General features: G+C 39.8%; 2 protein-coding genes, 2 non-coding genes and 1 pseudogene across 6 annotated transcripts in view; 3 read left to right on the top strand and 2 right to left on the bottom strand.

The window, feature by feature from the left end:
* The window catches only part of NR4A2 (nuclear receptor subfamily 4 group A member 2), an 8,145-nt gene extending 3,399 nt beyond the window's left edge, over positions 1-4,746 (bottom strand). Inside the window, exons 1-5 of one of the 3 annotated variants that reach the window (XM_045859718.1) lie at positions 4,434-4,746; positions 2,624-2,746; positions 1,281-2,146; positions 380-509; positions 1-8 (exon numbers count right to left, since the gene is read on the bottom strand). The exon at positions 1-8 is cut by the window's left edge and continues 156 nt beyond it. In XM_045859718.1, the coding sequence (XP_045715674.1) occupies positions 1-8; positions 380-509; positions 1,281-2,144 (1,002 nt within the window). In that variant the 5' untranslated portion in view covers positions 2,145-2,146; positions 2,624-2,746; positions 4,434-4,746. Of the gene's footprint in view, positions 9-379; positions 510-1,280; positions 2,147-2,623; positions 2,747-4,201; positions 4,302-4,433 lie in introns of those variants that run through there. The other 2 variants (XM_045859793.1, XM_045859636.1) reach the window with 2 other exon arrangements.
* A 22,140-nt stretch (positions 4,747-26,886) lies between these two features.
* LOC123828119 (histone H3.3A-like) lies at positions 26,887-27,325 on the top strand. Its single transcript, XM_045852784.1, has one exon. It carries the CDS (start codon positions 26,915-26,917, stop codon positions 27,323-27,325), a length of 411 nt encoding a protein of 136 aa, XP_045708740.1. The 5' UTR covers positions 26,887-26,914.
* Positions 27,326-53,848: 26,523 nt separating this feature from the next.
* LOC123813319 lies at positions 53,849-55,024 on the top strand (annotated as a pseudogene).
* A 1,902-nt stretch (positions 55,025-56,926) lies between these two features.
* TRNAA-CGC lies at positions 56,927-56,998 on the top strand. Its single transcript has one exon. It is a non-coding gene; the product is annotated as a tRNA-Ala (tRNA).
* A 280-nt stretch (positions 56,999-57,278) lies between these two features.
* On the bottom strand, positions 57,279-57,349 carry TRNAG-GCC. Its single transcript has one exon. It is a non-coding gene; the product is annotated as a tRNA-Gly (tRNA).
* Positions 57,350-72,089: the final 14,740 nt, after the last annotated feature.

Here is a 72,089-nt window from a genome sequence, read left to right as displayed (position 1 = left end):
TCGAACCACTGCAAAGAAAGAGCCGGGTTAGTGCCGACCGGCCAAGCAGGACCCAGCAGCCGCCTTGGCCCCTCCTTCGGCCCCTCCCGGGGGGAAGGCCACAGCCGCAGGCAACGGGCCGGGCTGCTGAGACCCCGCTGCTTGGAAAAAAAAAGTACTGGTTTGTTTTTTGTCCTCTTCCAAATGAATCATATGGTTAAAAGGAGAAGGGCCTGGCTGCTTCCTCTAGGACAGGCTGGGGAAGCTGCGGGTTCCTGGAGGCCAGACGCGGGTTGGGGGCCAGGAGACCCCCGGCTCTGGCAGTGGAGAGCGGGGTTGGGGTAGGGGCAGCGGTTTCCCAAGAGCACAGACGGCGGAGTCGGCCAAGTGGCCGACCTACCTTCTTTGACCATCCCGACAGCCAGGCACTTCTGAAATCGGCAGTACTGACAGCGATTGCGACGCCGCTTGTCCACTGGGCAGTTTTTATTTGCTAAACAAACGTATTTCGCATTTTTTTGTACCGTGCGCTGCAAAAAAAAAAAAAAAAGACAATAGAGACCGAAATTATTTTTCTCTTGAAAACCAGCAACAGAAGCAATCCAGAGACAATTTCTGAACTGTTGGAGTCTACACTACCTTCCCCAAACAAACACATATACGCAACTCCTTTTTATTTATTTTCTTTTTCCTTTCTCTTTCTTTTCTTTTTCCTCCCCCAGGGCATGTTACAGAAGAAAATTGATAGCGTTAACATTTGAGCTAACCTTGCCTCTCCTTGCTGTGTTTTATATGCCAAGAGAAGGAGAAGGAGACGTTCAGTAAATACAAATCCGTGGGCATTCATATTATTTACATTCCTTGGAGACCTTCTCTATTTAAAATGATAAGATTATTCAATCAGGATGGCGAAATAAAGAGATCACTTAATTTGACCATAGGGAATTCTGTTCCACTTGGTTAGCTCAGACACGGTTCTCTGTCCTAACCAATTTCAATCTGAACAGAGAAGACAGCTCCGAGCACATGCAAATGACCCTCTTCCAACTCCCGCTCCAGCAACTTGGGGTGGGGGCCTGCCGGGTGGCTTCATGCAGGGGATGCGACCCCGGATCTCCCGGTCTCCCTACTTCCTTATCTCAGGCACTCGGCTGCCCCCACCACGACCTCTGCGGACCCTGGGAGTTGAACTTTCCGGGACAAGCTGGGCCTGAGCTGCCTGCACCAAGGTGGAGACCGCACGTCCAGGCTCCCGGACCTAGGGGGCCTCTACCTGACTCCTCCGTCCTGGCCTTGCTCACCTTAAAGAAACCTTTGCAGCCCTCACAGGTGCGCACTCCGTAGTGCTGGCAGGCCGCGTTGTCGCCGCAGACAGCGCACAGCCCCTCGTTGGAGGGGGAGCCCCGCGACGGCGGCGAGGGCACCTGTGTGTCGAGCAGCTGCGAGGCGTGGCCAATCTGCAGACCCGGGAAGCCCATGGACGCGGGCTTCCGGATGGGGTTGGGCACAGCAAAGGTCTGCCCGTCCACAACGTGGTGGCTGCCCGCCGGCTCCGGGTTCATGGGGACGTGCAGGGGCCCGTCGAAGCGCATCTGGCAGCTAGACACAGGGGTACCGGGGGGCGACTGCTTAAAGGAGAAGAGGGAGAGGCGGGAGACAGGCGTTTTCCTCTGCTCGATCATGTGCGTGGTAGCCACGTAGTTCTGGTGGAAGTTGTGGAGGGAGCCTGGGTCATCCCACATGGGGCTGTGCTGAACCTGGAAGCCCGGGGTGGTGGACGTTGGGGGCGAGGAGGGCTTGTAGTAAACCGACCCGGAGTGCGGCATCATCTCCTCGGACTGGGGGGGCAGGTGGCTGTGTTGCTGGTAGTTGTGCATCTGAATGTCTTCTACTTTAATGGAAGACTGCTGTCCGGACAGGGGCATTTGGTACAAGCAAGGTGGCTTGACGTCGTAGCCTGTGCTGTAGTTGTCCATAAAGGTACTGAAGCTGGGGAGAGAAGTGGTGGCAGTGATTTCAGTGTTGGTGAGGTCCATGCTAAACTTGACAAACTCTGGAGTTAAGAAATCGGAGCTGTATTCTCCCGAAGAGTGGTAACTGTAGCTCTGAGAAGCGGGGCTGGCTCCTTGAGGCGAGGACCCATACTGCGCCTGAACACAAGGCATGGCTGGAAATGAAACAGGGTAATAATATACACTCAGCCTGGGCAACTGAACACTTTCTCCCGGGCTCAGGTACATCTGGAGCTACACTGGCAGCCCGCGGCAGTCAAAGAGGTGTAGGGGCGCGAGGGGAAGGGTGGAGAGCACGAATGCTTAGAGGGCAAAACTGTGCAGGGTGTGGAAAGGCTGGTCAAATAAAGACCCAGAGCTAGAAAGCCCAGCTATTTCCAAACGCCCCCCGCCATCAACCCCCTTTCATTTTGAGGAGGACAATCCTGCTCAAATGAGCCTTTCCTCAGAAGCTCAGGTTCAGCAAATTCATTCAAGAAATGAAATTAACCTGCACAATGAGAAAGTTGTTCCCAAAGGTGAAGAGTTGGAAAACCTTAAGTTACCGGGTTTGCTGGAGAAGATCGCATTGCCCCTTGTCCTGATATTTAGGGAATGGAGTGCGGGTGGGGGAGAAATCAAGTTGCACTAACCTTCAGCCGAATTACAGGCGTTTTCAAGGGAATTAAAGGTGGACAGTGTCGTAATTCAATGAAGGCTAAAGTTTCCAAGATTTTAGAAAAGCAATGGGGAGTCCAGCCTGTCAGATCTCCTCCCTGAAAACAGACACAGAAAGCTTCAGGGTGACATTCTGGACAGATTCAGCCAGGCATCTGTAGACTCACCAGGCAGGCCTTTCTATGCCCTCCATGATTGTTTCATTGGTAATTGTGTGCAGCCTTCATCAAACCTAGCAGTTAACATAAATGTGTAAAAGAGATGGCTGAAAACAACAGGACATGCCACCCATTGCACTGTGTAAATCCTGGCAGAGAGAAGGTTCTGAAAAAGCAAAGGTATTCCATGAACTTGTTTAATTCTTATGATGTAATAAATTGGCCCTTTTGGTAGGGTGTATGGGGGGTGGAAGGGAGTGTCATTCCATTTTAGTTTAATTCAGACCCAAAAAGAAGAAACTAGAGATTAATAAAATACAGCATTAGAACCTTCTCTGTTCCACCCCCCATGGTGAAACTGGCTTTTCTTTTGGGAGGGGAGAAGAAAGTAGATGTCAAGAATATAAAATGAGGAAGCCTCTCCCTCCACCCCTTTGAGATACAAAATGTTAGAAAGGCCTGGGCAGCGCTGAAGTCAACATGAACATGCGTTTGACAGAGCACTGGGATTGGGGAAACAGGTGAACTGGCATTCACTTTTCCAGGAAACTTATCCTTCAACATTTTTAATGGCCAAGGGGTGGAAAGAGGGGCATCTTAGGAGCATTTTAGATCCATTGCAGAGAGAGAGAGCAATGCTGCTTATCTGGTACTGGCACCAATGTTGGAAGTGATTCCCAACATAGCAAGCTGAACACCTTCCCTATACAGCCTGCCACAATCTGACCACTTACTGGAGCAAGGTATTCGTGTATCCTAGTAATTTTCAAATGTTCCTACTTGGAAGGAATTCTACACCATAGACAATCTTATTACTAATGAAAAAGAAAGCCAAACATCCACTCCTGTTCTCTTTGCCCCCCTCCCCTTTAAGGATCTTGCTTCATTAATGGAGAGAGGTTAACTTAAAATAAGTAGAAAGAAAGGAGATTCTTGACCCTCACAGACTTGAGAGACGTGTCTGTGCTGGTTATTACCCCCCTAATTATTTCACAGCTTCATAACTGTACTCTTTACATATTCCCTCTGTTTGTCTCTGACACACTCACATACACAAGCTCGGCATATATCAAAACCAGACATTTCAGTCAACTTAGTAACAGGACACTCTACCCCACCCCACCCCACCCCCTTCCTTACTCAACAATACCCAGGAAACACTGGCACACTGGCCAGCAGCGGTGACACAGTTCCCAAGCAACACATAAACTGAAGCACTTTCTCTCTCCGTGTCACTTTGTGGGCAGTGTCCAGGCCCCTCGAATACACAGAATTTGGAGTCTCCGTGTCCAAAGATGACAACCAATTCCGCGCTCAGAGCAAACTTTGCGCACATTTATTTCCGCGGGCAAGTCCCTAGCTCCCCAAACTATGCGAGTCTCCCTTCATGCCTACCAATGAGGAGCCTGGAAATCTCTGTTGGGGGCCAACTCCCCGCTAGTGCCAAAGGTGGTGTTCGGACAAATGCCCTCCGTAACTGCGCGTCACCTCCTCCCCATCCTCCTGCCCCATCGCGTTTCGCGCCTCTGATGCCCAATTCCAGAAAACCTGTACCACAGATGTGGAAAGAAGAGACATGCAAAAGAAGAAAGGATTAAAAAACGCGAGCTGCACCGGCGTCACCTACTCATTTAGGAGTTCTCCACTTCTTTCTTCATTCATTCAACTCCGCCGAAGTGTAGTTCCCTCTGGTACTCCGGGCGCAAGGTCCGGGAGGGTGGGCGAGAGGGGCGAAGGGTGCGGAGACGCCGAGAGCCTGGAGGGAGCAGGGGAAGGCGGCCGGCTGGACTGGCGAGCAGGACCGCGGAGCTTTGCGCGAGCCTCCTGGAGGACTGGCCCTGGCGTCCAATGTGCCTTTGTTTATGTGGCTCGCGCTGCCGCTGCCAACATGCACCTAAAGTCTCCGCGCGTCAGCGCGCGTCAGAGGCCCGTCGCCCAATAGCCGCGCCGCCGCGCTCCCCGGACTCCTGGCCCGCGCTCGCTTTGGTATATTTCCGACCTGACGTCACGAGCAGGGCTGATTTTAAGGTGGGAACCATTCTGGGTTCACCTTGGTAGCCAGCTTGGGGTTTGTGTGTGTGTGTGTGTGTGTGTGTGTGTGTGTGTGTGCGCGCGCGCGCGCGTGTTTTCCGAAAGAGGTGTGACCTCTCCACTCTGGTCCATGCAGCCCACAGAGCGACATCTCACCCACCTCCCCCAAATCCCGCGCCACTGCTGCTGCCTGGCCTCTCACATGTGGGGGACGGTGCAACAAAAGCCTGGGCGGAAAGGAACCCTCGTGTGGGCCAGGTAGCCAGCACCTGGAATCGTAAGGATGGGGTGTGCCTGGCAGCTCCCTAACCTCACCCACCCACAATCGTCACCCCCATTAGCGGAAGAGAGTACAGATGCCCCCTGGCACGAGATGCTCCGAGGGCTTAGGCAATTGGAGTGGGATTTTCCTAGCGCGGTGTATCCTCTTCTTCTCCCTTTTCCTGTCCCAGGCCGCCACCTCCTCCTCTGGCATATTTATATTCCCTCTCTCTCTCTCTCTCTCTCTCTCTCTCTCTCTCTCGGAGCTCTCGGAGTCTGAGATGGAAGGAGCTAATTTGTGTTTCCTTCTTTCCTTGCAATGCTCACGTGCAATAGAGGACGTGTGCGTGGGGAACAGAGTGGAGAGAGAAAGAGAGGCCCAGCCCTTGAAGAACCCCAAAAGTCAGAGTGAGGCCACTTTCCTTTCACAGACAAGGCAGCCGGTGCGGGCAACAGGTGCGCCTTCTGCAGAAAGATGCTCTAATCTCACCATTTGCTAACTCTAGTACTTTCGACATTCCTCGGTGCCGATCAACTCCTATCCTTCCACGAATTTTAAGGAAATATATTGACCCTCCTCTGGAGCACAAGGGCTCTCACAGCCTCCATGTGAGAGCCCTGAAGGAAAGACAAAACCTGAAGGGCAGGTGGAGGAGCAGTCCCGCTAAGCGTCAAGGGTGCACGTTCAGCCCTCCCAGAAGAGGGGCCCCGGCCGGCTGGAAGGCTGTGGGGATGCCTCGGCCCCGCGGCCCTCTGAGTCGCCGCCAACTCCGCTTGGCAAGTTAATCCAACCACCACCCTGAGGGCGCAAGGCACTTTCTAGCAAAGGAAATGCCAATTCTCCCAGGAGCAAACCCCCTTGCCAGTCCCTCGGCCTGACCTGGCCGGGCCTAAGAGGGCTTCTCCTGTGGGGCTGAAAGTTGAAGCCGCCCCTCCTCCCTCGGCGGGGCTGGCTTCCAGGCCGCTGGGGCCCCTCGGCAACTCCCCGCCCCCCACCATCCTCGTGTTACCAGTATGGGCCGAAAGCGCCTTGGCACTACTGGCGCTTCCGAGCCGCTCAGGTCTAATCTGCACCCCTGCCTTTGCCCGCTCCTGCCTCCTCCTGCTGCCTCCTGCTTCCCAGCGGCCGGAGAGGCGAAGCCATCAGGTGCACTGAGACTGCCCCGGGAAGCCGCAGGCTCTCCAGTGCCACAGCCTCGGGAAATCCTACGTGACCACCTTAAGTTTTCCCCAGATGTTGCTACTGCCGCTGCTGCTGCCGCCGCCACTGCCGCTGCAGCTCAGCTGTGCTAGAGCGGGCTCGAGGGGGAAAAAAAAAAGTAAACCAGGAAGTGTGTGTGCTTGTGTGAATGTGTGTGTGTGTGTGTGTGTGTGTGTTGGGGGGCGGAGGTACTTGTGGTGGCGAGTGAGGGTGTGTGAGTAGGGGGATTAGGGGAGGAGAGCGAAGAATAGTTTATTAGAATGAGCTCGGTAGCGTCAGAGCCCCGTGGGCAGAATCGATTCCACGCGAACGAAAGGGAAAAAGTGAGAGTTTGGAGAGCCGGGGAGAAGGAAAGGGGTGGGGGTGGCGGTGACGCAGGGGCTCAGGCATTGACGCACCCGCGCGGCTGGGCCCAAAATAGCAGCTCTGGCTCGGTGGCGCCCTCCCGGGTTCCCTTCCCCTTCCGCCCGGGAGCAGGGCGCGCCCGAGGGGAGCTTTCCCTGATCCCAGCAGTAGGGCAGGCTCCTAGCCGCTATTTTCGGGCAATCGGAAAATCAAGCACAGCCACGCTGGGTTGGCAGTTATTGTTTTTAAAATATATTCCTAGGAAAGCACAGGCTGGGAGAACTTTTAAGGTTGTAACCATTACCCTTCATACACAAAAAGGCACATTTAAGTAGATGCATTTCCTCCACATGCTCCTCCACCGTTACTGTCTTTAAAAAAACAAAACACTTAAGCCTGGGTTGAGTCTCAGGACAAGTTGAGAATTTTCCCCTGGAGTGGAAAAGTGTTCTGGAGTTCTTAAGAGTGAGCTCCAAGGAATCCATACTGTGGTTCATTGCTCGATAACTGCAACCTGTGGAGTCTGATAACCTAGCCTTTGCCCAAGTCTTAATGCACCCAAGATGGAGAGGCAGTTTTCACAGCAGCTTATTGTAACAATTATTAATAACTTGGAGTGGCGTGTTTAAATATAACATTAAAAAGAGAGAAGAGGTGGACTTATTTCCTCCAATGCTACAATCCGTGAAAGAGTTCTCTGGGAAGAGAACTAGTACCTGGGAAGCATTACTTCTTAGGAAAACACACCAGATGCAAGACTGAAACACTCATTTAAACCAATTATCAAATAAGCTACTTCTTGGGTTGGCGTTTTTGGTAGGGCTCGGATATGCAAAGGGTGGAAAGGATTGAGCACAGGCATCAGAAAGTGTAAAGAAGGACTACTGTCAAAACTCCATATTCCTGTGTTCCCACCTGATTCTAATGGAAGTAAGACTCAGTAGAAATGCCCACGTCTGTAATTGACTGATCCTGTCAGTAGGGGGCCTGACTCTACAACGTTCAGGAAGATAACACACACACAAACACACCACACACACACACACACACACACACACAGACGCCCCTCCCCCCCACCCCCCCAATACAGCTATCACTACTTAGGCCTATCCGGAGGAGAGCATGCTGCAGGCCCAACTATTCAAACTGTAATGGCATTCATAAATATCTACAAATCTGTGATTCTCTTCTGTTTGTCTGGTAAAGGGAAACAGTTTAACACATGGAATTAGGTTTACAGTAGATTTTCTTTATTTCCTCCTGCTCCTGTTTAACTCCCTGCTAGGTCACAAGGGACGGGAGGGGGGGGGATCAAAATAGTAATAAAATCTCTCAATTTATCACCAAACAGTTCAAATTGGCAAACAGTTTGGAAAAATGAAAGAATGTTTTAAAAATCCTATGATTACATGTTTAAATAAATTATAGTTTAGAAGAGGATTCCTGTGGGTATATTTGCTAGTACATAAGAAAATGCTTTTTGTGCATTGAGGTTTAATTACACATATAATGGAGTCAAAATGCACAACTGAAAAACCTTTTAGAAAATGTTTAAAGTGATGCTTTAGGCCAAAGGTAACTGAAATTCTGCATTTATATAACTGCAACCCTTCTATGTTCTTGAACGTAAATAGATTCTTGAATATAAACTATTTCATAATTCAATTAAAAAGACAATAATATTTTAGGGCCTATCATCTGATATAACTTTAAATTATTGCCATGTATAAATATGTAAAGTTACCCGCTATTGATGGTCTATTTTCTTAACAATATAAACTAAATTGGAGTGAAAGTTGGTATTATCCTTAAACAGATCTTTTTTGAAACCAATAAAATAACTTTAAAGATAGTTATTCCTATCAATATATACTACTATTAGATGAACTCAGAAAAGCATTTAGGAAAGTAATGTTATGGTATTATCTTTTACTATACTAACCAATATTAGGCATTACATGTTGGCACATGTATGGATGAATATTCTTATAAAATCAATGTAAATAACACATACACTCACATCTAAACCAAAGTATTTTATTTTGTGCATGGGTAGACAGATTATACTTAATAAAACTGAGCTTTTGGTATAATTTAGAAAGCAAACATGAATGTAATCCCATAGGATTTTCTATTTTAATGCATGGAAAAGGGGCCTTTAGGGATTTATTTCACTAGCCTCCCAAAATGAACTCAGAGTAGCCTCTACAATTCAAATACAGTGAATATACATAACTCATATTGTAAAAGTCAAGGTAGCTCTAGGATATTTCAGAATAAAATTACTTAATGTAATCTATTTTAAGCATTAAAATGAGATATATATATTTGATGTTATATTTGAACAAACATTCATGGCAGTGTTGTCATTTGGCAGGAAGTTTTACTTTATTGATAGAAGAAATTTTCACTTTGAAAAAATCTGTTTCTGAAAATACAAAATCCTTTTTGAATATTAAGTTTATTTTTTTTTTGCTTTAGCCATTTCATTTGCATTAACAGGACATTAATCAACCAATAATGTGTTCCTTTTTACAGGATGCTTAGAGAACAAGTCAGTTGCTAGCTAATATTCACACTTTGGGTAGCTGTGGCTTTTACTCAGTTTTACTCAGCCCATTTTCACCAAAAACCACTTAATGCAAAAACTTTTAAAAGTCTGTCTTTGATTCAGAACCCAGTTCTAGAAATGTGTAAAGATGTGAAGAAGAAAACAGGACTTTTTTCTAGAACCATCCACTTAGAAATTAAAATGATAAAAATGAACATATGGTTAAACCTCATGCCACTCAAAAAGTATTTTGCATAATAAGAATCCTTTGTCTTTTTTTCTAATGTTTAAGTCTGGGTAACTGTCTTCTAAATATTTGCTTTTAAATTAACCACAACATTTTCTTTTTTATTGTGGTAAAATACACGTAACAAAGTTTACCATCTTAATCATTTTTAAGTGCATATAGTTCAAGTGGTTTTAAATACATTCACAGTGTTGGGCACCCATCACCATCATCCATCCTCATAACTTTTCAGCTTAAAAAAACTACAATTCTATACCATTAAACAATAACTCTTCCTGTTCCTCTCCTCCCAGCCCCTAGCAACCACAAATATTTTCTTCTGTAACATTTTTTTTTATTAAGCAAGGAAGTATAACTTTGGTTTAAGATTTACTTCATTGCAACTTTCAGTAAACATGGGAGTCATTACAATGTACAAAATTCTAAAAGGCATTTATTTGAAGATTCTGAAAATAAGTCGCTATATGCAAGAAAATATCTAGGACACTTGAAATTTTAAAAGTAGCTATTAACATTAGCAACCATAACAGTATTATATAGTACTTTCTTTAAGCTGATAAAATACATACACTTTGCAACTGTTTTTATGTGTATATCTTAGCTGGCTAGTTTTTGTTGTACTTTTAATCGTAAGGTAACCACTTTAGATTTTTTTCCTCAGACTACCTGGTGGATAGGAACCTCTCAATTTAATAAAAAATAAAGATACAATATTTATATATATGACAAACATATATATGCCTATTTTCTCATCATAATTCTGCAGTTATTAAGCCTACAATTTTAACACTACAAAAGTAACTTATAGCAAGGACTCTTAGAGTGATAAGTAATAAATCTAATTACCATATCCTTTGAATAGATGTAATATAAATTTCATTGCTCACTTAAAAGTTCTAAAGTTAACAGCATAAACTTGAAGTTGAGTAATTAAGTAATCCTTATATAGACACTTATTAAAGTATTTATACATATTATCTTAAATCTACATCTATCATTTTGCCAATTAAAATTAGGACTTTAATTGCAATTAAGTAATTTAATTGCCAATTGAACAGCAAAATTGCTAAGTGACTAATTTTAATGCCTATTTTAATTACCAATCATGACTGGGGAGGGAGCTAATCAAGTTACATCAAGCAGTACCAGAGTAATGATGTGAAGCAAAAAAAAAAAAAAAAGAAGAAGAAGAAGAAGAACAAACATTCCAGGCTACATGCTTAAAAAAAAAAAAAGAAACAAATTAAATAAATGCAAACACAATCTTATAAATGTATAAAATACTGTTTTTCAATATCTGAATACAGAACATGAAATAGAACAAGATTAATTAAAGAATCCTCTGTCAATCTTCAGTCAAAGTAGGGAAAATCAAGTCAAAATTTTATGTGGTATTTACATGGCACTAACACTAAACCAGATAAAAAACAAAGCTACATATATAGCTGAGAATAAAAGAGTGTTTCCTGCTTGGCTGGTTAAATATTTACAGATTGACAGTTTTAAAAAATTCTTTAAAAATAAAATGCTACAAAGGAGAGAAACAAGTTTCCAATACAGCGACGTGAGTTTAAATATGAAAAGCAAACAGGGCCAGTGTAGGGAGACTATATATACTCTCCTTCTGGCTCTCCTCCCCTCCTCACTCATTCGATTGAAGTTCTGTTACAGGCCTGATACCTATCCACGACCTCTCCTATGTTACCTTGAGAAATGCATAAATCTGCTCTATTTTAAATGTTTTAAAATACATTCATGAGTATAAAACTAAGAAAGCAGCCAAAATTACATCATAATTAAAATTACTTAGAACAAGGGGGATATACCTTGTCCTAAATGTCTCATTTTTTCAGTTAAAATAAACATACCAACTCAAGATAAAGGCTGTAAACCAGCAGTCAACCAAAAACACTGGTGAAGATCTTGGCCAATACAAACACATTTTCTAAAGTTTTCATATCCAAACTAATTATAAAATTAGGAATATGGAAAGGCAACATGAAAAAGGGAGGTGGAATTGAGAGACAAGGAAGGGAAGGAGGAAAGAAGGAAAGAAGGAAGGAAGGGGCAAGAGGAGGAAGAAAAGGAAGGAAGGTAGGGAGGGAGGGAAGAAAAGAAAAAGGAAAGAAAGAAAAGAAAGAGATTCCTTGCAGACAACAATGATAGTACTTTCCAGCTACAGGGATCGCCTTGGCAGCTAGCCACCTCATTTAGAGTAACAATGGAAATCCATCAAATCTTCATTTACAATAAAAGTCATGATGCAAGATACATATCTTCCTTTTGTTACTATATATGTATACCAAAAATATACATACTTTATGTCTATAAAAGGGCCCAAAATTATTTACCAACTATATCTAATAATTTGAGAAAAAGTAAATAGTACTGCTTAGAATTTTATTTACTAACGGGCTTGACTTCTGAAGGAGGAACATGTTAATAATCATGGGCCTAACAAAAGGCTGCAATATCTGTTCATGACAATAACAACTTTATAAGGCAAGTTCTGTGTGACTGATTGAAGGACACACTCACTATCTATTCAGAAGTCATGGAGATGAGTCATTATTGATAAGTCCACTGCTGATCAAGATTAAAATTCATTGAATGCTGATGCCACACAAACAAAATCTCAGCCTTTAAAAGATTACCAAAAACAGCCCCCAGAAAAGGTTGTTATAACTCAGATACATCTTAATGCTTTCCATATAAGATTTTCTGCTAGGTATATATACACAAAAGACCTTATATTATTTGATAATTATAAAAAATTATTGCACTAACTGAAGCATTAAGTTACAAATTATCAGCCATCACAAAAGGAGAAAAATGGAGAAACATTATCTTGTAATTTTAAATGATCCTGAAAGGACGAGAGGTATAGACAATCTTTCAAAATGTTAACTTTCTGAAATATCACGTCTGAAAATATACTTTTTAGACTGTTTATGTCTACTTTATGTACTTTTATTATTAATGTGGCTTACGCATTAAAAGATTTTGTTGGAAGCAAAATCTTCTAAAAGATAGTAAGTCTATAGAGTTCAGATATCCCTTAAGAGGTAAAAAGGTGTTGTAGTGAGTCACTGTACTTGTTACTACAAGTTTCTTGTTTTTCAGTGTTACCTCTCTGCATTAATGAAGGAAAAATGAGGCATACAGTAAGGACAACCAGGTTTATCATCCAAAATTAGAGGCAATAAATTAAATATAGTCAGTCACCAAGATATGTAAAAATAAGACCTATGAAATATTACAGAATCATTCCACTAGGATCTGAACAGTGACTTCAGTATGCTGTCACTGACGTATTGGGGGGTGTAGAGGGGAACAAATGACCAGTACCACCACATACATGATTGAAGTTAAGTACACAGTCTGTGTGTGTTTGTGTGGAAGGGGGTCAGGTATAGAAATTGGTTTGCTGAGAAGGTCCTCCTTATCTGTCTTACATTTCATATTTTTAAGCACTGTTTTCTGTAAGTTGCTTTCCAAAGTTTAAGAATGATTGATTTCATTAAAAAAAAAACAGAATTTTAAATAGTTAATGAGTGGATTTAGGAATTATGTTGAAACAACTCGAAGAACACCTACTTTTCATAGGAGTCCTTTAATTTTCTGGGTCCCAAAATTATGGTGGTGTATTGCTAACTCTTAAGTAACTAGCTCTGGAAATCATATTTTCCATTTCTTCATACCCTCATAGATTACCATTTGGAAGGCTGATTGGCAATTTCCAAGACAACAGCTTTGTTAAGGTTTATAAACTTTGTATCACCCAAAGGTGGGAGAGGGAAGGCAATACACAAATAGATTTTACAGCCAGAATGATTGGCAGAGCCCCTCAAACTACAAATAGATGTTATAGAACTTGAAATGTGGCTTTGTAGTTCCATTTATACCACAGAAACGGTGAGATTCTGTCTTACTGTTGTTACAACGTATCAGGTCAAGGGATACAAATTGCACCAGGTAATTCATTTTGCCGTTCAGAGAGTCATTAAGTTCCTCCCAGAATATATGTGATTGACATCCCTGGAGGTGAAAGGCTAAAAGAACCATATGGCAACATGTTGCATTCCGTATGCTATCTGCCCATCCGTGCTTAAGCTGCCATTAGCAACATCTGTACCTTACGGAAATCCAGCTGCGCCGACGCGCTGACGGAATTGTACTTGGGGGGGAAATCTAGTTTAGCGCCATTAACTTGAGACTTAGAGTCTATCTGCCAGGACGGATGGAAGCTTTCACAATTAGACGAGACGACACAAACGCTTTATTAAAGTTTAATTTTGAACTCCCAATTAGCGAAACTGCATAACAAATCGATTGTAATTTCCTAGAAGGCACAGCAAGTTCTTTGCCTGTCTGCCACGTGCGAGAGGCTCCCCAGCAAGCTTTCGCAGCTCGCGGCAGCACAAGGGGGAGGGTTCAAAGCTGGACGCTGCCAGGCAGGAAGTCCCTAAAAATCCTCTCCAGCCCCTCCTTCCGCAGGGCGTGGGAGTGAAAGGCCAGATCCCTCGGGAGGGGGTGGGGTAAAGGGAGGGAGGGGGGAGGGGGAGGGAGGCAGGGGGTGGGAGTGGACGGGGGAGGGGCTGCGGAAGGCGCGGGGGGTTGGGAGGGTTGTCCTTTATCGTCTTGGCCTCGCAGGAGGAGCCTCATCTAGTCAGTCACGCAGAAGTTTCTCTTTCGCTCTCGGCGCCACTCACACAGATAGGCTTCCTGCGCTCCGGCCGGGGGGCGAAGGAGCGGGGCGACTGGAGTCCCAGAAGGGCTGCCCCGTGGCGTTTGCAGACACCCTAGATCCCCTCCCCCACCGCACACAAAGCCCCCGCCTCCGGGTCCAGGATACTTTACCTGCCCGCCGCTCCCGGCCCCTCGGTCACCGCATCCCCCGCTGGCTGCGCCTGGTGTGCGTCCCGCTCCCCAGGACGCGCAAAGTGGCTGCCCCCGGCCGGCTAAATCCCCCCCCCCTTCTCACTAAGTTGGGGGAAGACAGGGGAAACGGGGTAAGTGGGAGCGAAGGCTGGGTCAAAGGGAACTCACTGATAAAATTTGAAAAATAAAATAAAAGCAGCTGGCAGGGGCTGGCTCCGGCCTGAGGCAGAAAAGGCCGGTCACCTCGGGCGGACGGGAGGGGGTCGGGGAGCGGCCACCCGGCCCCGGCCCCCGGTCCCCGGCGGCGGCAGCCGCGGCACACACAGAAGCCCATTGTCAACGGCCCCCGGCGCGCAGCCCCGCGGACTCGGCCCCGCGGCCAAGCGCGTCAGCGGCCCCGTCAGCCCGGCTGGGCTCCGTGACGCGCGCGCAGGCAGCTCTATAAATAACCCTCCGCCGGGTGGCTCGGCCGGCTTTCCAGTGACGCCGCGGCGAGGCGCGGGTGGAGGAGGGCAAAGGAAACAATAAAACCGCCCGCCGGCCGCCCCAGTCTCTCTGCGTACTCCCGCGGCCGCTCTGACCCGGCCCCGCCCGGCGCGCCCCGCGGGGAGCCGCACGCGAGTGGGATGCACCAAGGCTAGCGGGCGTCCTTCTGTCCTGTTGGGACACCCAAGAATCGAGGCTGAGAGGGGATTACTACCACCCTGGGGAACGGGAGGGCAGGGGGCTTGGCCACGAGTTGGGGAGAGGGTGGCATCTGTACTTCAGGGTAACTTAGACCTCTATCTGCTTCCTATGCTCTCCCACGCGCCTTCTACTACAGGCCGTCTTGGGAGGGGAGGGGGTGGCAGTAAATCTTCAATTCAAAACAAAAAAACTTGCATCTTAACTGTCCTGATGGAGCATATTTCAAAGTGTATGCGTGTGTTTGCATCTCATGGCGTTCAACTGTATCTGGACCCTCTCTTTCCTTTCCTCAAACGCCACCTGATTTGTCTAGGTTTTTGCGGGCCAGAACCACGTTGCTCCCTTAATTCGGGCAGTTGTGTAAAGGGCGCCCGCGTGGATATGGGTTCCAGAACTCATGCTGTCACTTCCAGCCCATTTTGCAAGTCTCTGTTCGCCTTAGTGTGGCCTTGAACATTAGCACATTCTCATTTCCCGAAAGTCTACACATTTTCAACGGTTCTAGATTTTCATCAAGGTTGCTATTTAAAAGGGGCTGTCTCAGTAGGTAAATTTTTTAATGGGGGCTTGCTGTTCTAGCTTCCATCCTTCTGCATTTCTGCCCCACACGCTGACAATTTTGCCCCTTAAGGTGCCCATATACAACCAGAGGTAGCTGTCTTGGGACCGTCAGTTAATAGACGATCAAGATAATCTCTCCTCCTGAGCAAAATGTCTCAGATACACAAACTCCAAATTTTCTGGGTTGCTGATACATACTTTGCCGGTGCAAGCAGAGTTTCGAAGTGATCTGGCATGGATAGAGTGCGTTAACGGCCTGGTGAAGTGGTTCACGATGGAGACAAAATGGTGTAGGAAAGGGTTCAGTAATAGGCTGGGAGTTGGAAGACTACAGAATTTGGGTTTTAATTATATTCATTGTTCCTCTCTGTGCCACCTTGCCGAAATCACAGCCTCTCTGCCTCAGTTTCCTCATTTGCAAATGAAGGACTGATGATTTCTAAGTTCCTTTGAACACTAACATCCTAGGATGCCATAGGACATAATTGTGTTTGGGTATGAAATTACTAAATGAGCACCCAGTGTCTCATGGGAAAAGGATAACCAAATGTAGAATGACTCAGATCCCAACAAATTATTACTTTGTAAAATTTACCAAAAGGAAATATATTAGGGCTAATTCAGAAAAAAAAATGAATTCAACGGTACCGTTAAAGCTATATGCTTCATCTACATGACAGCAGATAATAATGACAGTCTGCTGGTGTCTTAGGCCCTTTCCAACACCATGTTCTTTTATGCGAGTGAATGAATTATGTGGTAGCAAAATGTACTAGGACCACTTTCTCCAATTTTGCCTCCATTCTGGCTTGTGTGGTCTTTAGGAGAAATTTTTTTGTTGAAAGACAGTAAAGTGTTTGCCAATGAGTGGTATTTGTGGGACAGGTAAGAGTCTTCTTTCGATTGAACCTCACCAGAGAGTCAGAATCTGCTATAGTCTTCTGTCTCCAGGTTGGTGAAGGCTGAAAACATAAAAGTGGCAGAAACACATTTAGAGCCAAAACGTTTGCTTCGCATAGACACTATCAAAGTGTGATCACAACTAAAAGTTAACCAGTATTTTCCCGGTTCCAAAAGCACATCTGTCTCCCCTTTCCATAAAATGTTTGGTACCTTTAATTTAATTTCATCTTCAAGTTCCTTCTCTGCAGCTTAAAAAGAGATATTTTTCTTCCACTGCTACTTTCCTGACACTTCCAGCTTCTCACATGGTTTTAAATCAAAACTCTTTGTCTTACTTCTTATCCCTTTTTAACATGGTCAGTTCCAGTCACCATTATCCTTACCCGTAAAAGTTTAACAGAATGAAAATTAGAGTATACATGCTAAAATTGAAACATTCCCAATTTTAGAGGGCGGAAATAAAGCTTGGCTCAAAGACCAGTAGAAATCTAGTGAAGAGACCAATTTCTTAAAAACAACAAAAAAACCCATCATGCTAAAATTTGTGAAATAACAGACTGAAAATATGGAAAATCTTTTATTTCGGGCCCCTTGATAGCATAATGCTTATTATAATTTTTCAAACATAGTGAAGGTTTTAGAATGTGGACATTTTTCAATATTTTCAGTTTCTGTCTACCTGAGGTTAAATCCTTTAAAAAGACTCCTCTACAGTAACAGTATTGAGAAATTTATTAAAGAAACTACTGTGCACTCTTGCCTTATTACTCAGTTAATCCTGATCTATATTTAGAGAGTGATGCTAGCCAGGTTGAGGTTTCAAAGGAATGAGCACAAATATTTGCCATGTCCTGTGTAGTATAGTTTTGGTGATAAAAAATTCATTTTGGAAAATATCATTGAAGTTAGAGTATAAGCAAATCTCAACAACCTTCAAATGAATAAATAGAAGATTAACAAGAAAAGTGATGAGGCAGGCTGCGTTCTTATTAAAATTTAAAAGAAAATTTAAAGGAAAATAAATTCAGCAAAATTAACAAGGCTCCCAACATCAGTTCAAAATATGGAGATATGAGCTCTGTCTGGAAAAATTCAAGCCATTGTTAATATAACAAGAGCTGCTTGCTCCGCATCAATGTAACCTGGCAGGCAAGGAGAGTGGACTGGAATGCACATGTGTGAACAATGATGACTTCACTGTATGTCAATGGGGGCAGTAGACACCATTGAGTGAGCATGTGTATTGTGTGGCTGTTGCATTCAAAGTGACTGAGTAGAGCAACAAATCTGCATCAGATTTTGTGTTAAGCTTGAACATTCCTACGTGGAAACTATTGGGATGATTCAGAAGGCTGCAGCTATTGGGCAACTGGTGATTGGCAGTTTCATCACGACATTATGCCTGCTCATGCATCACATAATTGTGCAGAGTTTTCTGGCAAAACGTTGAATCACCAAAGTGATTCAGCCCCAATACAGCCCATATTTGGCACCCTGTGACTTCTGGCTTTTCCCAAAATTAAAATCACTTTTGAAAGGGAAGAGATTTCAGCCCTGACTGGTGTGGTGCAGTGGATTGAGCACTAGCCTGCAAACCAAAGGGTGACCAGTTCAATTTCCACTCAGGGCACAAGCCTGGGTTGTGGGCCAGGTCCCCAGTAGGGGGCGCTTGAGAGGCAACCACACATTGATGTGTCCTCTTTCTCCTTTCCCCTCTCTAAAAATAAATCAATAAAATCTTTTAAAAAAGAAATGGAAGAGATATCAAACCATTGATTCAGGAAAATGGGGCAGCTGATGGCAGTTGGGAGAACTGTGTGAGGTCCCAACATGTCTCTGAAGGCATCATTATCCTATATACAATGTTTCTTGTATCTTCTTCAATAAATGTCTCTATTTTTCCATAGTATCTGGCTGGATACTTTATGGACAGACCTTGGTACATACATAACTGTTCCTTCTGATAAGATTGTCTTGATTTTAATGGTTCATCCCCCAAACTGCACATACAAATAACTCACTGATGGGATCTATTGCAAAAAACTTTGATCTTGAAATATAAATTATAACATTAAACCAGGACATGTTAATAGTGATTTTTTAAAGATTTTATTTATTTATTTTTAGAGAGGGAAGGGAGGGAGATAGAGAGAGAGAGAAACATCAATGTGCGGTTGCTGGGGGTTATGGCCTGCAACCCAGGCATGTACCCTAGCTGGGAATCGAACCTGCGACACTTTGGTTCGCAGCCCGCACTCAATCCACTGAGCTACAGCAGCTAGGGCTTTTTGTTTGTTTGTTTGTTTGTTTAAATTTAAGTTAATAGTGAGTTTTTAAAAATTCTTTGTGAGGTTTCAAAGTCCTAGGCCTGTTTGCCCTCTGATCTATTCCTGGTTCTTCTTTCCCCTTCTCTGGTCTTTCACAAGGAGCTGATTCTGCAAGTAGCATTTCCTTACATTCCTTAGGAGCTGGCTGCCAGCTGGTTGTGACTCATGCAAAGAAACAGTGGGAGAGTAGAGAGCTGGAGGGTGGGAAGTACAGTGTATTCCCCCCTCTTTGCCCCCACACTTCTGCCAAATGCCCGACAACTTCTGACCATGCACTCCAGTAACTTTGCCTTTTCCCTTTATTCCTTCAGTTTAGTGGCTTTATCTTCTTGAAAATCACTGTTTCTCAGGCCTTCGGTTACCTGCTTTACAAATTACAATGCATGAATTAAATTCTCCTTGTGTTGAATACTTAGAGCTGTTTCTGTTTTCCTAGTTGGAGCCTGACTCCATGAATCTTATTGAAAGACATTATTGGATGATATACATGGAAAACTCTATTGTTTCTTTATTTCCTTTTGCTAGACATTCTTTTTAAAAATGTGTATTTACAGAGACATATGGAGATGTGCTCAGCATCACTAGCCATCAGAAAGATGCAAATTAAAACCACAATGAGATATCACTTCACACCCATGACAATGGCCATCATAAACAAATCAATAATCAACAAGTGTTGGAGAGGATGTGGAGTAAAGGGAACCCTAGTGCACTCACTGTTGGTGGGAATGCAGACCAGTGCAGCCACTGTGGAAAACAGTATGGAATTGCCTCAGAAAACTAAAAACTGAACTGCCTTTTGGCCAGCAATTCCATTGCTGGAATTATACCCTAAGAACCCTGAAACACCAATTGAAAAGAACCTATGCACCCCAATGTTCATAGCAGTACAATTCACAATAGCCAAAGGCTGGAAGCAAACTAAGTGTGCATCAGTAAATGCATGGATCAAAAAAAGTGGTACATTTACACAATGGAATACTACACAGCAGAAAGAAAGAAGGAGCTCCTGCCCTTTGTGACAGTGCAGATAGAATGGGAGAGGATTATGCTAAGTGAAATAAGCCAGGCGGTGAAATACAAATACCATATGATCTCACCTATAAGTGGAACCTAATCAACAAAACAAACAGGCAAGCAGAATACAACCAGAGACATTGAAATTAAGAACAAACAGAGAGTAACCAGAAGGGAAATGGGAGGGGATAATGGTGGGGGGGGGGGGAGGAGGGGGAAGGGTTTGTAGGAACATCTACAAAGGACACATGGACAAAACCAAAGGGGGGTAGGATTGAGGGTGGGAGGGGGATGGCTGGGGGGAGAATGGAGACAACTACTTGAACAACAATTAAAAAATGTGTATTTAAAAATGTTAATAAAGACTTCAGTCCTCGGAAAATCAAAAGAAACTCAACATATTTTCTATGGATATAATATTCACAACTGTAAACCAAAAATATTATACACTTTACTGTTCATTAGCCAGAACAGAGCTCATGCTTAGCAGAGACTGATACATAAATTCCTTGCTAAAAGTAAGGGGGCAGAGATATAATGTCAAGGCTTAATTTTCATCACACACTGTCTGTAAGGCCCACTCATTTACCAGCTTATTGCCAGTGGTTTCTCTTCCTCTTCATATCTTAGAAAAGAGAAGAAAAAATTTTTAAATATTTGTATATTACTAATTTGGAAGAGTGTATGTGAATTTGTGGTATAATATTTTGAAATCTAAATTGTGCCTACACTGTTTTTCTCTTTGCATTATTTGCTATTGCTTCTCTACTCTCTCCCCATGCCAATAAGCAAGTCTCCTGCTAGATTTATTTATTATCTCAAGAAGAGATCAAAAGAAGGGGTGGGGGCAAACAAAAGTGTTCTGTGAGTATATCTGGCTTTGTTTTTATTTCTTTTTTTTTTGACAATTTTATTTGTTTATTGTATTTTTCCAATACCATTTAACCCCTTTATACTCCCCTCCCACTGTAATCACCACACTGTTGTCCATATCCCTGAGTCCTTTTTCCTTTCTGCTCTATCTGTCCACCTCCTAACTGTCCCCACAGCTGTTACCCTGCTCTCTATCTTTGAGTCTGTCTCTATTTTGCTTATTAGTTCAGTTTGTTCATTAGATTCCACATATACATGAAATTACATGATATTTGTCTTTCTCTGACTGGCTTATTTCATTTAACATAATGTTCTTCAGGTCCGTCCATGTGGTTGCAAAGGGTAAAATTTTCTTTTCTATGGCTGAGTACTATCCCATTATGTTAATGCCTCATAGTTGTTTTATCCACTCATCTATTGATGGACATTGGCTTTGTTTTATGAAGTCCTAAATTCTTGGAGGGAAGGGTTACAGGACATAGCCTAAGTATTTGAAGAATCTTCAGAGGTTAAAAAAAAAAGGATTTTCCCTGAAAATGGAAAGAGGATCCCCACTGGATACATAGAAGGAGAGAGAGAAACAGAGAATGAACAAGGAGCTGGGACCTGATACTGGAGAACAGACCCAGAGTAGACTTGGCAAAGGAGTCCTGTTTGGTCTTGGTTCTTGCATCCAGATGTGTCATGAAAGATGAATCATCACACAAATACTACCTAGACTTCACTCATTTGTATCAGGAACTGCACTAGTTCTTCCTTCCATCGACCAATCAGCATCCCAGGTAGCCACAGTGATTGGTCAGGACTTTTGTGGGAGCACCAGGAAGGATCTCTTCCATATTTTCTTCTCTGCACTTGAGCAAAGAAAGATATAAATGCCACCACAGGCAAGAGTGTGATAGAGAGTATAGCCACTACAGAACAAGAGGATCCATAGGATGAGAAAAGAGAAATTGGGTACTGAAGATATTTGAGCCTGCATCAAGCTGTTCTTGGAAATAGACCTATCACTTGGCTCTCAAATTTTCTGAGTAAAGCAGTTCTCTTTTAAAGTCATTTGTGATTTGCCTTGGCTGGTGGGGCTCAGTGGGTTGAGTGCCAATCTGCAAATTGATAGGTCACCGGTTCAGTTTCTGGTCAGAGCATACAAGAGGATACCCGTCCATGTTTCTCTTGCACATCAATGTTTCACTCGCTCTCTTTCTCTCTTCCTTCCCCTCTCTCTAAAAAATAACAAAAAAAATAAAATCTTTTTAAAAAGTCAATTGGGATTGAATTTTCTCAATCCCAATTGGAAAGAGTCCTAACTGATACACTTGTACCTAATATCTGTTCCAGGTCTTTGTGTTAGGGCATAATAAGTACAAAATTTACATGATGACTCATGGATGCATACATATAGAATATAGGATTTATTATGCTACTGATACCGGACAGGTGAGAGGATTTACATGATCACATATGAAGTGGCCTGTTAAAACCAAATGGGAGAGCCTATTTTTGGTTAAACCTCCAGGGAGGATGAGACTCTTCTTGCCATGGAAATCTTATATCCTTCTATCACTACAAGAGAAAATTCAGCAATCAAAGCTGGAGAGAAATTTGGCTTCCCTTCTCTCTTTTAAGTTTAAGACATTCTTTCTTTTCCCCTTAAGCATTTTTTTCTTATTCATGTCTGTTTGTTCCCCAGACCTACAAAGTATACATAATATTATGTGTACTATGTATGTCTGGTATTTTACTATAGACAAGAACCAAAACATTAGCTCAAATAGCAAATAAATTCAGAATCTTAAAAAAACCAAGCTAATTATAACTGGAAGAATGGCCCTCCACCCACTTTACACACACATTCACATCTATACTCTTTAATAATTCCATGATTTCAACATCTTGTGTTGGAAGGGAGTTGCTGTCACTTGAAAAGGTTACTGCAATGCATCCTGTTTCTTATAAACGTATAGAAATCTGGGCATGGTGAGAAGCAGGAGAATGAACAAATTGGGAATCAACATAACTCTGCATAAAAATGTACCCAGTTATTTTTATTTGGGCTAGACTCAGTGCAGATTATGTTATATTTGGGTAAATATTTCTCTTCCTTAATGTGAATGTCCTTGATAATTATTATTTGCTCTTGTGAGGTATGTATGTATAGAATTCAATGGATAATCAAGAAGAATTAAGGTGGTAAATCTTCACTGCTACCAATAGGCAAAAATTGAAATGCAAACTAACAGGGACTGTGCAGTTAGAGATCTTCTGTAGTATTATTTTAGACGACCTAACTCAGACTTTGGGAAAGATACTACTACAAAGAATATCTCATGGGTTGCACTAACAGGGAAAGGGGGATGGACACTCCATAAGATCATACTGTGGCGAATAGGGCATAAAGTATTGAAGATATATGTACTGCAGAGGTATGAAGAAAGGTGCTTTCCAAGAAGAAAGTAAGTAATGGTCGATCCTGAGGCAGGACTTAAGACAAGGAAGCAAGGCTAAGAATTGAGTCTGTTTCTTAATGATCTCTGTATGAATATTAACTTTTTTGTTGTTCTTTTCCTTTGAACTGTATAGTTTATATAGTGAACAGTTTTTTGTCTTTCCTGTATGCTAAAATTCCCTTCATTTGTTTCTAAACTTCAGTTGTTATGAACACTTGCACAGACTTCTGTGGTGGGGGTATGGGACAATTAAGGAAAAAAACAACATAGAGAACTGTAGCCTGCACATCATAGCTCTCCAAGGCTAGTGTTGTGGTCCTGGGGCAGGATAGAAAGAAGCTAGCAAAAGTCCTTAGCAAGTGGAATGTGGAAACTGAGACAGACAGCTGATTCAAATTGGCCCAATCCAGCACCCTGAACCATCTGCCTCCTTCTCCCCTGCATGACCATCCCCTTAAGCATGAAGTCCTCAGGACAGTGAGGTTCTGATCAGCATTGAACATCTTAGGAATGAAGCCTCCAGTTTGTTGACCTCAGAGACAGTTTGGTCAAACTAGAGATAACAACTAAGCCTCAGCTGTGTTTCAGCTCCAGGCCCAGAAAAGCAGCAAAACCAGATGAAACAATGCCATGGCTGGCAGGGCTAGATGCAGTGACAAATGATTCCCTGCCCTAGCACTGACAGATTAGTAGAGACCATATCCCTGAAAGGAAACACCTGGAAAGCTGATGAATATTCTATTGAGATCTTCTAAAATTCCCGCCTTTAGGAAAGAGGTAAAAACCCTTCAGATAAAGAACCCAGTACATGGGCAATCCAGCTCTCTCTCTCTGTCTCTCTCTCTCCCCCTTTCTTTCTCTCCCTCCCTCCCTCTCTCCCTCCCTCCCTCTATCCCTCCCTCCAGAGCACACCTGCACCTTCCCATCCTTTCTTTCCTAAGGCGTGTATCTTTGCTTTCTTTCCCCAAAGTTCCTCTGTAACTTGGTTCCTGAGTCCATACAGCCCAGCTGGCTCACTTCTGTCTCTGCGACTTTCTTTCTAAAAAGTTAAACAAACTTTTTGCACTAGAGTTTTGGCTCTCAATTCTTTCTTTGCTGAACTCAAGGACCAACGTCTAACACCACTGCTCACAGTCCCAGCTTCCAGCAAATATCAGGGAAATGAGTGGTGGCCGGAGAAGAAGCATGGAAGAGAGCAAAGACCCTGAGAGGTCTGTGGACAAGCAGACAACCTGGGGGCAGACAAGAGATTGGGGGGGGGGGGTGAGGTGTGAAACCTTTTCTAAGAGTATCAGAGCCACCTGTCAATTGTACCTTTGAGCACTGAATCCTTGTATCCCCACTTTCCTCCCTCTAAAAAATCTGGCTATTTCTTCCTCCTTCCTAAAGCTCTCATCATTTTTTCCCCTGGATTTTCGGCAACAGCCATCTATGTTGTCTCCTTTCACCAGCGGCTTTCTTGCTGTGTTCCAGTTCTACACCACACCATCGCCATGGCTGTCTTTCTAAAGACTGTTGGCCATGAACCTCCCCTGCCAATACTTCCAGTAAAACACTTCTTTCTGCTGATTATTGTCTTTAGGATTTCTACTGAAAGTTGCACCTTTCACTTAGGTATTTAGGTATTTAAATAAGTGCCATTAAAGTTATTTGTCATGCTAATAGAATTCCATTTCAAGATTTACCCATTTAAAGATTTCCCAAGTTTTCAGTATTCAGACAGATGCCACCACAGTACAGACATCAATGTCCTCAAAAATCTGCCAAATTTAGGAAAGTAGATGTTCCTACACAGTGATCAAAAGGCTTATGGAATGTGTTTCTCTAATAAATCTGTAATTCCATCAAATATCTCTCATCCTAAATGAATCTAGATGCAGAGAGATGGTAATATGGAATATGATAGACAGCATGGTGGGTTTGTGAACATAAATTTTGGATACAAATGGACTAACATTGGGGCAAGGCTCTTCCCCTCTGCACCTCATCTTTATCATGTTGTGTCAGGGGCTTTCCCACTTAATTTCCTGAAATTAAACATTATATAGCATTTTCAAAAGTCTTCTATGAAGTTAAGTTTATGCCCAAATTTCTAATATGCATAATAGCTTATGAACACATCGAAGAGAAAGGAAGAACTAAAAACTATGCACCTCTATCCATCCCAGTAAGTCATACCATTGAAAAGGGACCCCAACACATCTTTGAAACCCATTACCCTCTCTATTTTCACATCTCTGGTGTACCTTGATTGGATAGTATAGAGCTGATATATAGGGTCTTATCCTCTTGTGTGTCAGGGAAGAACATCACTGATATCTTCATAACTGTCATTAATATAAGACTTCTCCTATATCAACAATGATGTTATAATACTATTCAACTTTGGTATTTAGTTTACATGTCTTAAATTCAAAAGCTCTTCACCCACTGCTACCCACATACACTGACAACTGTTCTGATCCCAGCAGTAGTAACAGATTTTATTTCTTAAGCATTGCAGAACTACAACCAGAATGTTATTATTAGATGAAAGAGCGCATACTGGCTTTGCGATAGAGAAAGAAGAAAGAATCAGGATGAAAATAATCTAGGCTATTTTAAAATGCCCCACATTTTCAATATTGTAATTCAATTTAGTGTTCAAAGGTAACTTATTCAAATGGCTCAAAATTCAAAAAAGTACCATATAGTATGTAGAGAATAATTTCTGTCATTTTCTTGTTCTCCTGCCATTCAGTTATTTCCATGCTCAACCATTGTTATAAAATATTTGTGATTTCTCCCAGAGATAGTTTATGCACATATAAGCAAATATAAGCACAAATGTATGTTTGAGAATGTATATTTTTTATTTTTCCTTAACAATTTACTTTGGAGATAGTTTGTATCAGTACACAGGAATTTAAATTACTTTTTCCTGGTTGCATACTATTCCATTGAAAGAGTTTTCATCATTCATTTCACTAGTATCAAGGGAATGGATATTTAACTTGTTTCCAATCTTTTACTAACACAAATATCCCCATACCTACAGATACTTCTTTAGTATAAACTGCCAGAAGTTGAATTATTTGGTTAAAACTGTGTTACAAATTTTTAAGGAATGTATTCATTTTTAAGGAATTTATTCATTTTTTAAATTGTGATAAAAGTTCAAAAGTAAAAAAGGATACATTTTAAAAAGTATGTTTTCCTCATGCTCCTTTGCCTAACCACACACTTCCTTTTCCCATTTTTAAGGCTGGATAATATTCCATTGTATGTATTGTATATACCAAATTTTGTTTATACCTTCTTCTGTCAGTGGATGTTTGCTGTGTTTTCATATTGTTGTTATTGTGAGTAATGCTACTATAAACATTGGTGTATCATGCTTTTAATTTATACTGTTACATATTTTATTTTTCAAGAGTTCTCTGAATGTTCCATTTGTATAGTATTTTCTGTTTTCAAGGCTATAAAATCTTAAGTCTCTGAGGATATAAAGTAGAAATATATATGTAGGTATATTTGTATGACTATATGTAATGTATATAAATTTATTTTTTTCCTGCATCATGGTACCCATTTCCTCCAAGTTCAATTTGATTGTTTATTTTGGTCTCTCTTTTCCATGTGAAAAGTTTTTTCAGATGTCTTATAATCCTTGATTTCTGCTCTTGATCAAGAATGAAAAACTGGAGCCACCGTGGCTTTCTAACGCCAGCACCTCCTCCAGCTCGGCCGAGCTCCAGCTGAAGGAGAAGGGGGGTAAGTAAAGAGGTCCCTATACCATGGCTCGTACAAAGCAGACTGCTCGCAAATGGACCGGTAGTAAAGCACCAAGGAAGCAACTAGCTACCAAAGCCGCTCCCAAGAGTGTGCCCTCTCTTGGAGGGGTGAAGAAACCTCATCGTTACAGGCCTGGTACTGTGGCACTTCGTGAAATTAGATGTTATCAGAAGTCCACTGAACTTCTGATTCGCAAACTTCCCTTCCAGCGTCTGGTGCGAGAAATTGCTCAGGACTTCAAAACAGATCTGCGCTTCCAGAGTGCAGCTATTGGTGCTTTGCAGGAGTCAAGTAAAGCCTATCTGGTTGGGCTTTTTGAAGACACCAACCTGTGTGCTATGCATGCCAAACATGTAACAATTATGCCGAAAGACATCCAGCTAGCACGACGCATACGTGGAGAACATGGTTAAGAATCCACTATGATGGGAAACATTTCATTCTTTAAAAAAAAAATTCTCTTCTTCCTGTTATTGGTAGTTCTCAACGTTAGAATTTTTTTCCCATGGGGTCAAAAAGGTCCCTAAGTATATGATTGCAAGTGGAAAATAGGGGACAGAAATCAGGTATTGGCCGTTTTTCCATTTTCATTTGTGTGTGAAATTTTTTAATGTAAATGTAGGGACATAAAGCATTAATGCAAGTCAAGGTGTTTCAGTGAACAAGTTTCAAGCAGTTCAACTTTATAACAATATAAATAAACCTGTTAAATTTTTCTGGACAATGCCAGCATTTGGATTTTTTTTAAACAAGTAAATTTCTTATTGATGGCAAAAGAAAAAGAAAAACTGAAAGCCAATTGGGCACTCTGAAAGTCTGATGCATTTGGGGCTCCCTGACTTTGAGCTTTGTTGCAGGGTGATCGGGAAGGGTGTTTGTTGGGTGTCCCTCCTTGCTGGGAGTACATTTAGGTCTTTCCAGTTGGGATGGTCAGGTTACCAGAAAAAAAGACCACCTACATCCTTCCTGAAAGGTTGAGATCCGGCTGCCAGTCTCCTGGGAACAAAGGTAGGAAATGTTTTGAGGAGGTGTTCTCAATAGAATGTTCAGATCTTCAACTGTGCCGGGCCTCCCTCAGTCCAAAATAAAACCACAGACCTAGTGCATGGTGGGGAGATCCATTTTCCCAATGGATGGAGTTGGGAAGGAGATGGAAGGAGGTAATTCCTTTTCTTTCAGCTTTCACCAAACCCTTTTTTTGCACTGACTTTCTCTCCTGCACTTTCAGTTCCAGAATTACTCAGTGCTACCATTTCTTGAACCTCTTGAGGACTCTGTTGTATTAATGGGGATGATTCTCAACTTTCTCCATGATCAGCTCAGTTTCCACTAAGGTCTGCTAAGTCAGTCTGGTTTCACCTACCTATTTTTTCAATTTTCAAAAGTATGTTGAGATTTAATTCCTCTCTTCTTCCCCATCTGTTCCTGTCTTAAAAAAATTTTTTAAAGTCTTTGTTTTCACCGGATTTCCTGAAGTGGTGACAGTTGATGTCTGGGTGTATTCAGTTCTTACCTTACCTCCACATTGACACAGCGTATTTAATGGAAAGAAGGATAAGGATCTCCTTGATTCACCAAAATTCCAATAGCTTTAAGGATTTAGAATTTGGTTTTATGCCATTATAATAATGTTGTTTTGTTGAAATTCTTTTATTTCCTCATTTTGAGGTAATATTTAGAAATTGATTTATTTCTCCACAACTAAGGCATTAAAATTGAGCTTAAATCATAAGAATGCCCATTCTGAAAAGGCTGTTGATGTGTCAGCAAATAAATATATTTTTAGAAGTACAATTTGCCTGTAGACACATTATTAAAAGGAATACTCATTGAAAAATTATATTGACTTATGGTGGATTTTAAGTTATACGTGATTTGTTATTTGGTCCCCACTTGCCAAAAAAGGATTCCTCTAGGTGCTCTTTTTGAAGAAGTTTCACATATCTTTTCAAGGTCATTGTGATTGGTCAAAGTACTGTTACAGTAATTGAGGTGAATTTGCAAGAAAAAAATAAACTTAAAAATAAAAATGGCACCGGTTTATTACTCAGATATATCTGTTCCCTCTGCTTCATTTTAGTCATAGCTATTTAATTTCCTGAAACAAAAAACAAACAGATTTTCACTAATGTCAGTACTGCAGAGCTAGCATAGGACAGAAGAGCCAGCTGTACTCGAGTTCATCTTATGCATCATCAACAAAATTGGCAGCTAAGTTCTGATTTCAGAGCCTTTATGGTTAATGATGATGTACAAGCTGTGCTTGATTTTCAGATACAAGACTGATCTTTGCTGACAGAAAAAAATCTATTTTTGATTTGTAAATTGAGCAAATCTGAGGCAAAATTCAAATGCAGATCATGAAGATATCATTTTTAGACTCACATTTCTAACCCTAAAACTATTTCAGGTTATTATTATTATAAACATCATTATCCTTATAATTATTAGCATTATGATGATAGTAGCTAAGTATTTAACTGAAATTGCAGTTGTTTTTTGAATGAGTCATATATCAACAAGTCTTATATTTAAAAATATATTAATAAAAAGGAACAACAAAATTAATTAGCAGTCAATTCTGTTAGCATCCCTGTCCTGGGTATGATGCAAATTAGAATCATATGTTGCAAGCAAGCATGGATAAAAGTCTTCTTATGTTATGTAAAGAATGGTGGAAAAAACAGGTGTGAAAGGGGAAAAAAATGCTTCCTTAATTATAAGCTCTTTGACAACAGGAATTGTTTCTCAGTCATTGCTTAGTGTACTATTGGAAATTTTTTTTTAGAAGCAGCAAAAACTACCTTGTGTAAAATTATGTAGCTATGAAATACCGTCTTAGCTATTCTTCCATTTTGTCCCATTTAGGAACCCCCACCACACATACTCAGTTCTTTGATGCTACCTGCTTTCTGGAGGTAGTATTCCCTATTCCTTTCCCCAACTTTGTCTTGCCCTTTTCTTATTCCATACCTATCACTCCTTAACCTTATGAAAACTTATCTGTCCTTTGTCCCATTGCTTTAATATTTCATAAAGACATACATATTAAGAACTTGAAAATATTTACTTTTTAAAAATGTTATCTTTCTAGGAGTGCAAATTTGCATTTTTAAAAGGAACTCTTAAAGACCTATTGCAAGCAGGTGAAATGTCACATTTTTTGAGACTCCTGGTCAAGATGGCAGTGTAGGTAAACAAGGCTCACCTCCTCCAACTACATCATAACTGCAGCTAAACTATAGAACAATCATCATTCAGAACTACCAGAAATTGAGCTGAATAGAAGTCCTACAACTACAGAATTAAAGAAACCATGTCAAAAATGGTGGGAAGGGTGGAGATATGGAATGGGATGGTCCCACACCTATGTGTGGGGGATAAAAATCAAGAGGGATATCTCAGCTTTGTAGGACCCCCCCCCAAGGCACAGGATTCCAGCCCCACACAAGGACCCCTTGCCCAGGGTTCCAGGGCCAGAAAGAGAAGTCTCCATAACTTCTGGTGGTAAAAACCAGCAGGGATTGAGGCTGAAGAAGACAAACTTCTGGAGTCCCAGGAAGTTCCTCTGTAAGGGCCCATACATGGACTTACTTGTACTCACTCCCTCTCAGCTTGAAAGGCACTAGAGACATACGGAAGGGACTGAATTGTCTGGCATCAGGGTGAGGGTTGGAAGGGTAGTTTTCTCCCAACAGAAGTGCTGGAAGAGTCCATTGCTTTTCTCCTGAGACCTACCACCCACACACACACAACAGAGCCAGCAGGTGGGTGCCATATCTGAGACTCCATCAACCTGGCTCATGCTGTTTGCCCCACCCTGGTGATTCCCAAAGCCCTACCCATCCAACTTTCAAGTCCATCCAAGCTGTTTCCAGTGACTTCTCCATATAAATGGCTTGTCTTGGCCCATGCATCACATTTTCCTGAATTCTCTCAAATAAGCAGCATCTGGTCTCAGTGAGCCCTGTAAGTCTTGCTAAGAGGCCCCAGGCCTGGAAGTAGCAGTAGCCAGCCTTGGTTCATAGTTTGGCCTTGCCTGGGCACCTCCAAGCAAAGTACAAGTAGCAGCTATCTGAAGATCGCTTTGTAACTTACGCCAGTTGGCCCCACGCAGACAGAGGCTGACCTTGGCCTGCCCCTCCCATGAGGTCCCAGAGCCAGTGTACCCAGTGGACAGCTTCAGGCCACATCCAAGTACTACCACCCAATGACCTCCACAAACAACACATTCAAGGGGTGGACTCAGTGATCACTAAAGCTCTGCTGGAAGAAGTCCTTCTCTGGAGTGGGCCCTTGCACAGCTGATTCTCCCAGGTGGCTGGAGGATGGTGATCAGTCGTCACAGCCAGTGGTTGCAGCTCATAAGCCTGGATGAATCCCTCCCACTGATGTGCCAACAATGATCCAGGGTCAATTACAAAAGGAGGGTGTACAGCCCACATAGCAGGTGCATCTCTCAGCTTGGATAATAGCAGAGGCTGTGCCATTGGACTCTGCAAGACACCTACTACATGAGGACACTCTACCAAGCCTGAGAGACATAAAAGCTCTACTTAATACATAGGAAAAAACACAGGGAGGCTGCAAAAATGAGGAGATAAACATATCATTGATTAAAATATGTATTTATAATAAGGAGGAAATAGTTTAAATACAGAAAAAAGGATTTTCATACCAATGTACTTTAATTGAATCAAACCATTTTTTCTGTTTTTTTTTTTTTTCAGTAAGATCAAACAAAGCATTCTCTTAAAAGACAGGTCCATCTTTTTGTCATCATATAACAGAAACTTCACAAGTTATAAGCAATAAACCAGTATCCCAGGTCCTAATTCACTATCAAGAAGCACATTAAATGCCTTCAGATTACTAGCAAAATAAACAAATTACTCTCCTGGGGTCTTAGAGAATTAATATCTCCCTATAAAATGCTACCTGGTTTATTATCATGGAATAATTTAAACACTTGGGGAATATTTTAATAATACCAACAAAACAACAATAGCACCAATAAAGTCCAGTTCTGTAGGGTAAATTAGAGCTGTGAGGTAAAAATCTTTTAGAAATGAGGGTGAAAACCTCTTGTTTGGGATTCATTAAAAATGAGCATCTAAGAGACCATTTCTGGGTACAGAGTTTACTTAGAATTTGCAATGAACTCAACCCGGGGATCTTTTAAAATTATTTCTATATATTGAGCTCAAGTTGCTCACATAATGAGTGACTGGTGAGTGACTCTAAATGAGCCTGATACAAGACACCAAGGCCTCAAATACACAATTTGATGTTTAACAAAATCTAAAAGGCTGCTTGATTGGAAAGTGTTGAATCTTTTTTAAACATTGGAGATACCTGATGTGACTGAATCTTGGGATGTATACATGAGTAGAATAAGAAAACCTTGCCCATTCCCATATTTACCAGTGTTTGTGTCTTCTTTCTTTAGAATCTCAGTGTGTTCCCATTTATATGAAGCCTTATCCCCACCTCCCCGCCACCATTTCTTCTTGAATTGGAGTCAACTCAAAGGGATCAACAACACTGGGCATCCTGGAAAAGAGGTAGTCCCAAGCCTCTAGGCCCGGGGAAATGAGAGCCATTTGCATTCTGTATTACATTTCAGACACTCAAAGGCAGATGTTCTCACCAAAATGATTCTCCTTGCCCCATCACAGTAGTTTTATATCAAGGTCTTCTCTCATTCCTGGCTGCCACATCTGGGAGCTGCAGGAGCCAATAGACACTTGGAAGCATGACATCTTCCATGGTAAACTGATTCTCCCCCTTCTCCTGGAAACTATCAAACACTCATTCACCCACATTTCTGTGTCTTACCTTACTCATCATCAGAAGCTCAAGCTCATTTTGTTACTTTTTTTATTACCCATAAGCCAAATCCAGCTCACTGCCTATTTTTGTAAGTATAGTTTTATGGAAACACAATCATACCCATTTTTATACTTGTGGTCTATAGCTGTTTTCACATTAAAACAGCAAAACTGAGTAGTTGTGACCAACAGCATTTGGACTGTCAAACTTAAAATATTTACTATATGGCTCTTTATAGAAAAGTTTGCTGACCCACAGCTAGACATTCATCCTCATACTGACTGCACATCCACTCAGCTGACCTGTCCTTTCCCTTCTGCTGCCATTCTGATCCCTTGCTCTCTACTACCTGAAGCTAACAGTTCATCAGCAGCACACATGTCTGCATCCTTAACTTCATCTCTGCATGTTCCTTTTGCTCTCTTACTCTGAGTAAAACTTGGATGTATCCTCTTGAAATAATTTCTCTTATGTCATAGTCAGTATATGCTTTTTTTTCTTTAACATTCTACCTAACGACAGGTCTGAGCCTGGAGTGGCTGTTCTCCTAGCTGTCCACAGCCGCTTCCAAATCTATTCTCCTCCCTCATCCTTCCAAATTCCCAGCTCTTTGAAGTTCATGATGCCAGACTTTGTCATCTCCTCCTCCTCCTTGTTGTTGCCATCCAAATAACTCAGTTACCTTCTTATTCGATAATGTTAGCCCCTGACTTATTACCTTTTTTACTATGCTGCCATTATTCTCACAGACTTCTTTCTTACTGATTTAAAAACCTACATAAATGATACATCTAGTACCTTAGACTCTAAGTTTCTGGACCTCCCCACCTTACAATAAAATAATATGTTTCTTCACCCACCTTTAGCCACCTTCTCATACCGTACTTTTGACCTTGGGATCATCAATGAATCTGTCATCTTCAAATCCTGAGTTCAAGAATGCCACTCTGACTCATGTCACCTAATAGCTCACTAAATCAGATACATGTACACAAGCAACATTTTGACTTTATTAAGACTTTCCAATCTGTTGAGTTTGTTATTGTATCATTGTCTGTCTGCCCTCCTCAGGTCCGGTCTTCCCTCTATACCCACCTTTGATTCTGTGATACATTATTAGACACTCTTTGACAATACCCTTTATTCCTTTCTCTCTGCCACCTCATTTACCTGGCTGAGCTACAACCCTGGTTACAATCAGTAATTCCCATGCACTAAAACAAACAAAGATTGATGAAGATGCAATAACTATGCTGGCCAGAAGCACTTTAAATTTTGCTATACATCTCAAATGGGTAGTTATGTTAGTCAGAACTTTTCAGAGAAATGGACCAATAGGTGAGAGATAGATGATAGATAGATAGATAGATAAATTTATTATAATGAATTAGCTCATGCAGTTATGGAGTCTGAGAAATCTCACGTCTGCAGTCACCAAGCTGCAGACCCAGGAGAGCAAATGATATAGTTTCAGTGCATGCCCAGAGGGCTATGAACCAAGAAAGCCAATGGTATAAGTTTTAGTATGAGTCCAAGTCTGAAGTCAGAAGAAGACCCTTGTCCCAGCTCCATGACAGTCAGGCAAAGAGGGAATTTTTCCTTCTTCAACCTTTTGTTCTACTCAGGCCTTCAAAGGATTGGGTGAGCCCACCTACACTGGGGAGGACAGTCTGCTTCACTCAGCCTACAGATTCAAATGCTGTCCTTATCCAAAAACACCCTCACAGACACACCCAGGATAACGTTTAACCAAATAGCTGGGCATCCAGTCAAGTTGACATAAAATTAACCATCACAGAGGCCAAGAGCAATCTTATTATTTCTGTTGGACTTTTGCATTCCCATTTTCCAAAATGATATTTCACATCTTGTCTTTACTCCTTATATCCCCTAACTGCTTTCACTCTCTGCTTATAATGTTGTTTCATAAATCATTGAGAAAATGGAAGTCATAAAATAAGAATTCCCTCACCCTTCCAACCTAAAATTGTCCACTCACCTCACTCTATACCTGTTCTCTGACTGCCTAGTTTTATCCTAGAGCAAGTGTCTCTGTTGCCATCAGCGACATACCCCTCTAGTTTTGCTCTGGATTCCATTCTCCCTCACCTTCTCATGGACTTGGTTTCTCAATTACCTCCTCACCCTCTCCTAAATCATCATTTCTATGCTCAATTACTCTCTTTGTCATGAACCCCTCTAGTAACTCTTAAACACACACCAACAACTACAACTGCAACAATAACAACAGCATCAACAGCAGGAAAAGACTCCCACCTCACCTTACATCCTCTTCCAATGGCCTCATGGATCTCCACTGAAATGTTTTCTCAGAGGAGTCTTTCCCACCGCTCATTTAAAAATGTCACACAATTACTCTTTATCATATCATTCTATTTGAAGTCTCTGCATTGCATGTATCACTCTGTTATATATATATATATATATATATATATATATATATATATCAGATATAGATATATATACATATATATATGTTATATATGTGTGTGTGTGTATGTATATATATATATATAGAGAGAGAGAGAGAGAGAGAGAGAGACAGAGAGAGAGAGAGAGAGAGAGATGGTATCTGTTTACTGTTCCCCCCAATATTGCATTAGCTCTATGAAAGCAGGTAACTTCTTTGTCTTTTCATCTCTTTATTATCATCACATGTGACAGACACAGAGTGCCTTAATATGATTTTTTAAATAATTGAAGGAATGAACTATTTTCTGTTTTTTTTCTGGCTACTACTAGACCATAGGATTCTCAAGGGAAAGGACTTTGTTTTTGTATCTTATCTGTCTGTGTAGTTGGTTTCATAAAGACTTTGAATGAGTGAGTGAATCACTGACACAAATGAGCAATAACCTAAAGATAAAAGTTATTAACTAACATGATGTTCTACTTTTAAAATTTGCATTGGCATTTTTACTTTAAAAAATCAGAATGATTTCTTTTAGGGTTATACTAATTCCTCTAAAACTGGTGCTAATTTGTGTGACTTATACATATGCATCTAAATTAATTTTTCTAACTTTAACTAAGGCTTATAAATAAATAAGTATACATATATGTATGTAGATGGATGGCTATATATACACCTACCCACACATATATAAAACATATGTTAGTCCTGTTCTAAGAATCTGCCAAAGTTTCTTGGTAAGACTTGCCAATTGCAATCATGTGACAGGATGACAGTTCTCTTCTCTGGGAGAAGTCCAGACTTCCAGTGTCTGGGACAGAAATAATATAGACCAAGAAACATATATAGCTGATGATAGATGATTTTTGGCTCCTATAATGTGAGGTTTGTTCTTCTTATTGGGAGAATTTGAAAATCATTTGACCAAGAATTTTTTTATTTCTCCTGAGCCCCAAATTTTCCTTCTTGTATTTCTGTATTGAGGCACACTGTAAGGACAATTTGTCTGGTCAGTATTAATCTATGCCACCCATTGATAGCATGAGATCTTATGGCCATGGTAGCTGCCTTACTTTTAACTGCATAGTAAGTATGCATCCAAACATACCCAATTATAGATGCTTTCCTATTATCAATAATATAGTACTGCTTAAAGAGTGAAGATGTTTTCACTCTCAGGTAGAAATTATTCTGAGGAGATGACAGGGACACTTCCACAATTGATTTATTCACACAGAGGAGGAATGCTTTCAGCTACAAGCAACAAAATAATCAACTAACAGTGGTTTCAGCAGAGTTGGGTTCACTGGGTCAATGACATTTGGGCTGCTGCCTCGGCAATTCTGCTGGCCTTCCCCTCATAGTCAAGTGATAACTGCCACACAGAAATGTTCTGGCACACTTATCCTAGCCAAAAAAAAAAGTATCCAAAAAGTAGGCAAAAAGTAGGTGATATGGGTAAGGGAGTTTCTGCTGGTATACTGTCCTCTTATTAAGGAGAGAAAACTCTTCCTTGAAACCCTTCGATAGACTTCTCCATATATCTTACTGGCTACAAAGTTGGTCCCATGACAGTGCTTAGACCAGTTATTGGAGCCACCTTTCCTAAGAACTAGGGATTTTTGTTTGATTTCTGAACAAATTATGGGCTTCATTTGGGCCAAAAGGGGGAATGGCTTTGCATGGCAAGGAATAGTGCCTCCCACAGAAGTCTACCAAGAACTCTCATGAGGTTTCATGTGGGAGATCCTGCTTATTTTGAATCTTGAATTCAAGTAGAAGATGGCCAGGAGAACAAAGTCAGGAAAGGATGAGAGGCAGTGAGAGCTGCTCTGCAAGTATATGGAAAAATCAGAGAACCACAGTACTGGAGCTGGGCATTCTGTATGTGTACAATAGTGAGAGAAGTCACTGCAAAGGCTGATAGGAACCATGTCATGAAGGCAGTGTGGAAGCAGGAAATCAAGTCCTCTCATTCTGGGATTGTTAAAGTTGCCAATAAATACCAGACTAGGCTTTTCCTCCATAAGTGTTTCAGAAAATCTAAACATTTCAAGGACAATACTGTCATCTCTCTATTTTTGAGAACAGTCCTTACCTAGGATATCTTTCTCTCTCTCTCTTCCCAGCTAAATCTTGCTTGGGGATCTTTCAGCTGTTTGCTAAACCAGATTGTACTCAATGGGGTATGGAGTCTCAGAGGACTTGCCAGCTGTACTTCCTCTGCTAAAACCTCTGGAGGAAAGAAGTTGAGTGGTTGGAATGAAAGCAATCCTCCTACCTCGATCACTATTTGTTAGAGCAGGTAACGAGTACTTGAGCCAAAAACTGCCCAATAGGAATGCAGCTTACTGGGTATTGACAGACCAACATAACCAATGTTTTTCACTTTGGAAACATTAGCAGAGTCAGGGATGGGTGGATGCCAGAAGTGTCCATGGTAGAAACAAGGTGCAGAGGAGAGAGAGAAACAAAGAGTAAATAAGAGAAAGAGGGGAAATTAAGCAATAGCTGAGCTCTAGCAATCAACACAGTGAATCTTTGATCTTGGAAACTGGGAGAAGAAACATAGAAAGTGGCAACTATTGTACAGTTATTTAGGGAGCTGGATCATATTATCATCATCATTATCCTCAGACTATAGGAATCTAATCTATTTTCAAATTGTGGTTTAATCTTTTTTCCCCAAAGAATATAATATAGTCAGATAAAATTATTGAGGAAAGTTGCAATTGTAAGTTGATTTGAATCAGGATGAATTACTGCTCACCTTCTAGAGTAAGTATCTGAGGTGAGAGGTCTTTGGGAATAGTCATGTCAGTGTTTCCTTTCTGTGAATTTGTGATGAATGACTCATAGAGAAGTGCTTCTTTCTTCTCTGGGATGTTTTGAATAAGAAAGCAGTAGTCAAAATGGAGCCAGGTAATCAGTAAAGCAACACGAGAAAGAGAAATAATGTTATTAGAACTGAGGGCCAGAATAGGCATGATTCATGCCTAGCAGAGGAGTATAGACTGAAGGGCAAATAGAAGCAGGTTGAGGACAGGAAAGAAATCTGGGGGAGAAGCAGGCAACAGGGACCTGTTCCACTTGAAACATATCTATGCCTCCCAGAAGAGTAGTTCTCCATTGTGGTAACTCAGAATTACCTGGAGTACTTTGCAAAACCCTGTTTCCAGATGTTACTCAAGTCCTGCTAAATCAGAATATAACTTTTGACCTAGCTGGCCCAACACACACCCATGATGGAGCTTTCACCCATCTACATGAAAAATCCTAATGTTACAATGGCAACATCCTTTCTTGAGAGGGACTGGCTTTTGTTCTCAGACCACGGCCATCTGAAGCAATTACTAGAATGTTATTCCTTTTATGAAACCATTGTGACAAAACATGGTACTTTTAAAAAATGTCCTTAGCAAAATAAAAATTAGTAAAATTATTGCTGGGTTTTGACATAGGGTCATTTACCAACATCACTATCACTAGTTTTCTGACTTTATTGTTTTTTTTTTTTGCTACCAAACATATTTTTTATATTTTATTTTTTTATTGTTGTTCAAGCACAATTGTCTCCACTTCCCTCCCCCCACCCGCACGTCCCACCCTCAATCCTAACCCTCTTTGGCTTTGTCCATAGGTCCTTTATATATGGTCCTTGACAATCCTTTCCCTTCTTTCCCCCATTAACTTTCTGACTTTAAAATAAGAGTAATAAAATGTAGCAGCATTGTTTTGAGCAGACTAAATGAAATAACATGTATAATATGCCTAACACATAAGAAACACTCTTGTTTGCAAAGTTTAACTCCTTCTGCTTAGACAATAAAGGTGATCTATTATTTCAAATAAGTGAAAAGTCTAGATGTGTGGTGGCCATCAAGTACTGTTTAATCATGACTATGGCTCAGTGATTCTTTCTGTTCTCCCCTCTGTGTTTTGGTTTTGCCTCTGGGCTAGTATCTCAAGATGGCTGGCAGGATCCACATAGTGTGAGAGAATGCTGTTCCTGAAACCAGAAACAAAATTCCATCCCTAAGGAGACTGGACCACTCATAAACTAATGACTACAGCCAGGGAATGCCAAGCGTTGGCTGGGTCAGCCCTGAGTTAGTGTGTTCCTAAACCAATGCCGAGCTAAAGGAAATGGGATCACCCTAATCAATTTAACACACCGGGACCAGTGCTCCATGCTGGAGATGCTATAAATCCCATCAAAACCAAAAGTATGCCACACATTGGGTAAGAGAATTAAAGCTGTAGAAATTACCACAATTCCCCTTATAGCCTATTTGCTGCTGGCTGCCTGTATACAGAAGCCCCCTTCACAGACCCTTACTGCCTGGGGGTTAAAGCAGTTTGGGTAAAATAAAAGAAGCTATATACTAACAATGTCTTTAAGGGAAATGTTATTTACTTAATACTTAGAAGCACTAAAATATTGTTACTGAAGTGTGCAAAATAGAGAAAGTTAGAAGGGAGAAAAAAGGTTCTTATCCCACCAGAGAAGATAACCATCATTAAAATTAAGTGTATTATCATTGTCATTCACTTATGTGTGTATATTATACATATATGTATAATGTTATACAATGTTATATACAAAATTTTGTATTTTTGTATTTTATTTTAAATTGAGCCTTAAACTATGTGTATTTTTTTATTTTAAGAGAAATAATCAAGTTTTTAAAATGGAAAAATACAGAAGTGTACAATAAAAAGGAATGGGAAAGGTGAAGGAAGAAAGGAATGAGCAAATAAACAAATGAAGAGAAAAATAGAAATCTCATTGAGATGCCATTTCTATTTTTCTGTATACATCAAATATTTGTTTTATATAGTTGAGGTAAATATATTTATACTTGTGTTTTAAGCATAATTAACAAAGAAATACTCATTTGTCTTAGATGACACATAATATTTACTACTGGATGGTTTATTAGTCTTTCCCAATTAAAAAAATGACTCAGGTAATCAATATGAGTTTTAAAGATGGAGAAAATCATAACTCAAGCTTCCTAGCAATAAAAATGACCACTATTGCTGTATGTAGCTCTATTTTATGGAAGAGAAAAACAGGGCTTACATTTAATAATTCTTTTAGTGTGATTTGCAACTTAATAAATAACATAGCTATTTTTATTTTAATTTTGTCAATGTATTATAGTATATCCATATAATTTAAGAAGACAAATATGAAACAGAAGTCTTCTGCTCTACTTCTCCTGGTGGATCCACTCCTCTTAGTCCATCTTGCCAGAGATGACCATATTTAATTCTTTTAATCTTTGATTTCTAGGCACTACTGTCATGTTTCTTAATGCTTTTACTGACATTTATCATTATTAATTTAGGACAATGCTTATTACCTCACGACTCTAGAAGATGAGTATTTAGTACTCTTCTACTTCCCCTCCCACCCTCCAAATATTAGTTTATCCCCACTTTTGGTGAAATCAACAAAAGTTACTTATACTGCCATGTCCATATAAATATTTTTGTAGATAAATATGTAACTTAGTGTGATTGCACTCCCTTTCTTCTATAACTTTGCTTTCCAGAGTTAATTATTGTCTGCTTTTGTTGTTGTTGTGTTTACTTTCTGTAAATCTAATTTTATTTACCCCTCAAAATCTTAATATTAATTAAAAAATAAATTGCCCCACTGAGGTGAAAAGCATCAAACATATCACATTTCTCTTTCTTGCTTGCTTCTCTTTTGCATGCCACCCCCTCGCCCTGTCTTTCCTCCTGCTACACCTTTCTAGACACCTGCTGCACTCCTGAGCCTTCCCAGTGTTCACCCATCTGCTTTCCTGCTTCCAAACTTGTTTACCCTCTCTCTCCAATCATTTCTTCTCACATTATTTTTCTTCCTGTGGGGTTATACCATATTTTATTCCTTTATTATTTTAATGAGATTTGTGCAAGGTTCAGAGACAAACAAATATAATCATTAACCAGAAGTTTTTATCCATTATAAACAAGTGGTAAAACTACAGAACAACAGATATTATTATATGTTGTCACTAAATATGGAGAGAGGTTTTACGTAAATTTGAAAGTACAGATTTGCAAATAAACATTCATGTTCAACTAACTGGAAAAGAGAAGTAAAAATGAGTAAAAGAGGAAGGAGCAGATTAGGGAATCATTGCATATTAAAATTTTTCCAAAACTGTAGAATTCATCTGATATCACATTTTTGACTGGATTATTGAGAGGAGTCCAGACTAAGTAAGGAAAACTATTCAAGTTCTTTTATATCACTACTTTAGTATTTTTGATATCTTAATTTTAAATCACCTCCTAGTTAATCAGATTATAACTTCAGAACAAGATATTTTCTGAGGCAATGCATATCAAAAGAGTTCTTCCTTTGCCCTCTTGCCTGAAAGATAGCTTGTTTAAGTATAAAAGTTTGTAGTTGTTTTTCCTTTAAATCTATTTAGATGTTTGTTTCTCCATTGTCTTTCAAAAAGTGGTATATTGCAGGCATGTGAAGGTGGCTTTTTGTTCCTTTCTATACAGCTTGCCTAGCTGCTTCTGTGACTTGTTTTTTTCCTTAGTTATTGAAATCATAAATGTAGACAAATTTGGTTTATATGCTATTGATAGCCTAAACATAATAAATAGCAAGTTACCTTAACATTCATATTGACACATTTCTGAGATTAGGGTGAAATATGGAACAATGGTATAATCAAGCGTTCTTAGAATCAAATACAGATGGTCCTGCTTAATGATCTGTCCTAATTAAGAGCTGTCTTAATTTTAAAATCAGCTTTTCCATAATTCACAAGTGGGATTATAAATTAAAGGGCTGTAAAAAGCTGTATCACTTAATTATCTGGAAATTTTTTACTTTAAAATCTGTGTAAATCTATGTAACTACTTTCACCCTCCATATTTCAGAATGTCAAAGCCATAAAGGCTAGTGTTTACCCTTTTTGTAGGAGCTGACATACATAGAACTTTAGCTGTTGGTACAGAGAATAGACATTGTCACAGTCCCGCTTGGTCAGTTTACAACCCCACACTCACCCCCCCTCAAAAAAAAGGGGGGGGAAACTACTTTAGCTGATTTTATTATCATTTCAATTTTTCACTTCTTTTTCCATTTGGAGAAGTCTTCTATTGAAATTGCAAGTGCTGCTTTGTTTCCTCCTAACCCTGTTTTTTCAGAGTACCATTTTCATGGGCTGTACTGTCTTTAGAAGTAGGTCAAGCATCATTGATTTCTATACTTACAGTGCCTAGCCCAACAGTTGGCAGAGTGTGGGTACACTGTAGCTTGCTTGAATTTATACCAAAGAGTACATTTAAGCTAGGAGTCAACGGCCTTCTTCCCATCACTGAACGTTCCTCTGTGCCTCGGAAAGCAGATGTTTTGACTTCTGGCTTTTGTTGTGAACCTCTCATCTAGAAGCATGGGCTGTAATTGAATGGACACAGGATATCTGTCTTTGGAAGGGCCATTGTCCATGCCACCCAGGGCACTGCAAACAGCATATTTGATAATATGATTAGATTTGAGGTCAGGGCTAAGGTCCTTGTTGTGAAGAAGCTGTAGCATAGTTGAATCAATGCCTGATAGAGTACACAGGGGGATGAGAAGGAAATGCAAGTCCAGAAACCTTCTCGGGAAGGTGAGATTTACCTAGATGTGAGGACTAGAGCAAACAAGGAATTACTAAATTCCCCGGTAAAGAATGTAAGGAACTGGAATTTATATAGCCCGAGAGAGTGTTCATCATTATTTAGACACTGAAGTTTTAAGGACATCACTATTTTCTTCACATCCTCGGGCACATATACCTCTACAGTAAAATGCACTATATTTTATCCCCATTGAAAAGCATAATCCACATAATCTCCATTGTCCAATGGTGAAGTTTTAAATCATGTTCTCTGACCACTTCTTTAGGAGCAAGTAAAGTCTTGAGTAGCTTGAGTATTTCAACAACTGTCTTGTAAGCAGGAACTACTGGCATAATGGTTGGGCCATTGCCTTTACCCAACCAAAACAAGGTAAATCAAAAATTAAACATCCTAAATTATACTAAAAAATGTTTGTTTCAGCTTCTGGTCTTGCCGTGAGTCTGTGAGAGATCTGGTTAAGTTATGAACAGCCTTCTTCATGGGTGAGAACAAGCAAACCTCCCACCCTCTTTCAAATTGCTCTCCTGCAGACTTCTCTAGGTTTCTCTGATCCCTTTGTTATGGAAGAATTCCAGGATCATGATATCTTGAATTAGTCAAAATCATTTAGAAAAAGTTTCATTCAAACCCCAGCCCCATCAGGAAATGGATATCAAAACTAAATAAAATCACAAATAACAGCCATAGAAAACTTCTTAAATACCTCCTATTATAGGATTATTTTTCTACAATGCAAGATGAAATTCAAGGCAATACGTAAGGAAAGTAATAATTCAGAACAATAAGGAACTCAAATTCCTCCCAGAATTACCCTATTTATGTATACTGGGGATACGAAATTCTTTGCCTTCAAACTCTACAGAAACTGTATACCTGGTAACTCATCTATATATTTTATTGTATGTAATGCAATTATAGAGAAATAGCTAACATTTATTGTTTCTCTGTGGCACAGTTCTAAGTGCTTCACATATGTTTGCTACTTAATTTCCATTTAGCCTTTGGTATTCCCACTTAGAAATGGAGGCACACAAAGGATAGTAACTTTCTTCAAGCTGCACAGGTAGGAAATAGCAAAACTAAAATTCAGTCCCAGGTAATCTGATTCCAGCATCAAAATGCTTAATCACATACAGTAATGCCTCTCTAAAATTCTTAATTTGCTAAAAATATTTATTAAATCCTATGATTTTTAAATAGAGTTTTCTGCCTTGGCTGGAGTATCATCTCATGATGATACTCCAAAGGGCCGTGGGTTTGATTCTTGGTCAGTGCACATACCTGGGTTGTGGGTTTGATGCAGGAGGCAACCAATCTTTTCTCTCTCTCCCTCCCTCCCTCTGTAGGATCAATGGATAAATTCTTGAGTAAAGATTAAATGGAAGGAATGAAGGGAAGGAGGAGGGAGGGGGAGGGAGGGATTTTCCTGAGTGGAAGGAAGAAGCAAAGAGACCTGTTCAAAAATATTAGGATCAAGCGTTACACTACTGTGTTCATTTTTTAAAAAAACCTTTCACTACCCCAGTAAGTACAAAGGATGTGTCCCCATCCAGATACAACACCAAATTTAGTGCTACATAAATGGATACAAACTCATAATCTTTAATGATTAAAGCAACATGGGAGAACCTAATCTAAACAAATTGATTTGAGCTAAACACAAAACTCAAATTAATGGCACCACCTAGAAATGCTCTCTGAAAGGCTAAATCTTTGGATTTTTATGCTATTTGGAAGAGGAGTGGTTCCTGCTAATAGGACAGACTTCGTGCAACATATGTTAAGAAAAATTTTGGAAGCACTTAAAAAATACAAGTTGGAAGCTCACTCTTGCAAAAAAGAAAAAAAAAGTCCTTAAAATATTTTGGAGCTTTTAGGAGAAAGTCAATAATAAAATTAGTATGAACATAGAGAAAGGGCTTTATGAGTCAAGTGGCTGTTGTTTTTCTAAATGTCAGTATGGAAACCCAAACAAAGAGGTGAGTTGGGTCCCTGGAAAGACTGACTGGGAAAGCTGAGTGTTAAGTTTGTGACGTGGTTGATGGCAACCAAAAATTGTCAAGTGCATGATGACAGAGTATTTCCTGGAACTAGGGGCTGCTTCAAGACATATAAACAAGGGTAATGTTGTGGGGGCCTGTGCTTTAAACCGAGATAGGAACTATATGTAGCAGTATTAGCAGTGGCTTGAACAATGTTTCCCGACAGAGGTATCTGGAACTTGAAAACACTCACAGTCTGAGCTGAGCTTTATACTGAACTGACAATCTTCGTACACAGCAGAGGAAAATAACCAACTTAAAGCACAACTTGCTCTCTGTTTTTATTTTGACATCATGAAAAATAACCAATTTTAACACATAACTTGTACTTCGCTTTCATTTTAATAGCATGATCTTGAAAATATAGTACTTGGCTATTGATAGAGGCTAGGACTTCATTACAAATTTTAGGGCTTCACCCTGAAAATCATATTTAATTGAGTTCTTAACTTTAATTCAACATTACTTCCTCTAAAGTTGTGATTATCTACTCTAAGGAAAGCAGAAAAGTGTGTTCTGTTTCAAAGTTACCAAATCTCTCTAAGCCTTGGTTTTCTCAGCTATTTAAAAAAAAGAAAGGTTTGGTCTAAATTCTGTATAAGAGTTTGTGGGGGTTTTTTGTTCATCCTCATAATTAAACTCAGATGTTGTTGATATGACGTCCCTAGAGTGATATTAGCTCCAACAGAAGAAGCGAGGCCTGTGTGTATGCCATATGTGTGTGTATGTCATATATATATGTGACACAGAAAAAGTCCAACCATTGTTAATACAACAAGAATGGTTTGCACAACATCCATGTAACTTGGCAGCAAAAGAGAGGAGACTGGAATGCATATGTGTGAATAATGATTTCTTCACTACTAGTCATTAGGAGCGGTATTACTGAGTAAGCATATGTACTGTGTCACAATCGCATTAAAAATTACTGAGCAAGTAGAGCAACGAGTCTGCATCAAATTTTGCATTAAGCTTTAACCTTCCTCCATGGAAACTATTCAGATGATTCAGAAGGCCACAGCTATGGGCAACTGGTGATTGGCAGTTTCATCATGATGATGTGCCTGCTCATGCATCACATATATTTCATGCAGTGTTTTTTGGGAAAACATCAAATCACCCAGGTGTCTCAGTCTCCCTGCAGCCCAGATTTGGTGCCCTGTGACTTGTGGCTTTTCCCAAAACTAAAATCTCCTTTGAAAGGGAGAGATTTCAGACCATCAATGAGATTCAGGAAAATATGACCAGGCAGCTGATGGCAATTGGGAGAACTGCGTGAGGTTCCAAGATGCCTACTTTTTAAGGGGACTGAGGCATCATTGTCTTATGTACACTGTTTCTTGTATCTTGTGTCTTCTTCTGTATATATCTCTATTTTTCTGTAGTATGTGGCTGGATACTTTCTGGACATACCTCGTTGTATATGATACGATAATACTCATCAGTGAAATATGATGCTCAGGAAAGTTACCACACTATAAACTTAATAAGAAAGCCTCTGTGAAAACCAGAAAACTTACCTAGCTTCCCCAATATGATGCTCCAGAGCATTTTTTTTTCTAACAGAGTAAGATAATTGCTTTGCAAAATATCTAAAAATCAGTTTAAATAGACTCATGACTACTTTTAAAGCCTTGGGTGTTTTAGGCTCACACCCTACCATTTACGCTACCATTCATGTTACCGTTTATGGGAACAATGAAGTGTTTTTGTTTAAAAGTCTTTCCCCTCTAATTTAACAGAGATGGTACTGAGCCAACAATGGAGTTCTAGGAAGCAGACAAACTGAAAATGTCAATAAGCTATTAAAGACATGCTCTCTTTAAATACCTCTCTAAAGATATTAGGAAGTTGCATTGATCCTGAATTCTTAAGAAGAGAAAAAGACCTTTAGATAGAACACAGGACTGAAGAGTAGCTGGGGAACACTAGCATAATCATGATTCTTTTTCCTTACAAATTCTTTCTGATCCACAGTCTGGGAAAACAAGGCCAAGGCTTACAAATTTTCAAGGAGAAGGAAAATCCCATGTTCATTTGGCCATTCAGCAATTGCATTCTCTATAGTATCTCCTAATACTTTTGTAAAACAGAGGAAATTTTTTTAGCAGAAAGTGCCCAGTGCTCAGAAGCAGACTAGTCTGGTGGCATACAATGATTTTGTCTTTCATTTATTTTTATACTCAGAGTTGGGATGAGATTCTATATACAATGACCAGAGAGCATTCTCAACCTCTATAAAATTTTCACATAACTGAACAGAGCTCAAATTTTATAGTGATGGCTGCATAACTTTGGGAATATGCCAACAACAAATAAGTGGTATATTTTAAATGGGTGAGTTATATGGTATATAAATTCTATGTCAACAAAGTGGTTATAAAAATTTTTAGTGTGTGGAGTCAAATAGGATACAGTTTCTTAAGTCTCAGCCCAAAGGGCAGAATTTCTAGATGCTAACTAAGTCCAGGCAACTGTATTTTAAACAAACATCTCAAGTGACTCCAGTGAAATGATACAAGGCTGACACTTTTAAGAAAATTTAAAAAGGTGATATATTTTGGTACTTCCTCTAAATAACAAAAAAAACCCCACAAATATTCACAATAATCCATCATGAATAAAAGTGTAACAGTTCTTCAGAAATCATAAGTTTGGTCCAATTCTTAATTCCCCATTATGAATGTGAGTATTATCAGTATTTTAGGAACCATGATAAATATTTGCTGAAACTATGACAGGAGTCCCCTTAGATAACTTGTATGAGCATTGAATGAGACACAAAAGAATTTTTCTTACTGGATATTTTCTTTTTTATTTAGTTTTAAAATATATTTTATTGATTATGCTATTACAGTTCTCCAAAAAAATTTCCCCTTTTGCCTCCATCAGCCTGGTACCCCCTTCCCTCCAGCAATCCCTCACTTTAGATCAAGTCTATGGGTCATGCATATAAGTTCTTTGGCTTCTCCATTTTCTGTACTATTCTTGACATCCCCCTGTCTATTTTGTACCTACCAATTATGCTTTTTAATCCCTGCATCTTTCCCCCATTCTCGCCCTTCCCATTCCTAGCTGATAACCCTCCAAATGATCTACATATCTATGATTCTGTTCCTGCTCTGGTTGTTTGCTTAGTTTGGTACTTTTTTTTAGATTCAATTGTTGATAGTTGTGAATTTGTTGCCCTTTCAATGTTTATAGTTTGGTTCTTTTTCTTAAATAAGTTCCTTTAACATTTCATATAAAAGGGCTTTATGGTGATAAAATCCTTTAGCTTTACCTTATTTGGGAAGCACTTTATCTGTCCTTCTATTGTAAATGATACCTGTGCTAGATAGAGTAATCTTAGATGTAGGGCCTTGCTTTTCATCACTTTGAATACTTCTTTCTAATCCCTTCTTCCCTGCAAAATTTCCTTTGAGAAATCAGCTGACAGTCTTATGGGAACTCCTTTGTAGGTAACTGTCTTCTTTTCTTTTGGTGCTTTTAATATTCTCTCTTTATCTTTAAACTTTGGCCTTTTAATTATGATGTGTCTTGGTGTGGCCCTCTTTGGGTCTGACTTGTTTGGGGCTCTCTGAGCTTCCTGGAATTGTATGTCTATTTCCTTCACTAAATTAGGGAAGTTTTCTTTCATTATTTTTTCAAATAAGTTTTCAGTTTCTTGCTCTTCCTCTTCTTGTTCTGGCATCTGTATAATTTGGATATTGGTATGTTTAAAGTTGTGCCAGCAGTTCCTAAGCTTATCCTCATTTTTTTTGAAATCTTTTTTCTTCCTGTTGTTCTGATTGAATGCTTTTTTCTTTCTTGTGTTCCAAATTGTTGATTTGATTCTCAGCTTCACCCTCTCCATTGTTGGTTCCCTATAGATTTTTCTTTATTTCACTTAGTGTAACCTTCATTTCTTCCCTGATTTTTTTTGCCATACTCAATGAGTTTTCTGAGCGTCCTGATCACCAGTGTTTTGAACTCTGCATCTCATAGGTTGGTTATCTCTATTTTGCTTGTTTCTTTTTCTGGGGTTTTATTCTGTTCTTTCATTTAGACCATATTTCTTTGCCTACTCAATTTGGCCTCCTCCCTGTGTTTGTTCTGTGTATTAGGTAAAGATGCTTCGACTCCCTGTCTTAGAAAAGGCACCTGTAAATTGTGTGGGGCAGAGCCTTTGGTAAAAACCAGAGTGGGGCACACCGCTTCACTGCTTTGTGGCTCTGTGTTGGGGGAGGGCTGAGAGAGGGGACAATGCCACTGCCTGGCTTCTGGAGGTTTGCCTGACACTTGCCCCATTTCCAGTCATTTTACCCACTTTGAATATGTGACTAACACCCTTCCAACTGTTGCCTTGCTGGTGAATATCAGAGTAGGTGGGTTTGTGTATGTTCTAAGTCCATGTGGACCCTTTAAATGGACTTTCCTGAAAATCCAGCAGTCCCCTTTGCCACCCCAACCCCCACTGGTATTCCCTTCCAGTTTTTATCCACCACACATGGGTGTAGAACCACCTGTTCCTTCGTTGCTGCTGTCACCTCTCCACACCACACTGTATCTCTGCTCATCTCCATGACTTGACCCCTCCCACCCATCTGAATGAATGTGGCTTCTTTAAATTCTTGGTTGTCAGACTTCCAACCAGCTTAATTTTCTGACAGTTCTGGTTGTGTTATTTGTTTTGAGATATAGTTGTAATTCTTTCTGTGGTTGCACAAGGAGGCAAAGCATGTCTACCTATACCTCCATTTTTGCCAGAAGTCCCCTGTATATTTTCTTACTGAGTTCTCACAAAGACCCTATTGAGTTATAGGAACTGTAAAAGTCACTATAGGAACTGTCTTCTATAGGTAAAGATTCAGCAAGGTTAAATGTCATGCCTAAAACATCCAACTGATAACTCACTAATCTGCTTGGATACTAAGTTTTCTGACTCCTAGTTCAGCACTCTTTTCACCATAAATATCTGTCTTTAAAAATGCTTCCTCAGCATGTACCAGCATGGCTTGCCCCTAACCTTTAGAAGCTATTGTTTGAGCACATTTATGAAGTTTCTATTGTTAATGATGCTAAGAAACTGTACATCTTTTTTCTTCCTGCACCACAGAAAGAAAGTGTACAATTTAACACATTTCCCCCAATTCCCTGTAACAAAGAAATTCCCTGTCTAAAGAAACTGGATTAATGTATATCAGCCTTGGAGAGCATATGCAAGTGTATGGAGTGTGTGTGTGTGTGTGTGTGTGTGTGTGTGTGTGTGTGTGTGTTGAGAAAGTGTGCCTCCATGTGTTTGTGGAAAAAAGGATAAAACATTATTCTAATGTGAAATTATGATCATTTACTAATTTGCATGTGAACTGTTAAAACAACTGATATTTATTAGATATTTACTATGTTATGTCTTTGTATACTCCTCCAGTCACAAATCCTGTCCCATGTCCATTGCTTAAAGACATGTATCTGGCTGCTCCACTCAGATCCCACTATCTCCCTAAGGTGGATTAATATCCCCATGAACTTCTCAAGCCGATGAATCCCTTGATCTTCTCACTTTTATTAACCTTACCTCCATTCTACTTTAGTTATCCACTCCCAGGGCAATGTCATCACTCTAATATTCCCTGTCTTCAAAATGTTTATTCCAAAGATCCCACTGATCACAGTTGTCTCATTTGAAGTCAAAGAATTCTTCAATCATGATCAACCTTTTCCTCTTTAGTTCCTTTCAGGAAAATCTTGGATTCTATGTTCATTTCTTTAGTCAGACCTTTGTGAATTCCCAGACTTTCTGGCCCCATTGCCCTTTTGCCACAGACACCCCTTTCTCTGGCCTTCTGCTGGAACAGTGACTCTCTCCATTTCCCTCTCCAACTTCATCTGGGCTTCAATGCAGCCTGGAAATTCTTCCAACTTCTTTTCAGTTTTTCCACTTTTATCAAATCTTTAAACATAATAACTTGACTAAGAAATCAACTAGATGAACTTTCTTCTTTGCAGAGAAAAATAGGATTTTTCACAGGAAAATCTTCAATTACTATCACCAAATCTATAAAATTACCTGCATTCCACAACTCATCTTTTCCTTCTTTTCTTTTGCTTCAGTAGGGTAGGTGTGTCTCCTTTGTACTAAGGGAAGACCATTCAGTAACTTTTCACATATCTTTATTGTTTCCCTCTGTTATGACTCCCTTATATTTTCATTCAGACATACCAAATCTTCTATCTTAAAATACAAACAAAACAAAACAAAAAATGCCTTTCTTACCCTGAGGAGCTCTTCAATCTACCATTTTTTTCTTACACTTAGTTGCTCAAGTCAGAAGCATCTTTTATCCCTTCTTTGTCTTTGTCCCCTATATCCAATTGAAATGCATTTCTGTCAAATCTATTTCCTCAGTATCTCTTTATTCATTAAGTTTTCTTTATTTCCAGTGCAAAGGCTCTAAATCAGTGTTGTCCAATAGAAAAATAATGTGAATCATGTGTAAATGTTAAAATTTTTTAGTAGCCACAAAAAGTAAAAACAATGAAATTAATTTTAACAATCTATTTTATTTAACCCAATATATTCAGAAATGTTATTTCAATATATAATCATGATAAAAATATTAATGGGATATTTACCTTCTACATTTGGATTAACTACATCTAAATATACAGTTGCTAGTGGCTACCATATTGAATAGTGCAGCCCTAGATGGTTATCTCTTGCCTGATTGCATCAATTCTTTGCTGAATGCCCAGAAGAAGCTTCCAGTGTTTTTCTTGTCTCCTGTTGGGGCCCCCTCCCATGTGTTCTGTAGACAAATTTTTCTAAAGACAAAATTTCATGTTGTTCTTCTCCGTAGGACTCTATGTGCTTTCTCACAGATCTATAAGCTTGCCCACTTTCCAGCTTCAATTCTTCCTTCTTTGACTCCATAATATAGCACATAATGCCCATTAAATGTAATTTTGGCCTTTAAAGCCACTTTGATCTTCTTGGGTTCTGTTTCTTTTGCTTAGAATGCTCTTCTTCATTCTCCATGTCCTCATTCATCCTCAATAGGCTAACTGCTACTCATATTTCGAGTCTCCTCAGGAACCTTCCTTAATCACCTAGGTTTGGTGTTCCTCCTGTGTACTCACATGGAACTATTAGTTTCTTCTACCATAGCCTTTATTGTACTATTGCTACTTTCTTTATATTTAGCTATCTTCCCCTTTTGACCTTAACTACAGTCAAAGCATGGACAACACTATATAATGTTCATTGAGTAAGTGAATGAGTAAATTAACAAATGTAATTTTTTTAGTATTGAGAGAGAGAGAGAGAGGCCTTTCCTATTTGCAAATTCTGTGATTTAAAAGTTTTTTTTTCTCTTGTTCTTTCTTCATTCCTTGGATCTCATTAATTTCCAGATGAATTTGTTTCAAAAGAAATCATTTCTTTAAGGTATGTATTAAAAGGTAAAGAGCATGAAATAGCTCTTTCACTGGAAGAAAAGACAGAAAAACTCCCACAGAGAATAACTGAAAATTGCATAGCATGTGTTAGAAGAATTAACATTTGATTTTGTAGTGAAATAACTATTATTAAAGTTAACAATGCCTCCATGTCACTAAAACTAATGGACATTTTAAATCTTGGATATCTGACCTGATTTCTCAGGTGCCAGTATTTTAAAACTCATCTCCCCTTTGAAACATTCTTTTCCCACTGGCATCCCTGGAACCTTATTCTTCTGGTTTTCTTCCTGTCTCCCTGACTGTTCCTTTTCATTCTCCTCTCTCTCGGCATTTAAATGTTAGAGTGCCTCAAAACTAGACTTTTCGTTCTTTCTAGTCTCATTCTCTGCTCTCTCCCTAAATAGTCCCACCAGTTCATGGCTTTATTTTCTCTATACCAATGTTTCTTAAATATGTAGTTCAATGCCAAACCTGCCTTCTTGTCCTTACATCTATCATCTAAGTATCAATTTAAGATCTCCTATTGCAGAGATAAATGACCTCAAATTGAACAAAATAAAGATAGAATTAATGAGCACCTGTAAAGTTCACTCTCTCTCCAGTGTTTTCTATTTCACTGAATGACACCATCCTGCATGTACTTACTCAAGCCAGAATACTGGAAATCATCTTACACACCTTCTTCTCTTCTAATCTGTATTTCCAATCAGTATTTAGTGAATATTTATCCAATCAAAATTACTGAATTAATATTATAAATTTTTGCATAAATAAAGTATATAGAGTTCTTAAAGCATATATGTATATGTGTTATATATTTTCACCATATATATTTACATAGCTATGGAATTTTGAGGGGGCCTCACACAACATTTATCTAAATGTTATTATCCTTTCTGCCTTTTTGTACATCCATGGGAAACTCTTTATTTTCCTGACTAAGTAAGGATAATATCATAGTTGGCATCATTTTTGTTAGTCAAGAGGGACAAGAAATATGAGCATTTGGGATACCAGTTAACATTTATATCTATCTCACACTTTTTTAAGGATTTTGTAACATAATAGCAAAAGCTTAGAATTGGAGAGGAACAGGATGTACAATCTTTGGGAGCTAAACCTCTGAATCCAGGGAAAACCTATGTTGCCTTTTTCCTCTTAATTTGCCTCTAATTAATTAAGGATAGTTAAAATATAGAGGAACTATTGAGAAAGAGTATCTCCTAGGTACAATTGCCTTTATTTTCCTTTCTCTTTTGGTGATAAATAAGCAAGAAAGTTCTGTATCCTTTCTTTACCTAGAATTGGTGAACAGGACAATCACAGGCTGCCATCTGACTTGTCGGAGCCCAGCCTAATTGGCAGTGCTGAGAGAGCCTTAGCCTTGTGTTATAAAACTGACAATACTGGGAACTTTCCAGAACACTTGGTGAGAAGTGGGTGAGCGGTGACTTTCTGAGCTGTACAGCAACATTCTCTTTCCTGTCCCTCCACACCTGCCTCAGCCTGTTCACCAGCTGTCAAAAATGGTGAAAGCAACCAATTATTATCATGCTTTGGGGGTCAAACCCAATGCCACTCAGGAAGAATTGAACAAGGCTTACAGGAAGCAGGCCTTGAAGTAGCACCTTGATAAGAATCCAAATGAAAGAGAGAAGTTTAAACAGATTTCTCAAGCTTACAAAGTGCTCTCTGATGCAAGGACAAGGACATTATTTGATAAGGGAGGAGAACGGACAATTAAAGAAGGTGGAACAGGTGGTGGCTTTAGTTGCCCCATGGACATCGTTGATGTTTTTTGGAGGATGAGGAAGGATGCAGAGGGAGAAAAGAGGTAAAAATGGTGTGCATCAGCTCTCAATAACCTTAGAAGATTTATGCAATGGTGCAATAAGAAAACTAGCTCTGCAAAAGAATATGATTTGTGACAAATGTGAATGCTGAGGTAGTAGAAAGGAGCAGTAGACTGCTGTCCCAATTGCCAAGGTACTGGTATACAAATAATAATTCATCAGATAGGACCAAGAATGTTTCAGCACATTCAGTCTGTGTGCATGGGGTGCCAGGGTCTTTGGGGAATGGATCAGTCCTAAAAATAGATGCAAAAGCTGCAATGGAAGGAAGATAGTTTCAGAGAAAATTCTAGAAGTTCAAATTGACAAAGTCATGAAAGATAGCCAGAAGATAACATTCTGTGGTGAAGGAGACCAACAACCATGACTAGAGTCAGGAGATACTATCATTGTTTTAGGTCCATCAGAAGAACCGTATCGTTTTCATTCAATGAGAAGACCTTTTTATGTGTATGGTCATACAGCTGGTTGAAGCATTGTGTGGCCTCTAAAAACCAATAGATACCCTTGGCAACCAAACCATAGTCATCACCTCTCATTCAGGTGAGATTGTCAAGCATGGAGACATCAAGTGTGTGCTAAATGAAGACATGCCAATTTATCATAGACCTTATGAAAATGGTTTTCTGATCATTGAATTTAACGTAAACTTTCCTGAGAAAGGCTTTCTGTCTCCTGATAAACTCACTTCTACCTGAAAGGAAGGAGGTAGAAAAGACTGATGAAATGGACCAGGTAGAACTGGTGGACTTTGATCCAAATCAAGAAATACAGTGCCATTACAATGGAGAAGCATATGAGGATGATGAACATCATCCTAGGAGTGGTGTTCAGGGTCAGGTCTCTTAATGGGGCCAGTGAATAACACTCACTGCTGGCATTTTATATACCATAGTGAATGAGTGAAGGACTATAATCATAATATGCTCACTACTTGTTATTGTTTTTGTTTTAATATTCAACTATGCTAGTGTTTTAAAAGTTAATTGAAGAATAAACTCAAAATATAAAAGCTCAAGGAAAAAAAAACTGACAATACTGTCTCTCATCAAAGTATGTCTGTTTGGACCACATAGGTGGTCCAAACATGACAACATGACATCTGCATGTTTACTTTTGTCCTAAAAATAATAATTCTTTTTATTAATTAGAAGTTAGGTTCTGTTGTGGAAAGGAGAGATTCTAAATAAAGTGGCTTAACCATAAAGAAAGTTGATTTCTTTCTCATAAAATCCAAATACAGACAGTTTAAGGCCAGCATGGTGGCTCCACCGCTGACTTGGAGCAGAGCACCTTAATGACTGTCCAATGACAAGGCTTTATTTTTTACCTTCTGTATTATTGTATTATTAGCTAAACATATGGCTTATTCTAGTTAAAAACAAAATCTGATTAGGAGCTATTATTTGTTTAAATTGCTGTAAGCAAACATAACATTTATCGTTAATGTAGGAGTTAATTGTGAAGCTGTGGTTTACCCAGTTTTTGAAATTTTGGCTTTCTGCTCTGGCATTGGGCCTGCTGACCATTTCATTTATGAGGGGTGCTCTGCTGCCACTAAGGGAGTGGAAATTCTAGGCCTTTATTGTGCCACCTGTTGAGGTCAACCTTATCCGTGGCGGTTGGAAGTGACTTTGACCCAGCTTCCCTGACACCAAATCTCTCCCATGTTCTTTCCATTAGGATGTCTGAGGCTTCTACCACCTAGCCTTCTCTTGTGTGGGGTGGTATCAGTTTTAAATAGCGTGGGGAAGAGCCAAACACACCTCATCTAACTGTAATGGAAATTAGCTCAGGGATTTACCTAGCAGGCAAACAACTGGAGAGAAGTTGTTTCTGAGAAAGAAGGCACAGTTCATTTCTTCATCTGGGGCTAGGAGTGCGATTAGTGGTCAAGGAGGTTTCACAGGACATTAAAAGTGTTCAATGACTTGCATTACTACCATATCAATCGGTCAGGAGCATCCAAGATGTAAACATTAAACAGAAAAATATTTCTTGATCAGGTCCCCTGCCCTGACTTCATCGCCATTTATGTATAATTAAACTACAAAGAGAGTGGCTCTATCATTTTCTTTCTTTCAATGTGGGCTCCATGAAAAAGAAGAGCATGTTGCGAAATCATTTGCATCTCCAAAAGTTGGTTATCATATCTACATACCCCAATTTGGTGGGGATTTGGCGTGAACACGTCCTTTTTCGGGGATGAGGGTTTATTTCGGGGATGGGGGTTGTACAGATAAACCTATAAAGTTTTCAGGTGCGTACAGAAGGTCTCCACCACCCTGCTTCAAGAGCAGGTCTCCCAGTGCGGTGCTTGCGGCGCGTCCAGCAAACTAAGTCTCAGGCAGGCCTCGGAGTTGCAAAGTCAGGGGAAGCTGGTACCTAGATCCCCGGACTCTCTTGCGCCTGCGCCGTTAACTCCACCTCAAGGAGTCTGGCTCTGGCGGGCGCTACGCGCACCTAGGTCTCGGAACCCCGTGGCGGGTTTAGGTGCCAGATTTTTCCTTATCCGAACTCCAAACACCAGGCAGGAGCGCTTAGAGGCTGGTTTGTCCTCGCTGCATCTCAGACTGCTGGCTGCGCTGTGTCCACATGCACCATGGTAAACAGCTACAGAAAGAGGTAGGGAAGGTAAAAATGTATAGCATAAGCACTAAGTAAAGTAAATATTTTGAAATTAATGTAGAAATTTGACTCGTGCTAAATAAATTGGATGAAAGTGTATACTAGAAGAGGGGACTTTGGCTGGGGGATGTAGCTCAGTGGTAGAGCGCGCGCTTCGCATGTGTGAGGTCCCGGGTTCAATCCCCGGCATCTCCAACCAGCCACTGTGGATTTTTTTTCCGCTTTTACCGTACAACACAATATATTCTAATTATCATACATAATTTTTGTTCACATACTCTAGGTCTCCCCAAAACAATCTGGGAGGCTGAAAAACAATACTGAGACTTAGAAACTAAGAACTTTTGGTTGCACAAAGTAAAAGTAAAACAGGAATTTGCCTTGATTCATATTCATCTGCATAAAACAAACATTTCCTTGTCTTTATGACCCTGTTTTCAACACTCAGGATGTGCAAGTGCAAAAAGACTCAAGCTGCATTGGCCGGGAATCGAACCCGGGCCTCCCGCGTGGCAGGCGAGAATTCTACCACTGAACCACCAATGCACCCTATGTGTGGATACTTTCCGCATACTACAAATAGAGATATTTTCATATGAGTAGTTCTATTTTTGTAATTTCATAGTATTTATATGTTCAATTTTAGAGAAGTAATGTAATACTTAATTAAATAATTATCCAAAATATTGAGAAAACATTAACATTTACAGAAAACCTCATATTAATTTTATGTTGAACTATATGAGGAGATTCTCCTGAAGCTCTCCTTGGTGAAGAAGGCAAATTAAAATTTTGTTATGTATGTACAGGACTACACAATTACCTAGCTGTATCTTAGACATTTAGATAATTTATAACAATGCTTTTCCCCACACCCCACCCCTTTATTTTTTTTATCATTTTAGCTATTAAGACAAATACACGATGATATTTGTCAGGAATGGGCATTAGTGACAAAGGAGCAGTGAAGGGGAACTGGGACATCTTGAACCAAATTATAAGGGTATATTGGAACTCTGTAATGCAAACAGGGAACTTCGAAGTGTTGGTGATTCTAACCGAGTGATAAAATTCTCTAAACTGCCCCTTCTTTCATTGTGAATGACTTTTCAGTGTAAAATAGTATGAGTCTGGTCCTCAATGCTTAGTTTCTGTGGAAAGTAAAATTGAAAACCATACAAGGATAGATGAAGGAGAGAAGGTAGGTGAGAAGGAAGCATTTATGGAAATAAGTATAAACATAAGATAAAGTTTCTGGATTTAGCCCTTTATCTCTGGGAAAGAAATTTCCAACAATTTTCAGGATCATTGAAAACCAAAGAGGATTTAGGGGGAAAGTATGAGAAAATAACAGCAAACACATAGCAGGGTCCATGTGCTGGGCTGTGTTAGTATTATTACATATGAACTTCAACCCAATGAGGTATTTTAACTACTCCCACTTAGTAAATGAGGAAACTGAGCCTCGTGGGAAGATTGGAAAACATGTAATTGTCATAGTTAACATCTATATGCTTAGCCACCTTTCTGCCTACAACAGAATAAATCACCGTGTACTTGCACCAGAAATACTGCACTTAGCTCAGGACATTATGTATCAGGAATAGTAGAATAGAGTTAGAAAAAGATCATAAAAGGGTACTGAAGTAATGTAAGAATTCTTGTTAAAATTTGTTTTAAGAAATTTTTAGTATGTGGATACAGAAAAAATTTGAAAACAAATATATCACAGGGTTATAAATATATAAATGATATAAAGAGATTAGGGAAGCTGAAAATCTAGACTGCAATCCTAAATGACCTGTAGAAAAACAAAGTCAAATAATTTTACATCTCTGAACCCCAGTTCTTTAAAATAAGAGAACAAGGGAGAGATGTGGTTTTTTAAATTGCATTCTGAAGGGCTCTGGCTTTCTCAAAGGGCCTCAGGGCCATTGCCTAGTAAGGCTCCACCTTCTTCGGGTGGAGAGGTGTCACTTCCACCAGCTCATTTTTAAACTCTCCCATTTATTTACATTTGTTTGATGGGTTAAAAATCTGACATGGAAAATAACTTTGAAAAGCCCTGAACTAAATGACGCAGGTTTTTTTGAACTCGGAAATATTATGATTCAAAATAAAATAACAATCTTAAAAAAATAATAAACACAACCCTCAGTGTAAGAAACACTACCAAAAGTTTAAAACAGGTGGAAGGAATCAAATTAAAAATATGATGTAATGGTAAACATTATTAGTTGCCTACCCAAGACCATTTTACTTTCTTTCTCAATGAAAGTTGGTACCAATCTACCTAGCCCCTGGGACAAATGTAGCACCCTAGGCCAGTTATTCTATTTTCCCTCCTAAAATTTTATCTGGGATGGGATTCTGACAGTCGTTAACAATGAGAGGGAAGTATATAGTCAGCCAGGGACTTCTGGGAAAAGATAGGACATCACTTCTGCCTTTTCTTCCCTGCTTGTAACACTGTGGTATGAGGCATGATGCTTGGAGCTCCCAGACATCTTGTGATTTGAAGAATGACTAAGGAGGACCTAGCAGAAAGATGAAAAGAGACACTGCACCATCCTTGGATGTTCTCCTTTCAGGCTTTTGTTTAAGTAAGATAATAAAAGATCTTTACTGTCTAATCCCCATTTAAGTTGGGCATTTTGTTATATGCAGCCAAAATCAAGGTGTGTGTGAGTGTATGTGTGTCCAGCAGTTCACACACTTTCTGATACAAGTCTGGGAGAAATTTTTTGTTATGTAGAGAACCTTGAGATTTGGGTAAGGCTAACTTTCCCCCAAATCTGTTTCTATCACAATGGTAGAACTATGAAACAGGTCTAGCCAAATATTTCCCTCGCCATTGTGCTGAATGTACAGATGGATATGTGATCATGCCAGGGACAATCAAATTCTTACCAACATTTTTTTGCCAGAGATATAAGCAAGAACATAAGCACCTTTCACATAGGGTGAGCAAACTGGTTGAATTTATAGCTGACATTGCTGATGCAAACTTGCTTGTCCAAGAAAGGGAGAGAGAGAGACAGACAAGCATCTCTAATATAACATTGAGCCTTTAGAAGCAGCCATGCCTGGATTTTAGGTTATATGAATCAGTAAGTTGTCTTTAGACAATAAGTTGTCTCTTTTTTTAGTTAATTTAGCAGCATTTATTTTGCTTGCCTCTGAACAACACAAACTGAGAAACTATTTTACCACAAACAAAGTAAATTTAGAGAACTCCCTGAATGTGATATACGTTGAACATATGAAAGGGTAAGAAAAATTTAAAGAAACTCATCAGTGGTAGAATTACAAAGGGACAGCAAAATGCATGAGAAATGTTTGAAGGACTCATCCCTAATTTCTTGGAATAATGTAAATTCTATAGCAAGGGAAGCCACTGAAGATTTTTTTCAGCAGGAGGATCAGAGCATTTGAAGGGGTGACATGTAAGAGAAGTGCAAGTTAAAAGTAGAGAAATTCACCCAAGAGGTTTTAGTGGGAGTGGAAAGGCAATGGGATCCTGAACCAGGGTGAGGACTCTAGTGTGAGGTTCATGGCAAGGCAGAATGAGAAAGAAAAATCAATGTAGGAATCCAACCTTAAGTGACTGCAAGAAGAGTGGTATAATGTTGGGAAGTCTGGAGGAGAAAGGACTGAAAGGAACAATAAGGTGCAGTAAAGTGTTTCCTTTTGGAAATAAGGACACAAGTAGGGGAGATGCCTACTGAGCAGTTGACATCTAGATCTGAAGAAATTAAGGCTGCAGAGGTAGAGTTGGGAGTCAACTGCACAGAAGTCAAAGTCAAGAATGTAGACATGGAGAAAATCACAGAAAAAGAAGAGTGCTGAGGGCAAAGCCTTGGGAAGCTCTATTTTAGGGAGTACAAGCAGTTAGGGAGCCAAAAGTAGAGAAACAGAGAAGTAGGGTGTCATGGAATCTGTAGAAACATGCCTTCTTCAGGCAGGCAGAGCCTGCTCCCCTTTTCTCATTCTCAGCAGCACATCATGACAAATACACGTATTATTATACATCATAGATGTACTCTGTATTAATTCTGTTTCACATCTTAGATGCTGTGGCAGACAGTGATTTTGTTATCAGTATGGTCAAGCATGGAAAAAACACAAGATGGCCAAGAGTGCCTTCTGGGTCGCACACACAAACACTTTCCCTAGTCCACTATGATCCCATGCCCTGATGAGCGGCCCCCACTGACGCTGGCAGAAGGAAGAAGGCAAGGAGTTCCATGACATGTTATACTGTCATCTCTTTTGGGAAACCTGGTCACTGTGACAGCCCAAAGGGCAGGCAAGGAATGTAAATTGCATCATAGCATCTTGGAACACTTGTTCAAGGCACCTAGTCCCCAGATGGCATTGGCTCACTGTGGAAATGTGACCAAATTGATGTCACCTGAAGAAAGCAAACCATTAAGAAACAGAGATAGTTCATATGATACACAGCCACCAAAGCAATGACATTTAAAAAAAAAAAAACTTGTGAGTGATTGTATTGATTTAATACACACAGCTTATTTCTGTCCCAGGTTACAAACTAGCCCTGGGGAAATGGAGAAGCCAGTTATTTGGATTGCCCTTTACTGGCTGGGAATTAAATCATTACTTATTCCATTTTAGAATCACAAGTAGTACCCTAAGGCCTACTTTCCTAAGGATTAAAACCAAGGCATGGAAATGAAGAGTCCAGGTGTAATTCTCAGATGCATGCAGATGTTGAGAAGGCAGCGATTTTTCCTGGAAAGCTGTCACTGCAAACTCACCCTATTCACGATATGCTCATTCCCAGTCCTCCAACATGTCCCGACTAGCCAACAAGGCTGATCTTCCCCTTTTCAACTGGCATTGTAGCTTGCTGTTACTCCTCATGCCCGTCCCTCTTTCCTAGTGCAGAGCCTTTCCTGCTCACACCCTGGGCTGCCTCAGAGACCTCTGATTTATTTTCTTTGCCATCTTACATGCAGCTACCAGTCAGATTTTCTTCCTCGCTCCTTTTCTTTCTCTCCCTCCCTTTCTCTCTCTGTTTCTTATTTCCTTAATTTTTGAAAATTCAATCATTTCTTTATTGCTGGTTCAAGAATTGACTTACTGATAATTTCAAATCCATACAAAGTCCTCAGGGTGGAGGAAATGTGGGTGTAAATTTTCCTTTTCCCTTTCTTTATGCCCATCGCTGTGTATGGCATTTATTTAAATACTTGAGCTCCTACTCTTGGCTACCTACCATCTAATCGCAGAAATGTCCTTCCCCTTTCCTGAGAAGGGCTTTCTCTTCTTCCTCACAAGTCGTTTGGTTTCTTAAAAAATACTTGTTTTCATAAGTAACCCATGCATATGGTGCAAAATTCAAAAGGTTTAGGAGTGTGTGTTAAAATTTTGATGGTTGCAAGATAGGAGGGTGGTTGGGGAGATGGATGAAAAATGAAATAGGATTAAGAAGTACAAATTGGTAGTTACAAAATAGTCATGGGAATGTAAAATACAGCACAGACAATACACTCAATAATATTATAATAACTATGTAGAGTGTCAGATGAGTACTAGAATTATTGGGTGCATAGTTTCATAAATTATATAAATGTCTAATCACTTTGTTATACACCTGAAACTAATATAATATTGTATGTCAGTCATAATTTAAAAATTTAAAAGGGTGTATTCAGTTTGTTTTTTAAAGAGTATGTGTTAAAAAGTATGTCTTAATCCCACCCACCCTGCTCCTGGATTCTCTTTCTTGGAGAAAACTGTTATCATCAGTTTCTTGGGTTTCCCACCACGGATAGTCTATGTAGATACAGATATTTCATTTTACTTTTATGCACAAGTGGTACTTACCATACATGCTGTTGTGCTCATTGACTTTTCTTTCCTCTTTTTTTTTTTTTAGAAAAATAGATCTCAGAAAATTTTTCTTCTAAGTATACTCAGAGTTAACTCTTTTTAATGGCTCTGTGCTAAATTGTAACTTCCCTTTACTGACTAGGAATTAAAACATTATTTATTTCACCTCAGAATCACAAATAGTGCCCTATGGCCGAGTTTTCTAAGAATTTTGAATCAAGGCATGGAGACAAAGAATCCAGCTATAATGCTAAGATGTCTGAAGATGGTGATAATGTGCACTGAACCAAGCTATCATAATTACCTTAACCAGCTACTTAGCAGGGGACATTTAGTTTGTTTCTGATCTTTTGCTAATACAACCAACACAACAATGAATACCTTTGAATAAATGCCATTTTGCTTGTGTGTGAAAATATCTGCAGGATAAATTCCTGAAGTGCAACTGCCAAGTCAAAGGATGAGTGCATTTTAAATGTTTTTTTAAAAATATATTTTATTGATGTTATTGCAGTTATCCCACTGTTTTCTCCCCTTTTTCCCCCTTAGCCTGGTACACTGCCTCCCAACAGCATTCCTCGCCTCCCCCCATTAGTTCATGCCCATGGGTCACACATATAAGTTCCTTGACTTCTCCATTTCCTATATGATTCTTAACCTCCCCCCTGCCAATTTTGTACATACAATTTATGCTTCATATTCCCTATACCTTTTCCCCCATTATCCCCCCTCCCCCACCCCACTGATAACCCTCCATGTGATCTCCATTTCTGTGGTTCTGTTCTTGTTCTAGTTGTTTGCTTAGTTTGTTTTTCTTTCTGTTTTTGCTTTTTAGGTTTGGTTGTTAATAGTTGTCATTTTACTGTTCATAGTTTTTTATCATCTTCTTTTCCTTAGATTAATCCCTTTAATATTTCATGTAATAACTTTTTGGTGATGATGAACTTCTTTAACTTGACCTTATCCGGGAAGCACTTTATCTGCCCTTCCATTCCAAATAATAGCTTTGCTATATAGAGTAATCTTCAATGTAGGTCCTTGCCTTTCATGACTTGGAATACTTCTTTCCAACCCCTTCTTGCCTGCAAGGTCTCTTTTGAGAAATCAGCTGACATTCTGATGGGAACTCCTTTGTAGGTAACTCTCTCCTTTTCTCTTGTCGCTTTTAAGATTCTCTCATCTTTAATCTTGGGTAATGTAATTAAGATGTGCCTTGGTGCGTGCTTCCTTGGGTCCAGCTTCTTTAGGACTCTCTGAGCTTCCTGGACTTCCTGGACATCTATTTCCCTTGCCAAATTGAGGAAGTTCTCCTTCATTATGTTTTCAAATAAGTTTTCAATTTCTTGCTCTTCTTCTTTTCCTTCACGTACCCTGTGATTTGGATGCTGGAACTTTTAAAGTTGTCATAGATGTTCCTAAGCCTCTCCTAATTTTTTTGAATTCTTGTTTCTTCACTGTGTTCCATTTGAATGTTTATTTCTTCCTTGTGGTTCAAATCATTGATTTGAGTCCCAGTTTTCTTCACTTCAGTATTGGTTCCCTTTGTATTTTTATTTCACTTTGCATAACCTTCACTTTTTCCTCTATTTTGTGACCATACTCAACCAATCCTGTGAGCATCCTGATTACCAGTGTTTTGAACTCTGCATCTGATAGGTTGGCTATATCTTCATTGCTTAATTCTATTTTTGGAGCTTTAATATGTTCTTTCATTTGGACCATATTTTTTTTTTTGTCTCAGTGCACCTGTTACTATAAGGGACAGAGCCTTAGGTATTTGTCAGGGCAAGGCAACCCAGGTTGCTGTATTGTAGCACTATAAGTGGGGGAGGGGTCTAAGAGGAAACAATGTTGCTTGCTGGGCTTTCTGTTGGCTTTTAGTCACTTCCCCTGCTACCCACAAGCAAATTGGGCCCTTCTGGTGCTGATTCCCAGTGGGTGGGTTTGTCTATGCTCTAGGACCCTGTAGGTCTCTCCAATGAACTCTCCTGTGAGGCTGGAAGTTTCTCGCATCACTGTAACCCCAAAGGTTTTTATAGGAAGAGGTTTTGAGGGTTTCTTTCCCCATGCTGGAGCCCTGACTTGCGAGGTCTCACTCCCCAGTTGTTCCTCCAGTCTATCTGCATGAAAATGTGGGACTGCCTGGTCCTCCAGAGCCATTGTCTTGCTGCTTGTCCTTTCCACCCCAGCTGCCCATCTCTGCTCCTCCTGCCAGTCTGAATGAATGTTTTTTATTTAACTCCTTGGTTGCCAGACTTCCATACAGTACAATTTTCTGGCAGTTCTGGTTGTGTTTTGTTTTTAAATTTATTGTTGTCCTTCTTTTGGTTGTGCAAGGAGTCAAAGTGTATCTACATATGCCTCCATCTTGGCCAGAAGTTGCATTTTAAATTTTGATATATATTTTGGAGTTACTCCCCAGAGATACCTATATTTTTAAAAACATTGCTTTCTTTATGTTACTCTTAGGCTCACAAACATCACTGGTTCCAAATTCCAACCACATATTCTAAACCTTGCTAGATTTAGGGAGAGCTTCATGAATGTGCAGTCTCATAGAGCCTCACACTTGGCTTAATGTTCTTCCATCGACCATGTTGTAATTCTTAATTTTTGGATAAGGGACCCTATGTTTTTACTTACACTAGGCCCTAAAACTTACATAACCAGTCTGGTTAGGTTCTCCAGATTCCCGATGTCTTATTGCATGCAGTCATACATTCTTGCTGCTCTCTATTATGCAAAACACATGGCATGCTTGTGCCTTGTGGTGATGACTTTGTCTAAGTCACTTTCTTCATTCAACAAATTTCTTCTTCTTCTCTATGAATCTTTGAAAGGGTTGTTTCAGCTTTATCTCCCCCCGAGAAGCCTTATTCAACCATTCCAACTACTTTAGTTTCATTTTTCTATCTGACTCCAAAGCCCTGACTCTTCTACCCTGCACTTTGTCACTTATCAGTTCTGGTTCTGTCCCTCATATTCCTGTAATATTATGTATTAAATAATAATATTATTTATTTAATTTACTTTCTTTTAAAAAAACAAAGATTTTATTTATTTATTTCCAGACAGAGGAGAAGGGAAGGAGAAAGAGAGGGAGAGAAACATTAGTGTGTGGTTGACTCTCTCACACTCTGCACCGGGAACCTGGCCCACAACCCAGGCATGTGCCCTGACTGGGAACCAAATCAGTAACCATTTGGTTTGCAGACCCACACTCAACCCACTGAGTGAAACCAGCCAGGACTATTTAATTTATTTTCATAAAATGAGTCAGTAGTTTCTCTAGTCTGAGTTTTCTTGGATTTAAAAATGAGGATATTGTCCTAGATTTTCAAGATTCTTCTAAGCACCGATCATCTGTGAACTTTTTATATTGCTTTGAAAGATGAAGAGTGTAAGGTTGTAGAGAAAATATACAAATTTGGATAAGTGAAAACACACAGCTGGATTCTAAAAGAAGCCATAGCAGGGTGAAAGGAAAGATATAAATAAACATTGTCTCATTATATTTCTTAAGTTATCAAAGAAATTCAAGCAAAAAAAGGAGATATCATTTTATACCTACTAGACCTGACAACATTATTAAACTTCATCTGAGTGTGAACAGTGACATGGGGGCGTGTAACCCTGATGCAAACCATGGTGTACCATTTGTGGGCATGTGGATGGGTACAGCCATTTGGGAGAGGAGTTGGTACCACTTGGGCAAATTAGGTTTACATGTAAACTATGACCTAGCATTTCCACTTGGATGTTTATTGCAAAGAAATTCTTATGTACTGTACAAGGATATTCACTGCAGCATAACTTGTGAAACCAACCCAAGTGTTCTCCAGGAAAGTTCTCCATGATGGTGCATGCTTATAGGCAGGACGTAAGAGAAGCAAATTAGATGCATCACAGAGCAGCACAGATGCTCTCAAAACCATGGTCCCTAGTGAGTAATGTAAATTACAAAATGAGCTATAACCATATAAATTGCATAAGTTTAAAATTATGCACTGAAAACAATACATGTTTTGTAAAGTTACATATAAACAAAAAGATGTATGTTAAACATAATATATTGATGGTGTATAGGAAGGCAAAAGGAATAGAATATGAAATTTGAATAAAATATGTATGTATTATACATGGATCCAGCAGAAGTAACCTCTGCTTGAGTGTGGTTGGTAGAGTAATAATATGCATGTAATAATTTATAGTTTTAATTTGAACATTTCACCTAAAATTTCATATGATGTACTTGAGTGTGATATTGCTATGTTATAGAATTACATGCTTATGATTTTGTAATAAAAGATTTTGTAATAAGAAAGGGGCATTATTTGTATTGGACCTTGTGTGTGTGTGTGTGTGTGTACACACACACATATACATGCGAATATAGACACAAAACAACAAAGAGATGTGGTCAAATGATAATAATATATTATGAACAGAGAAATATGATTAGCTCAACTCCAGACAAATGAGATCCCTCAATTCAAAAAAAATGCTCAAAATAAAGGATATACATTATTAAAATGCAAACGGCAAAGAAAGGTATAAAGTATAATTCATACTTTCTAGTATCCTGCTCTTGTCTATTTTCTGAACCCAGGTTTTAATGTTTGCAGCTCATTAATAATTTTTGTCTAGCCTCTCTCTGTGTCCATTTCAGCACAGGAAGATCTGCATTTGCTATAATAATGGTAGAGTACTCCATGGTAGAGCGATATAGCATAATTTAATCAATTCTCTGTTGATGAACCCTGTTTACTAGAGTGTTTCCCATTTTCTTATTGATTTTTCAGTGTTCATATATTAATAAAGCTCATTTGAATTTTCCTTTTCTGAGCTCTTGCAATATTTTCAGTCACTGTCAAAATTTAGCTCTTAAGTACTTACTATGTGTGTATTTTACTGTTGCTCGTATTTCCCTAACACATTGCACTTGTAGTCAAATAAACTTTTATATAATTTTTTGTTTGTATGATTGCTTTTCAGTAACCCCTAATACAATATTAGATATAAAGTCTGTGCTCACATATTCTAAATGACATTGGGAATTGTATATGCAAAGGAACTTATCAATGTTCCTCAATATATATATTAATATTAATCAATAGGTTTTGGTAGAAAATTTCAACTTAGGCTGGACATATTTTTTTAAAGATTTTATTTACTTACTTTTAGAGAGAGGGCAAAGGAGAGAGAAAGAGAGAAAGAGAAACATCAATTTGTAAGAGATTGATTGGTAGCCTCTCATATACTCCCAACCGGGGACCTAGCCTGAAACCCAGGTATGTGCCCTGACTGGGAATTGACTCAGCGACCCTTCAGTTCTCAGGCTGGCACTCAATCCACTGAGTCATGCCAACCAGGGCTGGACATATTTTTTTTAAATGTCAACAATATCTCTCTCTCTCTTTCTCTCTCTCTCTCTCATGCACACACTCACGCTATCTCTTTCTCTCACATCCTGGAATTACAGCACTTATACCATATTCAAATGTTGAAAAATTACCCCCAAAAAAGTAGTAGAAAATTTTGGTACAATTTATTTATCAGATGTTATGTGTTGAATTCTGTCCCTCCAAAAATTCGTGTGTTGAAGTTCTAACCCTAGTACCTATGAATCTGTCTTTTACAAAAATTTTGAAATTGGATCTTTGGAGATAATTAAGATGAGGTTGTTTGGTGGGCCTTAATCCAATATAAATTTGAACTTATGAAAAGGAAGACTCTGGACACAGAAATAGATACATGCAAGGGAGAACTCCATGTGAAGATGAAGAAAAAGACTGGAGCAATGTTTCTACAAACCAAGGAACAAAAAAACTGCCAGCAACTCACCAGGAGTCAGGAGAGAGGCATGCAACAGATTGTCCCTATCAACTCTTGAAAGCATTGACCCTGACAATACCTTTATCTTAGATTTCTGGCCTCCAGGACTCTGAGACAATGAATTTCTGTCTTTCAGGCCACATATTTTGGGTACTTTGCATGGCAGCCCTAGAAAACTGGTCAAGTTATCAGGGAAAAGACACTCAGCAATTAGAATATTTCAGTCTTAAACTTTTGACTTGATAGAGACCAATATATTTATTTATTACTAATATTAACTTCATCCTTGACCTGAATTCTTACCCTAATTAGTTCCTATAATTTAAGCAACACACATCTAGACCCAATAGTAAACTGATATCAGAAAGTAAAGAAATTATTCAATGTGAATATATAGAAAAAAGACCTGAATTCCACAAATAAACTCATCTCCAAAAGTATAATCCTTGTTAGCAGAAATATAATTTAAGGAAGCTTAGTAAAAACATTTAAATGATTTCATAGCAAACTTGTTCTTTAAACAAATTACAGTATAGCTTCTTAAGAAAGCAGATAAATAATAAAATAATCAACTACCATTCTTTTAAAAAATAGCTTTTTGCTTTGGATAACATTTTAGAATGATTTATAATATGAACATGTATTATTCTATTGTTATGATTACTCTATTTTTCTATATTTAATGTTAGATGCATTAAATATAATTAATGCTCATGAAGGGAGGCAGAGATGGGTATAATGCAAAAGTAGATGGACACAGAACTTCAGGGAGGTAATGATATATTTTTATTTTCACTCTCAATTATGCAAATATCATTGCAAAATCTATACATTTGTTTTGTCAAATATCTTAATCATCCAAGCTTCGTAAATTTTCTGATTTGCAAAAAACCTCCAGAAGCCACACAGCAGCATTGTCCCTTTTCTGAGCCCTCCCCCTACACAGAGCTACAAGGCATTGAAGACTGTTGCCCCACCCTGGTGATTACCTAAGGCTCTGCCCCACACAATATACAGGTGCCTTTTCTAAGACAGGGAGTCAAAGCAGCTGTATCTAATACACAGAAACAAACACATGGAATCGACTGAATTGAAGAGACAAAGAAATATGACCCGAATGAAAGAATGAAACTCCAGAAAAAGAACTAAACAAAATGGAAATAACCAATCTTTCAGATGCAGAGTTCAAAACACTGGTGATCAAGATGCTCAAAGAACTCACTGAATACGACAAAAACATAAGGGAAGAAATGAAGGTTACACTAAGTGAAATAAAGAAAATCCTATAGGGAACCAACAGTAGAGAGGATGAAGCCGAGAATCAAATCAACAATCTGGAAAACAAGAAAGAAAAAAGCACTCATCAGAGCAATAGGAAGATAAAAGAATTTTTGAAAAATGAGGAAAGGCTTAGAAACCTCCAGGACAACTTTAAACATACCAACATTTGAATCATAGGGGTGCCAGAAGGAGAAGAGGAAGGATAAGAAATTGAAAATTTCTTTGAAAGAAATAATGAAAGAGAACTTTTCTAATTTGGTGAAGGAAATAGACATACAAGTTCAGGAAGCACAGAAGGTCTCAAACAAGGTGGACCCAAAGAGAACCACACCAAGACACAATAATTAAAATAGTAAAGGTTAAAGATAAAGAAAGAATCTTAAAAGGAGAGAGTCACCTACAAAGGAGTTCCCATAAGATTGTCAGCTGATTTCTCAAAAGAAACTTTGCAGACAAGAAGGGACTGGCAAGAAGCATTCAAAGTGATATAAAGCAAGACTTACAACCTAGATTACTCTATCCAGCATAGGTATCATTTAGGACTTCCTGCCAAGATGGAGGCATAGGTGGTCGCACTGTACCTCCTTGTGCAACCAAAACTAAGGACAACAAGAATTTACAAACAAAAGCCAACCAAAACAGAGATAAATGAACCAAACGGAAGCCTGACTAACATACATCCAGACTGGTAAGGAGGGGCAGAGTCGGAGACCTACAGAGAGGGGTCGAGGGGTCCCGGCAGGAAAAATTGGTGGCTGGCAGACGGGGGCGCGCAGGGCGCAGATGGCAGTTGGCGCACCCCAGAAGCGCAGGGGCAGCTGACAGACCGGTGGCAGACCCTGGGCGCAGGAGGCCACGAGCAGACCCAGTGAGGCGCACAAGGCAGCTGGCTGTCTGCAGCCACGCATTCACGTGCAGACAAAATAAACGAAACCGGGCAGTGACACAGACCACGCAAGCCAGGGACCCAGCGCCGGGAAACAAAGCCTAAAGGCACCCACTGAAAACACCTGTGGAAGTTGAGGCTGGGAGATTCTCTCAGCCTCACAGGAGGCTCCTTGGGGAAATCTACCCACCAGGGAGCCAGCACCAGAAGGGCCCAATTTGCTTGTGGGAAAGGGCAAAGGGGACTGGAGTCCTAGAGAGAGCAGAGCGGGTGCCATTGTTCCCTCTCGGACCCCGCCCCCACATACAACATCACAACCCAGCAACTGAGGTGCCTGGCCCTGGTGAACACCTAAGGCTCCTCCCCTCATACATAACAGGCACGACCAGACCAAAGGAATAAAATAAAATTAAAAAGATGGCTCAAACAGAGTTAAAAGCCCCAGAGCCAGTTTTTTTAAGCGACTGAGAAATAGCCAACCTATCAGATGCACAGTTCAAAGCACTGGTGATCAGGATACTCACAGAATTGGTGGACTTTGGTCATAAATTAGATGAACAAATGTAGACTACAATAAGAGAAATGAAGGAAAATGCACAGGGAACCAATAGTGATGGAAAGAAAACTGGGTTTCAAATCAATGGAAGGGACCAGAAGGAGGAAAGGAACAACCAAACAGAAAGGAATGAAGAAACAAGAATTCAAAAAAATGAGGAAAGGCTTAGGGACCTCCAGGACATCTTTAAACGTTCCAACATTGGAATTATAGGGGTACCAGAAGGGGAACAGGAAAAACAAAAAGTGGAAAAGTTATTTGAACAAATAATAAAGGAGAACTTCTCCAATATGCCAAGGGAAATAGACTTCTAGGAAGTCCAGGAATCTCAGAGAGTCCCAAAGAGGCTGGACCCAAGGAGGAACATGCCAAGGCACATCATAATTACATTACCCAAGATAAAAATGAAGGAGAGAATTCTAAAAGCAGCAAGAGATAAGGGGACAGTTACCTACAAAGGAGTTCCCATCAGCCTGCCAGCTGATTTCTCAAAAGAGATCTTACAGGCAAGAAGGGGCTAGAAAGAAGTATTCCAAGTCATGAAAGGCAAGGACCTACATCCAAGATTGCTCTATCCAGCAAAGCTTTCATTTAGAATGGAAGGGGAGATAAAGTGCTCCTCAGATAAGGCCAAGTTAAAGGAGTTCATCATCACCAAGTCCTTATTATATGAAATGTTAAAGGGACTTATCTAAGAAAAAGAAGATAAAAAATATGAACAGTACTAAAAGACATCAAGCTCACAGTTAGTAACAACCATATCTAAAACAAAAGCAAACTAAGCAAACAAATAGAACAAGAGTAGAACCACAGAAATGGAGATCACATGGAGGGTTAGCAACAGGAGAGTGGGAGGAGGAGAGGGGGGA

Source organism: Phyllostomus hastatus, unplaced genomic scaffold (genome assembly GCF_019186645.2).
Source record: "Phyllostomus hastatus isolate PE091 unplaced genomic scaffold, TTU_PhHast_1.1 phas_contig_1, whole genome shotgun sequence".
Taxonomy (NCBI): domain Eukaryota; kingdom Metazoa; phylum Chordata; class Mammalia; order Chiroptera; family Phyllostomidae; genus Phyllostomus; species Phyllostomus hastatus.
This window is presented reverse-complemented; position numbering and strand designations above follow the sequence as displayed.

Coding starts and splice junctions, on each gene's coding strand:
- LOC123828119 (XM_045852784.1), top strand. CDS start 26,915: ATGGCTCGTACAAAGCAGACTGCTCGCAAATGGACCGGTAGTAAAGCA.